The sequence below is a fragment of the Ruditapes philippinarum genome, unplaced genomic scaffold, assembly GCF_026571515.1.
Source record: "Ruditapes philippinarum isolate M1 unplaced genomic scaffold, ASM2657151v2 ctg10092_1_1_1_1, whole genome shotgun sequence".
In the NCBI taxonomy this organism is placed as follows: domain Eukaryota; kingdom Metazoa; phylum Mollusca; class Bivalvia; order Venerida; family Veneridae; genus Ruditapes; species Ruditapes philippinarum.
In genome coordinates, this window is record NW_026851521.1 from 69661 (window position 1) to 134014 (window position 64354).

The 64354-nt window shown below is 32.2% G+C and overlaps 1 protein-coding gene across 1 annotated transcript; it reads left to right on the forward strand.

Moving 5' to 3' along the window:
• The first annotated feature begins 42091 nt into the window (after positions 1 to 42091).
• Positions 42092 to 59254, forward strand: LOC132736084 (uncharacterized). Its single transcript, XM_060723197.1, has 6 exons — positions 42092 to 42215; positions 47828 to 48004; positions 50223 to 50306; positions 52130 to 52213; positions 57540 to 57623; positions 58014 to 59254. The coding sequence occupies exons 1-6, from the start codon at positions 42118 to 42120 to the stop codon at positions 58039 to 58041; spliced, it is 555 nt and encodes a 184-aa protein (XP_060579180.1). The 5' UTR covers positions 42092 to 42117; the 3' UTR covers positions 58042 to 59254.
• The last annotated feature ends 5100 nt before the right edge of the window (positions 59255 to 64354 follow it).

The following is a 64354-nucleotide window of genomic DNA, read 5'->3' on the forward strand; positions in this document are numbered from 1 at the left end:
TCTTTAAAGAAAAATATATACAAAGATAGTTAATAAATATACTTTGAAATAAATTGAAAATCGTATTTTTATGCTTTCCTTAGTCCGATGATGGTGGAAAGGGTTTAAACGCTTTTCATTTTGGGTCATTTTTTACAATTTGAATAATTATTCTGGAAAACACGAAGTGCCGGAATTATCTGAAATTTTGCACAAAGATTAGTGGTCTAAACCTACATCAAATGGTACATTTATCTGGAAAAAAATATTTTCAATCCCATCATGTAAAAAAAAACCTCAGTGGAGTCCCTTTAAGTAGCACATAAAACACAAAAAGAAAAGAAAACAACGTTCATTAAATCTGAATTTTTTTAATTAAAATAGATATTACAATTATTGAATAATAAACAATTATGCTCAACATTATCAACATGGTAATATAACCAGTGTCATATTTTTACTTAGTGTTAAACAGATACCTTAAGAGGGGATCTTCGCTAATAGCGATAACATAATTAGGGACAATTACACAAGTGTTGTGTTGATCATGCGCAACACATATGGATTATAAATGATTGTATACATGTATGTCCGTTACTATTAATAATCACGATCATATAGAAATAACAAGTAATATTCTAATCTCTAGCATGCCAATCAAAGTTCATAATTAACAATGTCTTTCGTCCGTTCATTCATAAGTGATATACAATTCTGGTAAAAACCAATTAACCATTAAAAAGATTATAAGAATATATTTTATATTTCACTGGTGGCTATTGCCACTCAAGAAAAAATTATTTACATACCACTCGATGAAAATATGTCCTGTTTTTAAAGAAAACGCTTGAATATCCCCTATTTAATAAATAGAGAATACCATGCTAGTGTTTGATATCACAAAATTTATCAGGCAATGTTATGAAAAAAGCCCCTCTTTTTTTAGTGTCGAACCTGATAACTTTTGTAATATTAGACACTTGTTTGGTATTCTATTTATCATGTTTACAATTTTAATATGATTTCCTTTCTATAAATTTCAAGTGAAACAAAACCTGTCAAGAACCTCTCTAGTTCCAGGCGCACGCAGAAAGCGCAGAAATATGCCAAGAAATAGTCTCGATCGTCTTTAGTCAAATGTAAGAAAAACATCAGTATTCAAAAATATGTATGCGATTCAAAGCTTTAATATTTTCAAACCAGTAAGAGGTGAAAATTATTAATTATCATAAGTTTGTTTCAATATGTTTTGCTGAGGTGTCTGATAAAGCTGAGGGTGATCACACCGTACAATCAAATGGGCAGACAACCGTTCAGCCATCAACAACCGTAATAGTATATACATTCCGGTGTAAAAAAACACAATTGACGGACGGTAAATATTCATCTTTTTTAATATATCCCAAGTGTGTTCGAGTAAATCAATGTTATGGATTCACATTTAACATCCACAGGAGCATGCTAACAAATTCCGGACCCTGTATAAGCTTTACTTTACGTAAATTTTGACTAAAAATAACCACACTTTTCGATTAGAAGCGGTATTGTTTTTAAATAGTCACAAAAACTTACATTTTCTCATGCTAATTAATTATTTGAAGATACGATTCGTGATCGTCAACATTTAGTCATTAAATATTGCAAACCATACCTTCAAAATTGTTTTTTTAAAGATATAGGATATATAAGTTTGAATGTCTTCAAAATTTGAGTGACATCATCAGCCGTTCGCCTCCTTTTATTGATAACATCGACATCCACTCATCAACAAGAATGAACAAGCGAATTCGTTGAATTTAAATCCCCCGCCGAGTATTGGTTATTACTAACACAACAACAAAAGACATAAGACATATATTCATCATGGCATAAACAGTAATATTCTTTGTACATGATCAATATTCAGGGCAATAACAGAGCCATAACTCCGTGTTAAATAGTAATATCTGGCCATGCCAATGATATGTAAATTGCCTTTTTGTATCAATGGTTGCCATAAAGCTTTATTGAAATCAGTACAGCAGTTGCAAAGAAATAGCAATATTGCTCTATATGTAAACTACATAACTAATCAAGGGCCATAACTCTGTAATGAGGGGTCTGAATTGAACAAAGCAACAATATGCACTCTTGGTATTAATGGTTCTCATAAAGTAGAGAAGTAGTGCAGAAACAATTATTGCTCTATATGCATACTGCATAACTAATAAAGGGCAATAACTCTGAGTTTAAGTGTCTGAGCGTATCAATGTTATGATCTGTGCATCTCCTTTTAATATTGAATGTTCCCATAAAGTTTCGTTGAATTCCAGCGAGTAAGTGCTGAGAAGAAGCGCGGAAGCGATTATTGCTCTATATACTATACATACTGCATAACTAATCAAGGGCCATAACTCCGAGTTACCGGGTGTGACCGGAACATGCCAGCGATATGGGCATCTCCTCTTGCTATTGATGATTCCTATACACTTTCATTGAATTCCAGCTACAAGTTGCAGAGAAGTGGCGCGGAAACGATTATTGCTTTACATCAAACTGCATTACTAGTAAAGGACCATAACTCTGAGTTGAAGTGTCCAACCGAAACAAGTCGACGATATGCGCATCTCCTCTTGGTATTGACGGTTCCCATAGAGTTGCGTTGAATTCGAGTCAGTATTTGCTGAGAAGTAGCTCGGAAACGAATATTGTTCTATTTACATACTGCATAACTTATCAAGGGCCATAACGCTGAGTAAAAGGGTTTGACCCGAACAAACTGACAATATGCGCATCTCCCCTTTATATTGATGATTCTCATACAGTTTCGTTGAATTGCAGCCAGTAGTTGCAGAGAAGTAGAGTGGAAACGATTATTGCTCTAAATGCATACTGCATAACAAATCAAGGGCCATAACTGGGATTTAAAGTGTCTGACCAAAACAAGGCGACGATATGCGCATCTCTTCTTGGTGTTGAAGGTTTCCATAAAGTGTCATTGAATTCCAGCCACCAGTTGCAAAGAAGTTGCGCGTACACGAATATGTTCCATATGCATATTGCATAACTAATCAAGGACCATAACTCTGAGTTAAAGTGTCTTACCTGAACAAGGCAATAATATGCGCATATTCTCTTAGTATTGGAGGTTCCCATAAAGTTTCGTTGAATTCCAGCAAGTAGTTGCAGAGAAGTTGCTCGAAACGATTATTGCTCTATATGCATACTGCATAAATAATCAAGGGCCATAACTCTAAGTTATAGGGTCTGACTGGAACAAGCCGACGATATGCGCATCTCCTCTTGATATTGATAATTCCCATAAAGTTTCGTTGAATTCCAGCCAGTAGTTGCAGAGAACTAGTGCGGAAACGAAATTCGAACTGACGGACGGACAACGCCAAAACAGTATTCCCCTCCCAATTCCATAGACGGGGGTAGTAACGCTGATACCCGTTTTTTTGTTATAGTAACTAAGAAAGAATAACAAGTTTTAGTGTGTTATATTTGATAATACAGTATATTAGACTAGAGTATAGAAAAATAATTAGGTTCATAAACTTTTCAAGGTTGTAGCACTGAATGATAAGTTAAAGCAATCAGGAAGAAAACCCTTGCGTTTGATGAGAAGGAGGAAAATTACGATATAAATTTTAAAAAAATCGAGCAAATATGGAACAATGAATACGGTCAGAGTAATTCAAGTGGAATCAATACTAAAATACTGGTAACATTAATTACCATTGGTACCACTTGTTGGCAATTTACTCTGTAATTTATCTTAATTATTTTCGTGTTATTGGCAAAATAACATTTGGTTCCTAAGATGAACCCCAGCCGACAGATCTTGATTAATATTTGATTCTCAGTTTGGTCCAGTTTTTATTTTTCATTTGTATTGTTATTAATAAATTATATCAAAAATAAATTTATTTCTTTGCAATTATGTATTTTACGTTTGGTAAATGTACACTATCATTTACAATAAAGTTTCATGCAACAATGGCTATCAGGTAAGGATCGCCATTTTAAATGACTTCCTAGCATTACCATAGTACTAGTCTACCTGCAAATAATTTACCAATAGCAAATTTTCTCCGCAAAAAATGATACTATTGGTATATCTTTGGTAAGTCAAGCTACCATGGTAAAATCTAAACGCAACCACTATATAACGCTATCAAAGCGCAGAATACTCTTTACAATTGATACGACGTACAAGCGCTTCTAATAATTACACACCTCCTCTATTGTTTGTGACAGGTCTATATTTTTCGGACGGACCTCTTCAAACAAAAGAAAGTCCGTTATGAGGTGTATCCTTTGCACATGCACTGGTCTGTTCTAGTTAGACAGACCCGTTCATGAAAAACACCTGCAAAATAGACCTGCCTATGCGCAGACAAAACAAACATGCAATTAAATATTACAAAATCTGGATACATTTTTTTAACAAGATAATGTTTGTTTAATGCAGAGGAAATAATATCTGTTTGAGCGGTGTTTATCGGCTATTTAACACCGGTGATGTGTAGGAATTGACCAAGTAAGCCGTAGACCCGAGGGGTTAATTTATTCGCATTAAAATGGCAACACCGGTGTAAGATAGCCGATAAACACCGCTCAGACCGAATTTATTTCGATTCTAACAAGATAAGATAAGGAAGGTCACTAATGTTTTTTTGGGTTTTTTTTTCAAGCAGAAAAAACTTCCGATGCCGATTGTCGTGTAACGCTGTTCGATTTTGCACCCTACTGTTGCTAATAGATATAAATTATTAAACAAAATAAATAATAAGAAAAAAGTTATTTTATCCAGTTTTCAACAATAAAATCATATTTTTTTAATTAATGTTTTATTTTATTGTTCCTTTAAAAGGCTTTGTAAGCAACATTTTTTTGTATATAATAGAGGGAGAAAACATAACAGCCACATATACAAGTAGTCCCTAACCAGTGTTTATTGGCAGTTAAACACCGTTTGTTTCTTCTTTTTCAAAATCAGAAGAGGAGTGTAGAATAACATACATAAAATGTATACAGATGACATCTGACAAGTCACAAATCGCTATAGCAAAATAGGGGCTTAATGTCCGATGGGGCCACTGGCCGAGTATTGGGGGGAGAATGCCCTAGAATCTGCAATGTATAATACGAAATACTATCAACATAATTATCTATTCTTTACATACCTTCCATTACAGACCTATTCACTTTATTGTTATTTAAAGCTTTTTTTAACTCGATGAATAGACAAAAGTATATTAGAATGGATTTGTCTCTTAGATTATACTTTTTATCATAAGTCAGTAATAGTTAAAATTATAACCACAGAACTATTTATAAAATGAGTGGAAATGAATTAAGTTTAAGTTTAGATTGATAACAATTTCTTTAACCTTTAAACGTGATTTAAATGTGAATAAAACCTGTAGTTATAATAAGGTTCACTTCACCTGTCTAGTGAATGGTTTTTCATATTGTTATTGATTGTAATTGTATATTTATGGTGTATTCAAAACTTATTCAATTACATGTTCATGTTATACCTTACGCTGGTATATATGATTCTAATCTTTTTTTATTCAAACATGTTTATTTTTTATTTGCTTATGTGTGTATACTTTCAATGTGAATTATCAAATGTTTGAATATTTTACGGAGGCGTAGGCTAGGGGCAAATATAAACATGTAGTAGAAAAGAAACTACATATCAGAATTTATCTAAACTTTACATTAGAAAACAGAAAAAATTAAAATGAATTTGACCATATATCTTACACTTTTTATAACGAGTGCTTATTAAAATATGATTGTTGCTTTTTGTTCTTTATGGTACATTTTTCGATTAAAATATCATTACTTTACAATAACAGTTCATAGTTAAACTGTAATGAGGAGTATAAACTTGAATTACTATTGTATGTGCAGCGTTCGCGTAGTTGTTGTACGCCTTTCACGTGCGTCTTTTTTCGCGCTTCAACGAATCAGGCAAAAATTGTACATGTATAAAGTAGTACTGTCTGTGATTTATTTTTGAATTCTTAAGCCTATTCATATACTAAAACAATTATTGACTAGTGTGCCATTGAATATGATGGTGATATTCACTGGCAAAAAGTCATATTGACCTCGGCTATCGCCTCGGTCAATATGTCAGATGCCGGTGAATATCACATCATATTCAATTGCACACTAGTCAATAATTGTACAATATTGATTTACGGAATTTATCGACTATATGGTCAAATGCAAGAGTGCCAGATCAATATTGTTGGACAATAGCTCAGTAAGTTCTTGTGTAAAATAACCAAACTTGAGATAGCTCATATTTGAATTAAACTGTTCACTAGAAAATATAATAAGATCTAAAAGCAGTGAAGAAGTACGGTTAAACAAAATTTGAATATCTCAGAGTTTCAACTAGCAATTTAAATTTACTATCCTTACATTTTATTTTAGAGCAACCCTTTATATTTTTTTTCTTAATATTGACAAGAACTATACATTACATTTTATTTAAGTAATATCATTTAAATATTATTTTAGAATGGCAAGAACACTTTACATTTTATTCTAGAATCACCAATGAAATAACCAGATATCGTTTTGTAATTTTAAAATCACTAATGAAAAGTCTTGTTATATTCGGTTAATCCCTGTACATTTTACAGTAAGTCAACGTGATTTTGAATGGCCTTCGGCCAAAGAAACTGTGATTGATTCCAAAAGGACCTATAAACAGCTCGCAGCTCTGGTTATAAAAATGATGACGTCACAATTGTAAGAATGATCTTGATACCATTGGAATGTAAAAGGGTAGGAACTGTCACATGAATGATTGATTTCTTCTTGTTACTTGTCCTGTTTTTATTGTTATAATAAATTCTTTAACAAATGATTGCCACATTTAACTTCAATCAATATTTGTACGTTGCTATTGTTTATATATGTATAGGATATATTTCACAAGCACTATATTATATATGTTTTTAACCGCATGCTTATTTGCGAGGTGTTTTAACTTCTTAAAAGTTTGGAATTTATAAGGAATAATAAATAATTACAGTGAGTATTAAGTATTTAAGTTCAGTTCTAAAATCGAAAAACAAAACATTCGAAATTAACTTTGTTAGCTCTTTGTAAAAAGTTTTACTCAATCCTTAAAAACTGCATGTCTAACAAAGAAGGGTTTAAACATCTGTTAGACTCGATACTGGCGTTGTTCAAAATTTATGAGATGTTAATTCGATAATTCAAAAGTATATTTAAAGCAATTTATTTATTTTTCCGTAAGGCAATAAACCCTTGATGGCAAAATGGCAAACAATAACGCATATACTTAATATTTCAACATTTAGAAAAAGAAAAGAAAAGAAAACATACACACATATTGTATCTACGCAATACCACGATTTCCAACCATATATGAATCTTAAAACTGAGCATCGTTAAAAAAGCAAAATTTCCGTTGATTCAGAGTTGCGCTATAACACCATTTGTGAAAAAAAGGTCAGTATCAATTTTCAACCTTTAAAACATTTAATTTAAACATTTATAGCTTTATTTAAAGAAAATCGAATGTATTTCTACCCTTCTGACTTATCTCTCAAAAGTTGTTTAATGTTAATGAAATAAAAATATTTTTATCATAATCTTTATGCATGATAAATTTGAAACAACCAGATATCTAATTATTGAATGTACGAATTCGCTTATAACGAACTCAATGGGACATTTAGATATCGTTCGTTATATCCGAAGTTCGCTAAAAGCGAAGTAGCAAAAACTTGCTGACTTGTTAGGGTGGGTAAATCTGCCGTGAAAAAGGCATACCTGTCGCTGGTTACCGGTATAATCAGTATTTTACAGCAGCGGAAATTTAATGCAGGTCATTTTATTGAACAATTAAATATGAACATGGTACAAGTATTTAGACATGTCTTATTTGTCTATAAAGTACTTACCATTGGTATTGTTTTAGTGATAATAACAAAAATAAGAAATGGTTTGATAATTTATGTTCTCAAAAATTGGCTGCATATAAGGATGCTGTATCCAGATATAATTTATCTTACTCTTCAGAAGATAGAACTATACTTTTTAATAAAAGAAAAAACTATAAATATCAATTTAGAAAATCAAAGAATGCTTTTAATAATACACGTTGTCAAAAAATGAACGATTTAAGGAGGAAATCACCAAGGGAATTTTGGAAAATATTCAAAAGTACAAATTCTACTGTTTGTGGGGAAGATATTTCAGTTAGTGCTTTTAAAGATTATTTTTGCAATTTAATGTCAGGGGAGAGCGAAGAAGTAGAAAATAATGACAATGACGATTTTATCAATAATTTAGGTGAGGGGATATATGACAGTAGCACATTTGAGACGCTAGATGAACGTATCACAAATGAGGAAATCTTGAAAGCTATCAAGAAGCTAGGAGTAAACAAAACGTCCTCGTTAGATAATATCCTATATGAATATTTTAAAGTATCTGTCCCTCAGATAATTCACCCTTTAAACTTGTTCTTTAACGATATACTAGATAAGAAGAAATTTCCCAAGTCATGGGCGACAGGTATTAGTATTCCCTTGCATAAGAAGGGCAATATTTCAGATCCCAACAATTATAGAGGAATCACACTTACTAGCTGTTTTTCTAAGCTGTTTTTAATTTTATTAAACGAAAGACTTAAATCATGGGCTGAAGACAACTGTGTATTGTCGGATGCCCAGTTTGTTTCAAAAATGGGTATAACACAGTTGATCCTGTTTTATCTTACATTCACTCATACAAAGGCAAATTGAAAACAAAAAGAAACTGTACTGTTTTTCGTTGATTATAGAAAAGCATATGACTGTATTGATAAGTCAAGGTTATGGTATAAACTTATAAAATTAGGTAGATTGACGGCAAATTCTTGTCAATTATAAGATCAATGTATAATGAGGTGAAATTGTGTGTGTTAAACATCTAGGAACGTTATCTGATGTCTTCAATAGTAACATTGGTCTATTCCAGGAGGAGATAACTTCTCCAATATTTTTCTCCCTGTTCTTGCATGATATCGAATTACACCCTGCAAGAAAATATTGACGATGGTCTTAATATCGACCAAAATATCAATTTATTTATTGTTGTTTGCTGACGATGCCGCCATCATTTCAGAATCTAGGTCTGGTTTGCAGAAGTCACTTGATAGTTTATTGTCCTATTGTAATCGTTGGAATTTGACGGTAAATGTTGAAAAGACAAAAATAATTGTATTCAGAAAAGGTGGTAGACTTGGTTATATGGATAAGTGGTTTTATAATAATCAAGAAGTCGAGGTAGTAGATTCATTTAACTTCTTAGGTGTGGTATTCACGAGTGGTGGGTCATTCATGCAAGCTACAAAAACGTTAGCTGGGAAAGGGCTCAGATCATTATATTCATTGTTACAATTGTTACGTGACTACAAAGTACCAGTTAACATTATGTTTAATCTCTTTGACGCCTATATTTTATCAATTTTAAATTATGGCTGTGAAGTATGGGGGTTTATGAATGCAGAAGTTTTGGAACGAGTACATAAAAATATTTGTAGGTTTATTTTAAATGTTAAACAGTCGACAAATACTTTGGCATTATTTGCAGAATTGGGGAGATTTCCTCTTTACATTGAAAGGCATATTCGTATGATTGAATATTTTCTTAAGTTAAATACAAGTAAAAAAGATAATTGTATATTGAGAACAATATTGTGTAGACAGATATATGATGTTGATGTGGTAAATTGTTCAACAAACTGGGCTTCAAAAGTTAAAAACATTCTTCAGTCAGCAGGATTTAATGAAGTCTGGTTATATCCCGATACTGTTAATATAAAACTATTTGTACCTATTTTTAGGAATAGATTACGGGATATTTATATAAGTTCTTGGAATGATGGTATTCAATCTTCATCATTGTTAGATGTATATAGGGAATATAAGATCACATTTGAACAATCGTTATATATAAACTATATTTAAAATGTAAAATATAGAAATGTTTAGCAAAAATAAGACTCTCCTCACACAAACTTAATATCGAGTTAGGAAGACATAATAATGTACCAAGGATTGAACGAAAGTGCACTTTATGTTATATGAATGATATAGAAGATGAATTTCACTTTATCCTTAAATGTCCGATATATTCTGAGTTAAGAAAGCAATACATTCCAAGATACTACTTTTGCAACACAAGTATGTTTAAATTCATTTCATTAATGCAAGAAAGAATTGAAAAATTTAGCTATATTCTGTGATAAAGCTTTTAAATTGAGGGATAGTTTGTTATAATATACTGATATGTAAGCTTTACTGTCTTTCTCGGTTTTTCCTGTTGTTTAAAAAAATGAAAAAAGTATCATTGTAACTGTTAAATGTGCATTGTATATCCATCATGTAGATTTGTAAAGTTATATGTGAATATGAAATTGTACATATATACATATATTTTTTTATTTTTTATTTGTTCATATTTGTAACTTCTCAAATTAACTATATTTGTTATTCAACACATAACCAAATATAAATACCATGATAAAATGTTTTGACAAAACTAATCCTTATAATTAAGTCAAGTGTTAGTTGTTTTAGGTATTGGTCTGTTTTGTGTGGGTTTTTCTTTTCTTTTCTTTATATATATAAAAAAACGTACAAAATCAGTAAATGTATTCATTTTTCATATAGAAATGAATTCTATTAATATTGATCATGAATTATTAAGGGGAAGTAAATGTTAAAATACTGGTTATGTAAAGTTACCTAAGTTATCCCCCTTCATTGGTCACAGTTTGCTTTTTTGTATTCACATAAAAGAAAATGTATTGTAGCTTAAATTGATAATGTTTGGTAAAGATAGGCCAATTCTTGTGTATTATATATATATGTATTCATATTCTTTTTAAGTAATTTCGTATCTCAAATTAAACATTCTCACATCTCATAAACCATTATTTTGTAATTATATATATTCATGTCATGTGTCATTTATCATGTTTATGTATAATATGTTGTATTTGTATATTTAATATGGTGATGAGCTTTTTATGCTTAAACCAAGTAATAAAGTTTCTGTTCTGTTCTGTTCTGTTCTGGTATTCTTTTACTATTTGTTTGCTATTGTTTTGTTAATATTGCAAACAAATAATCGGTTAGTTGGTAATTGTCGTGTATTTACAACCATTTGTCAATTGAAGGTGCGAAATACACTTTTTTATGTAACAAGTAGGAAATTATGTTGTGAGAACATTTCATCGGATAGTAGTATTTATGTACTGATCTTAATCGAGAGCATCCCGATATTTCAATTATAACAGTTTGTTTTAACCGAGAAAATTTACATGTTTTTTGCCGTTTGGCACTTGAAAAAAAAGTTCGCTATAGCCGAAAATTCGTTTGCGAGTACGTATTAAGCGATGTGATTTAATATAAAATAAAGAAGGAATCGGCCGAGGATGTCAGAATTAGTTCACTATTAACTATAATAATTTTATAATTTTATTCGGTAAAGGTGTACATGACATGGCAATGACATAATGATGCATAATGATACAATACATATAACAATAATCAAAATATTAAAGAGACTAGAAATATCATATGACATAAGTATACGACAAAATATAAATATATGAGCCATGTAGTGCCCACCAATACCAGGGATAACACAAAAAAGAGGAAAGGATTCCTCTTATTTCCATTGTGGTCCCTGATATTGGAGGCATGACACAGAAAGTCATGTTAATTTGTATGAAATTGAAATGAATTCTTTTACTAATAAGACATAAATTGCAATAATTTAGTTGAGATCACAATATATCACAGTCCAAGTTTGTATCACATTAAAATCACCGTTCAAGTTTGTATCACATCAATAAATCATGAAATAGTGCATCACAGAAATTGTCAGTCAAACTGTAAAAAATTAATAAAAATATTATAAAACGTTAAATGTGCAAGCTAAAAATGGGTAAATTACTAAAGGACACAACATATGTGTGTTGTGCTTAAACTTAAGAATAAGTAAAATCTGGGACTCTATTAAGACTATTAAAAGATTCAAATACTATTGAAAAATAAACTAAAATTAACTGGCCATTAAATGGGCTTTGATGGCATGCTTGAAGGTGTGGGAAGATTGAATATCTCTAAGATTTTGAGGAAGGCCGTTCCATAGTGAAATATCATTAAAAGCAAAAGGTTTTCTACCAAAGCTTCCAACCTTTGGTAAAGAAAATCGTCCTGTGTCACTAAAAGAATAGCTTACACAGGAATATGATGTTGAAAGTGCAGACACTCTGGACCTGGTACAGCGGTCATGGACCTGAGTAAGGGGTACAAAATGCTCCTTAAGGTATTTTAGGGCCGTGTTAGACTTTATTTTATGGACATGGCAAAGAGTTATCTGATCAACTCTTTTGGAGACCGGTAACCAGTTAAGAACCTTTAATTGCTCTGGCCCAACATGTGACCTGCTGTTCTTATTCAAAACGAAAGGAAAAGTCAATTCTTGGATCTCCACACTAGGAAACTCTTGGTCATGTCCTTAATTCAATGCCATTTTGATTATGTTTGTTCTTTTTGGTACCCAAGTTTGACTCAGTATTGGAAGAAAAGGCTCCAAACAACCCAGAATAAATTGGTTCGTTTTGTTTTGAATAAGGACAGAATTGACTTTTCCTATACAAGTATTTCAGCCGGGCATTTGCTTTCGTAACCACTGGCCGTGCAATTTCTTCACAGGAAAGGTTCTGGTCCAAAGTTGCACCGAGATATTTAACTGAGCTGGTAGCCTGGATATTTATACCATTACATGAAATATTTAAATTGCCTTTTGACCTTAACCTTGGTTTTGAACCAAACAGAATAGATTCTGTTTTGCCAAGATGAAGTGAAAGCTTGTTATCGACAAGCCATTCACTAACATACTCCATCTCAAGTGATAAAAGAGATTCAATGTCGGAAGTACTTTTACCACACACAAGAATCCCAGAGTCGTCGGCATACAATAAAAGTTTGTTTCTGACAACAGCCGACATATCATTAACATAAATTAAAAATAGAAGGGGGCCCAATATTGATCCTTGGGGTACCCCACAAGTGACGGGAGCCTGGCTGGAATAAACACTAGATACCTGAACTAACTGTTGCCTATCTGAAAGATAAGATTGAAACAATCGGACAGCATCAGAACTGAGGCCAATTGCATTCAGTTTCATTAATAAAATACTATGATTGACCGTGTCGAACGCTTTCTGCAAATCAAGGAGAACCATTCCTACCATGTTACCTTTATCCATTTGAAATTTTACAAAATCAGATAAATGGATAAGACACGTGTCTGTAGAAAAACCGCGTCTAAAACCGGCCTGAAAACTGTATAAAATCTTGTTCTTACTCAAATACCCTTCCATTTGATCATATATGGCCCTTTCAAAATGTTTCGAAAAAACACACAAAATAGACACTGGCCGATAATTACCGACTTCAGTTTTATCACTTTTCTTATAAAGAGGGATAACCCGTGCATTCTTAAGATCATCGGGAACATAACCCTGAATAATGGAGAGATTGACTATATGAGTCAAAGGACATGCTATAACTGTTGCACTGTCCCTTAAGAACCTACTGGGGATACCATCTAACCCAATGGCCTTATTAGCACTGAGCCTATTAAGGTAATTTAGAATTTTGTTCTCTGAAACAATTAAAAAATGAAAAGCTATCTGGAAAAATACCTTTAGACACATAAAATTTTCTTACAAAAGATTTATCATATTTAAAACAACTTCTTGGTAATTTTTCAACTAATTTTTCAGCAACAGTAGTATAAAAACTGTTAATTTTTCAGCAACATTTAAAAAATCAAAGCAGATTTCTCCATTTATAATTCGTTATAGGCGAATTTGTTACAAGTGGAGTCGGCTATATTTAAAACCTTAATTTTAAGGGTTCAACGTTGTATCAGATGTGTACATTTAATGTCTCAGTTATTTTTTTACTATGTCCTGCACTGAGTCATTATATTAACACTTATGCAAATACGAAAAAACTGGCTATTTTTTTGATGAAAATTGGATTTAAAAATATCCAATATGTAAATATTGGATACTTTTTAGCAAATATTGGATGGTATCTTCATCTGTCATTTATTAACAAATACAACAAAAGATGACGTCACAAATATGTTTCAAATGTATAATAACAGAAAAAGACTCAAACCTTTTTAACTCTAAATGCTGTCATATTAGTAAATGTGAATATACAGCATGTACAGAAGAGAATTTCATTAGCAAACCTCTGGTACAATAATTTTCATGTTACAGGAAATTCTGGGAAAGAGTAAATTTTTCATGTAATTTAAATTTCCAATTAACAAACAAAATTCCAGGTGTCTTTCATAATCTTCGGGCTTATGACAGTCAATTCATCATGCAACAAATAGGAATGTTCAAATAGAATAAAAAGAATTTCCCAAATAATATGAGATTTATGAGTCAAAGCCAACAAAAAAAATTCATTAATGACTGTGATCTTCAATATCCAGAACTATGTGCTAGCCAAAATTAGCCCATGAGAACATATGTATAGATGACGCTCTGATTATTCTAAGGAGATCAAGCAAAAATAAGGAAAAGGTTATGTTAAGAAGCTGGTTAAAACCTTTCGTTCTAAAAAGAATTATGTTGTAATTCACAGAAATGCTAATCTCTATGTTCAATTGGGAATGAATGTAACTAAAAACATCGAGTAATTACTTTTAGCTCACCTGTCACAAAGTGACATGGTGAGCTTTTGTGATCGCTTTTCGTCCGGCGTCCGTCGTCCGTCCGTAGACTTTAACTTTAAACGACATCTCCTCATAAACCGCTAAGCCAATTTCATCCAAAGTTCACAGGAATGTTCCTTTGGTAGTCAACTTTAAAAATTGTTCAAAGAATTTAATTCCAAGCAGAACTCTGGTTTCCACGGCAACCGAAAAAAAAAAAACTTAAAATATCATCTTTTAGAAAACCGTAAGAGCTAGAGCTTAAATATTTGGCATGTGACATCATCTAGTCAGTGTCTACAAAGTTTGTTCAAATAAATACCCTGGAGTCAAAATTGGTCCCGCCCCAGTGGGTTATTGATTTTCCTTATTTGTATAAAGTATTACCTGAAAAATCTTCTTTTAAAAAACCCAAATAGCTAGAGCTTAGCTATTAAGCATGAATCATCTTCTAGTGGGTGTCTACGAAGTTTGTGCAAATCAAAGCCCTTTGGCCAAATTGACCCCGCCCCAGGGGTTATTGTTTTTCCCGTTATGTATATAGTAGAAACTTAAAAATCTTTTTTAAAAAAAAAACCCAAATAGCTAGAGCTTAGCTATTTAGCATGAAACATCTTCTAGTGGATGCGTAATAAGTTTGTGCAAATAAAAGCCCTGGGGTCAAACTTGGCTCCGCCCCAGGGTGTCATTGTTTTTCTCTTAATATATATAGTAAAAACTTTAAAAAAATCTTCTTTTAAAAAACCTTTACAGCTAGAGCTAAGATATATAGCATGAAACATCTTCAAATGGGTGTTTACCATTTTTGTTCATATAAGGGCCCTGGGGTTAAAATTGGCCCCGCCCCGTGGATCATTGATTTTCCTTTCATGTATATAGTAAAAACTTTAAAATCTTCTTTTTAAAAAGCTCAAAGAGCTAGAGTTTAGATATTATGCATGAATTATCTTCTTGTAAGTGTCTACTAAGTTTGTTCAAATAAAAGCCCTTGGGACAAAATTGGCTTGCCCAGAGGGGTGGTGTCATTGTTTTTCCCTATATGTGTATAGTAAAAACTTAAAAGTTCTGCTTAGAGCTAGAGCTTAGATATTAATCATGAAACATCTTCAAATGGGTGTCAACCAAATTAGTTCAAATAAAAGCCCATAGGTTAAAATTGGTCCCGCCCCGGGGGCCTATATAGAGCCCCTTCGATTAAACAAATGTATTTATTTACGGTACATACACCGTGTCTTTCCATATATGGTAATTCCTCGTGTTTTTAATGGTTATTGTTTTGGCGGTACTTATGCACGATTTTACGTGTAAGTTGATAAAATATAGGCATTCAAAGCAGTACGTTTACGACGTCCATTATTGAAATTTGGATTTTTGCGCTCGAAATCATGTCCAGGGATTTTGACGAACTAAAGGTGCTTCGATGAGAAATTTTTTGAAATAAAGTGAGATTTTGTCAATGCTCCTATTCCGCCAGTCGTGAAATCTACGATTCTCAAATCAACAGTTCTACAAGATCAACTTGACTATAACTCTAAGTTGCTTTCTTTTGTTCAGAACTTGGAATGCCTTACACACCATTTAGATAACTGTGAAATATGTGACATTTGTGCGAACATTTAGAAGAAAATTAATTGCTGTGTCAAACTGATTACCTTAGCGGACAAATCGCCGACAGGCTGGCTCGTTGTCAAAGAATACGAACAAAACGATTTGGCAAGTGACGACGAAGATAGCAGGAAAATAAAAAAAACTCAGAGAAGTCGGCTTTGGCGATTTCAAAGGAACGGAATGAGAGAAGAAAGTCATTTAACAAGTTCAACATTGCTCGACGTTATTCTTCTTATACCGTTAACAATATCGTCGGCGACAGATTTGGTATGGCATCTTATAATCCAGGAATTAGCAATTTTCGCCCCTTCACATACAACAACCAGTGGCGCCAGCAACCTTTCTACGGTCAAGACCAACAGACAAATGCGTTACCTGTGGCAAGTTCGAGAACTACCGTTCTACCTGTCTTCACAACATCTTTAAGCGGAAGCCCAACGGAGACCCAGTCTACTCAGATTCAGAACCTAAGAAACAGTGAAGTCGACGTTTCCAAGGATCAAATGATAGACTCTAAAGTCGAGTATAATTTATTTTTTCATTCTTATAGCAAACAAAAGGTATTGTTTGAGTTAAAGAAAGACAGTTGTCTCCAAACATTTCAGTAAAGGGCAGATTAAAGCAAAACATAATTTTTTGGGATAAGGTAGGTGCAAGCACTTGTATAAAAAGCGTTTTCAGAGATGGTTATTTTATTCCTTTTATCCACACCCCAGTTTCAGTATGCTTGAAAAATAATGAGTCAGCCTTAGAAAACATGCCATTTGTTTTAGACGCAGTTTCGGAACTATTGATATCTGGGAGACTTTTAGAGGTGCCTTTTAAGCCCTTAGTAGTAAATCCTCTCACAGTTTATGTGAATCGTTCTGGCAAGAAAAGATTCATTTTAGATTTAAGCCATATTCATCAGTACATTTGGAAAGAAAAAATGCGCTTTGAGGATGTAAAATTAGCTTTAGAATACGTCAAAAAGGGTACTCACTTGTTTAAATTTGGCTTCACAACGGGAAACCATCACATAGATATCGCTCAAGAACATCAAACATTCTTGGGGTTTTCGCTTAAACAAGACAATAATATAAAATAATATGTGTTAAACGTTCTTCCGTTTGGGTTGAATTCCTCGGGTTTTATTTTTACTAAAGTGTTGAAAGAGCTTGTAAAATACTGGCGTATTCAAGGCATAAAAATAATTATATATTTAGACGACGATTGGTCGGTTAATTCATCTTTTCATCAGACTTATGCCTATTCTGATTTGGTAAGGACTTCTCTTGACGCATCCGTTTTTTTAACAAATCATGAAAAGTCGGTTTTAGTCCCGTCTCAGACGATGACATGGTTAGGTCAATATTTTGACCTTAAAACAGGTGTTTTGAAAATAACACAAGAAAGAGTTGATAAGTTGAAGAGGGCGATTTCTGAGGCTAAGTCTAAAAAGAGGGTCACTGCAGGCCACTAGCAAAAATAACGGGTATGATAGCTTCTATGCATTTTGTCATTGGACAGCTTGGTCGCTAAATGACTAGGTCTCTATATGCAAAGGTAGGTAAGGAGCAGCAGCTACTAGATTCTTTCCGAAATATTGAACCAGAAAGTCCAGAATGGGCACAGTTATGTCTTTGGTCTGAAAATATTGATAATATTAACATAAAGCAGCTGTTTCCTGCTCCGACAATACAAGGGTCTATTTCTGTGTTTTCGGATGCCAGTGACGTTGCATGTGCGGCTTTTTCACCGCATATTGCTGAAAGTATTGCACATAAGACATGGTCAGATTCCGAAAAACACAAAAGTTCTACTTGGAGAGAATTAAAATGTATAGAATGGGGTATAAGGGCTTTGTCAAATTTCCTGAGTGATAAGCGCGTACAGTGGTTCACAGATAACAAAAATTGTGAAGTTATCGTCAACGCCGGAAGTTCAAAACCCGACTTGCATTCCTTAGCTTTATCAATTTTTTCATTTTGCAAAGAGAAAAGTATAGATTTGTCCATACTTTGGGTACCTCGCTCAAAAAATGAAATTGCCGATTTCTTTTCTCGTCTAATTGATGAAGACGATTGGTGCGTGTCCGATGATTTCTTTCATTTTATAAATTCATTATGGGGGCCATTTACTATTGACCGTTTTGCTAATGTCGATAACAGAAAAATAATTCGTTTCAATTCTAAGTTTTGGAATCCAGAAAGCGAGGCTATTGACGCGTTGTCTCAAAATTGGCTAGGAGAAAATAATTGGTTAGTTCCACCCGTGTGTTTAGCAAGCAAATGTATTTTGCATTTAATTGACTGTCAGGCTTCAGGTACTTTGATTGTGCCGAAATGGCCTTCGGCTGCTTTCTGGCTTCTTGTTTTTGCAGACAAAATTTGCACTTGGAGAGATTATGTTTCAGACGCTTTAGAGTTTAACAATTACCCGGCAATAATAAAAAATCTTTGTTTGGATCTTGCCGTTTCAACAGGTCTGTTTTAGCTCGATCAAAATAATAATTAAATTTGTTTTTATGAATAGTTTGCTCCGCCTGTCTCGAGTTTTCCTTTTCCCGTACTATACGATACGGTTGTTTTGACGCCTAAGACCAGCGATGTTGAAGCGACGATTTTGGACCGCAATATCTAATGATTCATTTCTCTCCTCCATCGCTTCCCATATTTTTTCAACTCCTGTCCGAACCTATCAACTTTCTTCTACAATCTGTCTACTTTCTTTTAAAGTATAGTTAGAGACTCCAGACGCTTTTCAACATTGCCAATTCTTTCATTGATTTTTTCTTAATAAGACAATATGTCGGCATTAGTTGGGTTACTCTTTTCTCTGCCCTCAGACATATCGTTATTATCTTTGTTACCAGATTCATAAAAAAACAATATCTATGTCAGATTGACACATTTTCCATATAATATATTGTTGGTTTCGTTTAAAATGTCACTTACTACTAATGATTCTTCTGACGGGCTCTTGGCTTAAATATTTTATTCCTTATATCTTGATAACCACTTTTATCACTACTTTGCCTATTTTTCCGTTTATTTTCTATGAGTTACATGTAAAAAACACTATATTCCACAATTTCATTTCAAATACTTATTTTACAATCACAAATAAATGTGTAATCCTGGTAATTCTAAGATTTTTAAAGACCGCTCAAAAACACAACTGCTAGTATACAACATGACTTCTTTAATAGCAAAAATAGATTTTTTGGTTTGTGCAACAAGTTTCGTTTTCGCTTTATACCAAGAAAGTTTCGGTGTAAATAATAATCCCATACATTTGTTACAATATAATATTAACAGGTACACCATAATATGACCAATGTTTGCATGACTTTAATGGACCGCCATTTCTTAATACGATTATTTCGGTTTTCGGCTGATTTATAGTAATTGCTGTATTATTACAAAATTCTGCATTTATTTTTGTAACTGCATTTAAAGTGTTGTGTCGTCGCATTTCTCAACGTCACCTGCACAAAGAATACATATAATATCATAAATTTGATTCGTAGCGAAAATGGCTCGGTAGGAATCGAGATAACTCATAAATATAAAGATAGAAAATTATTGTACTATGCCGACCAGTGCCTTGTACAAACGGCTTAGTTACTTTGTAAGCGTGTACTCTGGCAAAAACGCGTAGATTTAAATACACATATATAAGTACGCGCAAGATATTTCCTCTTACCCCGCCTTATGTCAACAATTAAACAATTTGTGATACAAAGTACAATCAAAGGCCTTTTGAAAATCAACTTAAAGAACATATCATGAAAGTCTACCATTCGGTTGCTAAGATATTTTTGTACTAAAATTTGAAAAGTAAATATATTATCTATGGTAGAATATTCTGCCCTAAACCCTGCTTGAGCCTCAAAATTTTGTTACATTCTTCGGCCCATGTACATAACCTATCGTAATTTTATACATTACATTTATCAACGATATACCCCTATAATTTGATGGTTCTTATTTATCATCAGACTTATAAACAAGTGCAGTAATTCTGTCTCGTCAAATATTTGGAAAATCGCCAGTCCCAACAATTCTATTAAATAATCTATAAAAGATAAGCGTAATGATGTTGGATGAAGATTTATAAAATTCTGCCACAAAGCCGTCTTTTCCTGGCGACATGTCAATTTTCAAATTATGTATACTTTTTAAAATTTCATATGTAATTATCTCCGAATTCAAAATAGCATTTTGTTTGTTGGTTAATTCAGTCTTAATCAACTAATATTATTTGATCTGGGAAGATTATCCTTCCATAGTAAACCTTTCAAATAATACCTCCCTGTATCAAGTTCTATATTTTTAGATTTATTCTCATCTTTAATTTGACTAGATTTCAACATTTGCCCAAATGTTTTAGGATTTGTACTATACTTTAGTACCTCTTTTTTTTAGTATAATGGTAAAGGCGCTTTTTAATATAAGTCTGAAAATCTTGTAAATCATTCGTCCATCGAAATCTTCGTATCGTAGCGTACTTTATTTGATTCAGTTCGCTACCATTTTCGTCCCATCATGAATTATTACCTTATTCATTATGCGATGCTTTTCTTGATTGTACACGCATATTCTCTGCAGAAGATTCATATACATGTATATTTGAAATTTCAATAACCGCAGAATTAATCAATGCTAATTATGATATTATTTACGTTTAATTTAAATGTACATTGTATTGGTCATTTTTTTCAAAAGATGTACCGTATAAGTGGTTATTTCTGCAGGTGCAAATTTTTGCATTTTGGGACTGAAAAAGGGTATTTTAATTTTTACGAATTTAATTTCTGCGTTTTTATCAAAAACGTTTATAAAATTTAATTTCAACGTTTTCCTATTAAATTTTTGGGAGCGGGTTCTTTAATGAGAAAGTTTAAGTGTAAAGTTTAAAAGATATGTATTGATATATATATATATGTATATGTATATATATATATGATAAAATATATCCATATAGCACATTTAAAAATACATCTTCGAGGAAGTGACAGTGTGTCTTTATCTGGATATATCTGGTTCGGACATACTCGTCAAGAGTTACATCGCAATGCACCGAAAGGCTCGGGTGGAGTCGGAATATTTGTAAAATATTGCTTACTTGAATTATATGACATCAAAGTGATTGATCGCATTATTGATGGAATAATAGGTATAAAACCTATAAACAAAGAAAATTATCACGAATATATTGTGTATAGTTGTTATATGCCGCCAGAAAACTCTAGAAGGGGTCGCGATAGCCAGACCTTTTTTGCACATATCCTCCCACAAATGTATGCTAACAATGAGTGTGAAAACTTTATCCTTGCTGGAGATTTTAATTCTAGAATAGGTAGTTTGTCGGATATAGTGAATGATATTGATAATATTCCGGAAAGGAAAGTGATTGACAAGTATATTAATCAACATGGGCGCGCATTTGTTGAATTTTTATGTGACAGTAAGTTTTCAGTTTTGAACGGTCGAATTACTCCAGAAAAAGACAATATTACATCAGTTTCGAAAAAGGGCAAGGCTGTGGTAGACTATCTATGCGTTCCTCACGACACATTTTCACTGTTTCATTCGTTTGAAGTACATACAATTCAATCATTAGTTGACAAATATAAACTGCACGGTTTTCTCTAGGAAAGGTCTCGTTTACCTAATCACTCGGTACTTCTGACCGAGTTTGATAATACACAGACGGATTATACGGTACTTAGATCAGGGGATCAAGTCATTAAACAAGAACCGTTTTAAATTGAGCAAAAATCCCACGGACTTTATGAATAGCAGTACTAGTAGACTCGCAATTAATGAAGTCATTCAACAGATTGAAAGAAGTCGCGAAACACAAGAGTGTATTAACTCGATTTATACCAATTTATGTAACTGTTTGATAGAAGGAATGAACCAGAAAATACCAAAATATAATGCGTCATCCCGAACAACAAAGAGGCATAAATTCCAAAAGCCATATTGGACGGACGAATTGTCAAAACTATGGGACTCAATGAGAATTAAAGAAAATGCGTTCCTTGAATGCACGAACGGCAGGGGAGAAAAAACGTTTACTTCATAATGACTATATAAATGCACGTAATTTGTTTGATAAAATACTTAGTCAATGTGACCGAGCTTACAAAAGATCGTTTGCAGACGATATTGAAGAAATGTCTACAAAAGACCCAAATGAATTCTGGGACAAGATAAAAACAATTAAGTTCAAGAAAGAATACAAATATTTCAATGGAAGTAATCGCAAATGACGGAAATATTTCGAACGATGAAAACATTGTATACGAACAATGGAGAAAGGACTTCGAAAATTTATATAATGGCACTGATGATAACTCATTTGATAATGAACATTTCTACCAGACTAAAATACACAAAACAATCATTGAAAATTCTATCAGTGGCTACCTTTTTATGAACCAAACGATCTTCTTAACAGAGATATAAGTACAGAAGATCTTTTTACGATCGTCATGCAGGCTAAATCACGATCTGCGAGTGGGTACGATGAAACACCTTACTGTGTACTGAAATTTCCGCTTATTATTGAAACGCTTAAACACTTATTTCAACTAATTTTCGATACCGGAATTATTCCAAGTATTTAGAGGAAGGCAATTATCTGCCCTATACTAAAAGATCCAACAACAGACACAAGGGTCCCTATGAACTATAGGGGTATAAGTCTGCTTTCATGTATTAGCAATTATACAGTTCACTTCCTAACAAAAGACTATCTAACTATCGAACAAAACAATATCTTAGCAGACGAACAGAATGGGTTCCGCAGTAACCGATCTTGTGAAGATCATATATTTGTATTAAATAGCATAATTCGTAATAACGACAATGTTTCTACTGCTTTTATAGATTTACGCAAATGCTTCGAATTTATAAATCGTGATATAATGTTATATAAGTTACTTCTGAACGGAGTTGACGGAAAAGTGTATACCTCTATCAAAAGCATATACAGTTATTCACTCTCTTGTGTTCGTATAAATGGAAAATACACAGACTGGCTTAACTGTCTCACGGGCGTGAAACAGGGAGATAACTTGTCCCCGACAATCTTCTCAATTTTTATCAATGCAATGATCTGGTGACACAGATAAACGACCTTGAAATTGGCTTTGATGTCGGTGATAAAACGTTGTCAGCTTTATTATATGCGGACGATATCGCCCTTTTTGCAAGATCTGAAAATGACTTACAACTCCTATTAAACGTGGTAACTCAGTGGTGCAGAAAATGGAGAGTCTTAATCAATACTGATAAATCAAAGTGTGTTCACTTCCGAAAATCAAGAACCTTTGAAACAAACTATGATTTTACTATCGGAAAAAGTGTTTTAGAAAAAGTTAAAACTTACAAATACTTCGGCGTAACATTTCATTGTTATAAGGATTTTTCCGTTGGCTAAAAGTGGTGGCCGTGCACTGGGAAAAAATAATATCAAAAATACACGGAATTAAAGACTTTGGATTTAAAACGTTTGAAAAAATGTATAATGCATGCGTTGTGCCCATACTAGATTATTCGGTTGCAGTCTGGGGATTTAAACACAGTCATGTGATCGAAAGTGTTCAGAATAGAACAATACGTTACTTTCTCGGAGTACATAGATTCGCCCCAATACATGCAATAACTGGAGACACCGCTTGGTTAACTTGTGAAAACAGGCGTTGGATCTGTATAATCCGTTACTGGAATAGACTTTTATCAATGAATGATAGTAGATTAACTAAACAAGCTTTTTACATGGATTATGAAAACTGTACAAATAATTGGTGTAGTGATTTTAAAGAACTGTTAAACAAACTAGAATTGAGTGAACACTTTGACGAAAAAACGCCTATTAACCTGGACATATGTAAATCAAAAATAGAAGAATACTATTCTAATCTATGGGTACAACAAATTTTACTGTTAGAAAATTACGAACAAATGTTACATTTAAAACAACCTTTACACAAGAAAAATATGTGCAATTAAATCTTAATAAAAATGAACGTTCACTGCTCGCGCAATTCCGCATAGGTATACTTCCATTTAGGATTGAGACAGGACGATATATTGGCGAGGAACCAGAGCGTAGAATATGTACATTGTGCGATATGAACACTGTTGAGGATGAAAGACATTTCCTACTTGAATGTAAATTATATGATGAAATTAGACTTTCTATATTTTGCAACCAATGGTTAGATAGTCAGTTTACCGCGTTAAATACCACTGATGAATTAAGGACATTGCTTAACTTATATCCTCGCAAAGTTGCTAAATATCTAGTGCAAGCTCATCATAAAAGAAGGACTTATATTTATAATAAGTAGTTTACACAACCCTTAAAATGCATGCATGAATTAGAATGTCTTGATTCAGAGATTGTGTTTCATCATTACTTACTAAAGCTCTCTTTAATATCAACCTGTAAAAAATATTATATATTTCTCACTTCAAGACGTGTATACTTATAAATGTATAAATGTGATAGGTGACATATAGGCCCATTGGACCGGGTGTTCTGGTAATTGTTTTCATAATTGTATATTGTATTGTTTATAACACATGTCACTTTAATAAAAAATTTACTTACTTACTTACTTACTAGCTTACTTACTTACTTACTCTTACTTACTTACTTACTTACTTACTCTGACTTATTTTACTTACTTACTTAATAACTTACTTACTCTTACCTACCTACCTACCTACCTACCTACTTTACTTACTTTACTTTACTTACTTACTTACTTACTTAAACTTACTTAGTTACTTAATAAATTACTTACTTACTCTTATTTACTTACTTACTTACTTACTTACTTACTTACTTACTTACTCTTAGTTACTTACTTACTTACTTACTCTGACTTATTTTACTTACTTACTTAATAACTTACTTACTCTTACCTACCTACCTACCTACCTACCTACTTTACTTACTTTACTTTACTTACTTACTTACTTACTTATACTTACTTACTTACTTACTTACTTATACTTACTTACTTACTTACTTACTTACTTACTTACTTACTTAAATTAAATGCAAGTAAAAATCCGAATGTTAAAAAAGTATAGTAAAACATAAAACTGCTGCTAAAAACTTAGCATGTATACAGCCTACAAACACATATCTGCTAAACTTATTACACGATAAAATCTTTGTGTTAAATTGACTACACCGAGAACGTGTTATAAACATCGCATTTTCACTACCAGAGGGGTGTGTCTATCGATTAATTTAACAGGTAAATTGCGATGACAAACGGGGTAATTAACATTAAAAAACTACAAAATATTTGCGAATTTAATTTTTGCGGTCGGAAGGGACCCGTAAAATATCGTAGAAATTAGCTATCCGCAGAAATAACCAGTTGTACGGTATCTCTGTGTGAATTACACCATTTGTATTTTGGAAACTCTCTCAAAATCATTTGAAAAACCTTCTTGTCTGACTTTAATTTTCATCGATATGCTAAATAAAGCTTGACATAGATCTTAAAGAAAGGTGGTCTGGGTCATCTTTAACATCAATATTGAAGTAGTTATAAATGAATACAATGCAGAAGCAACAATGTGGTAGTCAACTACACTGGAACCATTATAAGTAAGACATGTAAAATTACCATTAATATCAATATAAATAACTATAATACAGAAATAAACAAAGTTTGTGTTTCTGAAGGCTCCCGGGCTTTTTCCAGTACCGGAACGCTAGCCAATAATTTGCAGATTCTGACTGGTCGTCACATTAAAACAAAGTTTGTTAGCAACGCGTCATACATAAATATACAATTTTACAATACATACTAACATAAATCACAAGATTGGATCTTAACATGTCTCTTTCATATCAATATAGAGGATGAATTATTAATATATTAAGTTGTATCTACTATATCTAAATTATTTCTATGAGACATAGCATCTCGTACATACAAGGATAAATTTAAAAGTATACTTCTATTGTTTGAGTTTAACATATCAGTGAATTTAAGCATACTAGGTCTTATATAATAGTATCTTTTCATATATTGTTTTCTTATATAAATATAAAAAGGACAAATTAAAATGAAATGGTATTCATCTTCGACGTCATATAGATTACAATATAAACAATATATTTTATTTCTAACAATTCTATTTCTATGAAACCTACCAGTTTGCACATGTAATGAATGCGAAGACATTCTAATTATTGTAAGATACTTCCTTAAAGTACTTGGTATTATATCAAGATAATTTCATATACAAAAGAATCTTTAACATGATTATACAGATACAAAACGGTATTGCTCTCTTTACCAGAAAGCCAACTTTGTAAAACACAATTAATTAACCTTTGTTTAAATATTGGTAAAAATAGTTTACTATTTACGGAATCTGGAAAATCCAACAAAAGATTCAAAAAGCTGGCATAACACTTTAGGTTTTAACTGATATCTATTACAATTAATCAATAGTACATTTAGGGCTTTATGAGCTTTACCAATCAAATGTTCTTGATTTAAAGTAAAACTACCAGTATAAGTAAATATTGTTCCTAAGTAATGGAAGCTATCGACAATATCTAAATGTTTCCCTTCGTAATAAAATAATTCATTGTTTTTTAAACCTCCACGTCTTCTGAAAACAACAACTTTGATTTTATGAATATTTGTTTCTAAGCTCCATTTTTTACAATAATCATTCAATAACGTCAAACTTCTTTTTATATCATCTGGTGTATTTCCTTAAATGACCATATCATCAGCGAACAGTAACAAAATCAAAACAATATCGTTTATAGTCTGACCACTATTTATATCCCTTTATAAAAATAGTTCAAAGTCATGTAAAAAGACGGAAAATAAAATCGGTGAAATTACCTCCCCTTGACGTAACCATACAGCATAATTAAAGAATTCTGAATAACTATTACATAACCTTACACACGATTTTACTTTACTTAACATGTCTTTTACTAGGCGTAACAATTTACCTCTAATCCCACAATTACTTAATTTTAACCAAAGCGCGTTTATATATATACAATCGAAAGCCTTCTAAAGTCTTCAAAAACACAAAACAAACGTTATTTATCATAATATCTGAAATAATTTTTTATATTTTCCTGTATGTTCAATATTATCCCTAATTTTTTCGCAAAAAAAAATGTAGAAATCTATTAACTTGAATTCATTTAGGCTTGCTATGCTCTAAGTTAACTGTGGTTCTGCATGTTCTGGGTAATGACTGCTTTTTTGTGGTTTGTTTTCAAACTTTCACTCTACACATTAGCTTTACTAGGGGCGAGGATCTCAGGTGCGCCTTTGTGCATTATTGCAGGCAAAATGTTGCACCTGCAGAGAACCATCTAGCTTGATAGGTTTTCCACACGAAAGAATAAAAAGTCCCTGGTGGTTTTCGAATTCATAGCATTTCAGTTCAAGTGATTTGAATTCAGTAAACATAAACAGCTCGGCCTCGGTCGGACACATCTGTCTGATTTGTTTTTTTTTTTCAACAAAATTTGTTAACGTCAGCTGTACAAATAAGCAGTTTTTTATTAACTTCTGGCGTGAAGTTTTAAAATTATAAATGTTTAAATTAAATATAAAGAGAATAACATTTAAATTACTTATTTCGGTATGACTAGCAGAGAAATGTTCAATGTAAACAGGGGGTAATCCTTTGTGAAGTCATTTTCTGAAAACATTTGTTTAATTTTTCAAGGCAATTCATTTTAAAATAAAAATCACACTATCACACTTTAGTATGAAGGTATGTTAAGATGACATGTGTCTAGTCTGTTGAAAATTTGATGCGATAATCTGACCTAAATTCTCTGTTCAATATTGTGAAAACTTCTTCAATACTGTTGAAAGATCATGTCTGCCTATATCTGTATCAAATTTATCTGTGCACAGCGTAAAATGCCTTTACAAAACGGACAATATTGTGAAAACTTCTTCAATACTGTTGAAAGATCATGTCTGCCTATATCTGTATCAAATTTATCTGTGCACAGCGTAAAATGCCTTTACAAAACGGACACTTCCTTTACAAAATAATTTGTAGTTGTATCATATGTAACGCGATTTTGAAAATTTAAAGTTTTTTAATGGAGGAGAATGATACCTTAGTGCAAGTATAGAAAATTCATTCCATAGACCTTTCCTCATCGGCGATAAAGAAATGAAATACGACAAATCAGCGGTAAAGTTCCGCGGCGCTGAACATAAAATGACTAAACGGAACGCATAACCTACTTGCAAAAATATATTGTAGCTTAACCATTTATAATATAATTTTTAAAATTCAGTTTCAAATAAAAAAGCTCATCTGTTCTCACCGATTATTAAGAAAATGAATACAATAAAATCGGCACGTAAAAGACATAAGTAATAAACGGAATTGACGGAAATTATTGCTAATTACAAGTAACAAAGGTAGGCATGCAATTTGAGCATAGCTCTCTTCCGATAGCAAGAGACCTTTTCAAAATTTATAATTCTTTCTCTTTTTTAAAAAAAGGTCATTCCTGATTAATACAGGATCCAGGAGAGGTTACACTGGAATATTGAATTTTTGTATCAAAAATAGTAATCACTCCCATTTCGAACTCAATGGAACAATTTTAGAAGCATTCTAAGGCAACACTGGAACACGTTGTCATATGGGTGTGCGATCACGTGTTTCAATGTATATTGCATTTGATACAGGTTTTCGGAATTTGAAGATGCTTATGATAGGTACTAAAATTCGACCGAACAATGCAGCCTTAATAGAATTGTATTACATTTCAATTTTTATGGAACCAATGAGTGACCTCTGCTTTTGACTAAAGTTGTAAACAAGAAATGTTGTTGGACGTTATTAGCGTAAACCTAGCACATAGTTTTAATAGTTTAACAAAAATGCAGCCTGCAATGAAAATACAACTGCGTCGTATCATATTTTATTTTCTGCTTCGTATCATTTCATAAAAGTTATTTTTTTCTTGGAAAATAAACATCTCTTTTTAATGAAAGTTTAGTAAATGATGAAGTTTATGGTGAACTCTGAAAACGAGTACATAATTGATTTAAAGAAATAAACGATAGATAAAGCACTATGAACTGCGTCGTATCCACACAATTTCATAAAAATTCTGCTCCGCTTCGAGCTGCAAGTTCGCTTTAACTTTTGTTTTACAAAAAAGTTGTGCAAGCAACATATACCGAACGAAGCGGAAAATAGTGTAGCGTGTTAATACATATATCAGGTTTTCAGTCATTTCCAACAAAAAGAGCTATAAACAAAAACATACATTTTTCGTTCCAAGATGGCGGCGTTTGTTTACATTTTGTAAGATACGACGCAGTTTCGATTCCCAGCCCTGTTTTCTAAATCCAAATTGTGCATCTGACAAAACATGGTTTTTCTTCACAATATTGTATTAATCTTTTATTTAAAATAGATATGAATAATTTCGATAGACAAATAACTAACGTAATTCCTCTATAATTATAAACATCATTTTTGCCACCTTTTTATACAACGGAATTATCACACCTTTGACCATGTATCTGGGAAATACCCGCTATCAAGTACATAATTAAAAATATCACAGATATGCGAGGATAAAATATCACTACATTCATTAAAATATTCATTTAACAGGCAATCAATACCAGGTGATTTATTTGTTTTTTTAAGTTTTGATTGCTTCCAAAATTTCATTTACAGAAAAACGTTTATCTAAAATATCATCCGATCTATTTAAATTTTCAAAATCATTGTTGCGTGAAAAATCTTCGGACTCCGTGTTTCTTGATTGGAATATATCATTACCTAATTCTGAAAAATACTTCAAAAAATCATCTAATGAAATGTCATGATTTTCCTTATTATTACATTTAAATAATTTCCAAAAGTCTTTCGGCTTAGAAAATCGTAAGCTCTCAATTTTGTCAACTTTTTTCAATTTAAAGAAACGTCTCTTTTTCTTAACCAAATTCTTATATTTAGCTTTATAAAGACAAAACTGCTCTCTATTTACAACACTATTATCTACTTTAAAGTTATTTAATGCCTTTATATACAACTTTTTAGCTTGTAAACAATCATTATCAAACCACTCATTATCCTTAACAATACATTTATCAATAAATGTAGGCTGATTATGTATACAAAATAACGGATTCGCAATTTCTTGTATAACATTGTTAAAGCCTAATAAAAGAGAGTCTATCGCAGAACGATCAGAAAAACCTACATTATGACATAATTCGTTTAATACTGTTACGAGCCAGGCGTAACGAGAAAGAAAAGCCAGCAACAAACTTGTTACAATAACAAATTTATTACAGAAAAACTATTAAAGAAAAATTAAATAACAAATTAAGTTCACAAATACCTGAAGTCCAAATAAAAATGTAAATTTCAAATGTCTAGTCTAATCCTGGAATGATCCTTTTTGAATAGCACAGTTAAATCCAAGTTAAATCCAAGAACACTATAGAATAAATTCCCACAATAAAATCCACAAGAATAATTTAACTATTTTAAAATAATCCAAGGTCCAATAAATCACTTGATATCCAAGTTGAATAATACTCCATATATATTGATGACTTAAAAGGTAACTGATGACTTAAAAGAAAAGAAATGAAAAATATCCCGTAATATATATATAAACTAGGAACATTCCAGAAAAGTCTATTATGTTCTAGAGTAATCATAATCTAGCAATTTCAACAATAAAGATCATTCCGGAAATTTCTATCTAAATATAATGCATGAATCATAATCTAGCATTTTCTACAATAGTTAAGAAAGTTCTAGTACATACATGTAGTTTATGTTCTAAAAATAGAACAGTGATAATACTTTATACATTTAATATGTTGTACACATAAACTTTAACACTTCCCCTATTCAAGAAAAAGAAATATGAATGAAATGAATATTTCCTATACATAAATCTGACAATGTAACTTATGAAAAACTTAGGAGAAATGTTAAACAATTTTATATAAAATCATATATATATTTTTAATATAACAATAGCAAACAACAAGGTAAAATTAAATATCAACAATAGCAAACAACAAAGTAAAATTAAACAATCAGATTTTACAGATGCTAAAAGTAAAATACTGAAAATATCAGTTTTAGACACGAGAAAGTGCATCAGGGATCAAATTATCTTTCCTTTTAATGTGTCTAATGTCAAGATTATATTCTTGCAAAAACAGACTCCACCTCAACAACCTTAGATTTTTGTTTTTAAGTTTATGCAAGAAAGTCAGGGGATGGTGATCACTAAAGACATCAACAGGCAACTTTGAAGAAGTAAGATAAACTTCAAACTGCTGAATAGCAAGAATAAGAGCAAGGCACTCTTTCTCTATAGTAGAGTAATTTTTGTGATGTTCAATAAACTTTTTAGAAAAGTAACAAACAGGATGGTCAACACCATTGTTGTCTTCTTGGATCAATACACTTCCAGCACCTATGTCACTAGCAACTACAGCTAACTTAAAGTTTTTATTAAAATCTGGTGCCAAGAGAACTGGTGCACTCTTAAGTATGGCTTTGAGACTGTCAAATGCAATTTGACACTTGTCATTCCAAATGAATTTGTTTCTTTTCTTCAGCAAATTTGTCAATGGTTCTGCGGTAACCGAAAAATTATTACAAAATTTACGATAATACCCTGCAATACCAAGAAATCGCATCAGTTGTCTTTTATAAGTAGGCACAGGAAATTCAGAAATAGCTTTGACCTTAGCTTCTAATGGTTTACTTTACCCTGTCCCACTATATTTCCTAAAAATGTTAAAATTGCATGACAAAATTTACTTTTTGCAAGATTAACTGTCAATTAAGCATCACTAAGTCGGTCGAAGAATGCTCTTATAGTTTTGAGATGTTCCTCCCATTCATCAGAGTAGATGATTTCGTAATCAATGTATGCGTCACATCCGTGTAGACCAGATATTGCCATGTTTATAAGTCTCTGAAAAGTTGCTGGTGAGTTTTTCATACCAAAGGGCATGACTTTATATTGATATAAGACGTCTGGTGTTACAAAGGCTGATATTTCTTTAGCTCTATCAGTAAGTGGAACTTGCCAGAATCCTTTTAGAAGATCAAACTTTGTTACATACTTTGCTTTTCTAATTTTGTCAATACAGTCATCAATTCTTGGTACATGTATAGGAAATGAATCAGTTTTTGTTACAGAGTTCACTTTACGATAATCTGTACACATTCTATATGTTCCATTTGATTTTGGTACAAGATTACATGGAGAGCTGTAACTGCTTTGACTTGGTTCAATAAAGTCATTATCCAATAAATACTGAACTTCTTGTCTTAGGTACTTTTGTTTTACAGGATTCGTTCTATATGGATGTTGTTTTATTGGTTCAGAGTTTTCAAGAATGACGTCATGATGTATTTTGTCAGTCCGTGTGGGAATATCAGGAAATAAATGTTCATATTCATAAATAAACTGTTTCAGTTCATCTCGTTTCGACGGTTCTAAGTGAGCAAGTTTTTCATCCAGATTTTTCAGAATATCAGAGTTTTCAAGCTCCGCTGAACCAGGATCAGATTTTTCAAAATTTTCATAACTATTTGATTCAACTGAACATTGATTTTGTGGAACAGAGATTACAACAGATATAGGTTTACTGATTGTGCTATCTCTGTCAAAATATTCTTTTAACATATTTATGTGACACATTTGTTTTTGCTTTCGCCTCCCAGGAGTATTAATAATATAATTATGGTCACTGACTTTCTTTTCAATAGTATATGGACCAAAGCATCTTGCCTGTAATGGTTTTCCAGGTATAGGTAAAAGAGCAAGTACTCTATCACCAGGGTTAAAACTTCTTTCCTGAGCATTCTCATCATACCTTGATTTCATTTTACTTTGTGTTGATTTTAAATTAAGCCTAGCTAACTCACATGCATTAGTCAACCTATTTCGAAAAGCTGATACATACTGAAGCAAATTTAAAGATATGTCATCTTCAGACAGGAATTTCTCTTTTAGAAGTTTTAAGGGTCCACGGACAGTGTGACCAAATACTAATTCAAAACGGCTGAAGACAAGAGATTCCTGAACAGATTCTCTTACAGCAAATAACAATAAAAGGATGCCTTCATCCCAGCCTTATCATATTTTTCAGAGTCTGGTGAAATCTTTCTAATGCACCTTGACTTTCAGGGTGATAGGCTGAAGACCTATATCGAGTAATTCCTAACTCGTGCATGACCTGCTGGAAAATACCAGACATAAAGTTTGACCCTTGATCAGACTGTACTGATTTAGGTAAACCAACAAATGTGAAAAACTTCACAAGAGCCTTGACAATAGTTTTGGCTTTAATATTTCTTAAAGGAATAGCTTCAGGGAAGCGCGTAGAAGCACACATAATAGTTAATAAGTACTGAGAACCTGATTTAGTTTTTGGTAATGGACCTACACAGTCAATAATAACTCTACTAAAAGGTTCATCAAATGCAGGAATAGGCTGTAAATGAGCTTTAGGTATTGTCTGGTTAGGTTTTCTAACCATCTGACAAGTATGACAAGATTTACAGTACCTAGAAACATCTGCTTTAAGGCCAGGCCAATAAAAATGACTGTGAATTTTATGGTAGGTTTTATAAACACCTAAATGACCTGCCATGGGTGTTTCATGAGCCAAGCTTAATATTTCCTGGCGATATGATTTAGGGGCCACAATTCGGTGATTAACAGTCCACTTCTCTTCAGCAGGGACATCGGGCGGTCGCCATTTTCTCATTAAAATCCCATTCTTTTCATAATAACAAACAGGGACTTGTAAAGCTTCATCTTCACTAAAAGCCTTTTGAAAAAGGACTGAAATCTCAGGATCATTTTGTTGTTCCTGGATAAGCTGTGACCTTGACAGCGTATCATGACCTTGATCTTTAGATCTTGGTGTAGAAAAATCAGATATTGAAAAATCTGTCTGAGTTTCAGGCAGAGTAGGAGTGAGAGAAAAATTTATTTCATTATCAAAAGACTGACCTATAAAAGTATCAGCTAAGTCAATATCTGAACAAAAATTGTCTTCTTGAATGGCCTTCTTAGCCATAGCTCGAGTAACTGCACACGAAGGATAAAGGTCAGGAATTTCCTGCTCAATGGGGTCAGGTATCTGATCCACACAAGGAGTGTCAGTTACAAGTGGATTAACCACTACCTTATCTCCAGCTAAGTCATTACCTAGCAATAAATGAACACCTTTAAAGGGTAAAAAAGATTTTATACCTACAGCAACCGGCCCAGTTACCAAATCTGAGGACAAATAAATATTATGGAGAGGGACATTAGAAAAACCACACTCTACACCCTGAATAAGGACACTAGATCCAGAAGAAGTCTTCTCAGAAAAAGGCAGTGTATCTGCTAAAATAAGAGATTGAGAAGCTCCTGTGTCTCTTAAAATTTTATAAGGAGTAGGTGGGCAAGTATCACCGATAAGTGACACAGAACCTTCCGAAAGGAATGGTTCATAAATCTCCATTATAGAATCAGACTTGGGTTCTTTGACCTTCAAAATTGCATTGTTATCAATACAAGACTGAGGTTCAGACCTTGAAGTGGTAAGACCTGTGGGTTTGGCCTCATCACGTTGCTGTTGCCTCCTTTTTAAGGTAAAGCAATCAGAAATAAGATGTCCAGTTTTCTTGCAATAATTGCATGTAGGACGAGATAAGGGATTATGACCTTTATGTTCATCAGATGACTTTGGTTTGGGAGTATTTGACTGACTAGATGAGCCAGATAAATTACCAGAACTGAACTTGGAATTAAAATGTGAGGGTGTGGACTTCCCTTTATTTATAAATGAGACTTTGTGGGTTAAAGAATAATCATCAGCTAGACGGGCAGCTTCTTCTAAAGTTTCTACCTGTTTTTCATCTAAGAAAGATTTAACATCAGAGTGAATACAACGTTTAAACTCTTCAACTAACATGAGCTGTCTGAGCTTTTCATGATTTTTATTAATTTTCTTAGATAGACACCACCGATCAAAAAGTTGTTCTTTTTCTCTTGCAAATTCGACATGGGTTTGACCAATTTCTTTCTTAGAATTTCTGAATTTTTGCCTGTAGGCCTCTGGTACTAACTCATAACCTTTCAGAATTAATTCTTTTACATTATCATAATTAGAGCTTTGTTCGACAGTAAGTTGTGTATAGATTTCACGAGCTTTGCCAATTAAGACGCTCTGTAAAATAATGTCTAGTGCTCTCTTGGCCATTTTAAATTTTCAGCAAACCTTTTCACAATGAAGAAAATACTTATCAGCTTCTTTTTCTTGGAAAGGTGGAACAAGCCTAATATTTTTAGTGACATCAAATTTTGAATTTATTCTATGTTTAAACTGATTTGCTCTCTCTTTGATTTCTAATTCTCTCATTCTTAACTAAAATTCCCTTTCCCTTTCTTTTTCCAACTGCCTTTCTTCCCTTTCTTTTTCTTCCCTTTCTTTTTCTAACAGTAACTGCCTTTCTTCCCTTTCTTTTTCTAACTGCATTTTCTCTAGTTCAAATTTAAATTGAAGTTCAAGCTCTTTTATCTTTATTTCAGGGTGTGTTTCAACAATCTGAGAAAGTGCATCTTCTCCAAAAATATCTTCATCCACAAAATAACGAATCAGAAGATTTTTAATTTCTTGTTTACGCATGACAGATTTAATTTCTGATAAATTATACTTTTTTGCTAGATCGAGCAAATCAGTTTTCTTAGCCAAATCTAATACCTCCTGGGAAGGTTCAGCTACAAACTTTTCTAAATCAAAAGACATGACTGCTTGCTGCTGGTTTTAAACACAAAAAGTGATGTTTTTCAAAAAATTCAAAATGAAAGGTACACTTAATCGAACAACTATGATATCTACTCAGATGAGTAAATACGGTAATAATAAAATGTAAAATAAACTGTAATAATTTCCAATAATGTAGCTAAAAAGAAATATTCAATCCCGGACGAGCCCCCAATTTCTGTAACGAGAAAGAAAAGCCAGCAACAAACTTGTAACAATAACAACTTTATTACAGAAAAGTTATTAAAGAAAAATTAAATAACAAATTATGTTCACAAATACCTGAAGTCTAAATAAAAATGTAAATTTCAAATGTCTAGTCTGATCTTTTCTATTTCAATGTAATGCATGAATCATAATCTAGCATTTTCTACAACAGTTAAGAAAGTTCTAGTACATACATGTAGTTTATGTTCTAAAAATAGAACAGTGATAATACTATATACATTTAATATGTTGTATACATAACAATACTGGTAATTTTCCAATAAGTTTCGATTTGAAACTATCTCTAACTTCGGGGGACCATACATATTTAACAAAATTGTCATTTTGTTCCCCATGTTTACACTTATACGTTTCACTACAATTAATATTGAAAGAAATAGGGCAGTGATCACTCCATGCATTCAAATCGTGCACATCAGCGAAAAATTACATTCAAGCTTTTGTTAATAAATAGTCTATGGTTGATGACCCCTGGCTAGAAATAAACGTGCATTTACCGTAAAGATCACCTATTCTACAATTTACTACACGAAAATCCGTGGATTTACATAACAGTCTATAACCGAGCGTATTACAATGTTTATCTGATGAGGCTCTACCAAGGGGTTCGTCGGGAACTGTGCTTGAATGTTCTGTGATAGTTATGCGAAATAAAGCCTGATATATCGATGTTGCTGTTTTTATTGCACCAAGTTTCACATAAAAATATAATGTTATGTTCAATAATCGAATCAATAAAATCCTGGTTACTCCTTTTTATTTCCGTTAAACCGTTTACATTCCATGCACAAATACTCAATTCATCCTCTCCGCGTTCCTATTTCTGAGCCTTTCCATCAATGTACAAAGTATCATATGACAACCATGCTTTATTACCTTTCTGCCTAGCTTCTTTCAATTTTGGCAGTAGTTCTCTCCTAAGTTGTCTCTTTAAGTTGTCTGTATTTTGTTTAATTTATTATACAGTTGACTGCCTTATCTGATATTGAGTTACAATAATTAATACTAATTCTTGATTATTATAAAAAAGTTATAAACAATATAGGTTCAACGCATCAGTGTTTATATTGGACACTTATTGAATAGAGGAAGGATACCTGATTAGTTAGGATTTTGCGATAATTTTGTCGATATTGTCTTGTTATTTTGTACAAAATTGTTTATATCTCAATAAGTTCTTGTGTAAAATAAACTCAGTGTATTCTTCTTTAAAATTTATTGTTCAGTAGAAAATGTAATAAAATCTTAACACACAAATTACTCATTTTCAATAACATGATCAATTTAAAATAATATAGTACTTTTTTTAGGAAACCAATAGTGTTACTATTAGACGTATTTAACTCTCATCAGAAGAAAACCAACTGTTCGTTACCGACGCTAATTATAACTCTTTAATTGCTCTCTGTTACTGAACTTTTTAGAAAGAGTTTAGGGGATTTCGATGGAAAGATGTTTATTTATACCGTCTACAGTCAATTCGTAACTTTTAATATTATATTGAATATACATAAAAGATAATATATAGTTTTAGATGATCATGTCGCCAGAAATTAAACTATTTTAAAGCTGCACTCGTCAAGATGTGCCACAACATTTAAAGAAAATCAATATTGCAAAAAATGTACTAAAATTTAAAGAAGGGTAATATATATAACCGAAATGTGTTATAAAGAATATCAATAAAAATAGTTGTTCAATGCGCAGTGGTAAAAATATAAAATAGAAAAATTCAGTTGATTTTATTGTCAAACTATTTCCTTCTTGTCGTTTTAACAGATTTGCTCATTTATGGACTTTTTAAATCCGAATGAAAACAAGGCTAAGTGAAATACAATGGTAATTAGATAGAGAACAAAAGTGATATGTCATGACTTTTGTGGACTCGTACAATAACAATGAGTTAAGTTTAGTATTCATAAGCAGGAAAATTTAAAACAGCAAAAAGAATTTTCAAATTAGCATATTGTATGAGAATCATGAATATTGACGGAAACAGTTAAAGGTCACCATCCTACTATTTGAGTTACATATTCCTCAAATTTGTTTCTTTGTGAACTAAAGAGAAGAAAAAACTCCATTTCGCGGACAGAAAGCCACAACAATAAGATGCCACCCCTTATAATTTCATCAATTTGTTTCAATCACGATTCTCTTTTGTCATTTTTATTTCGCTGCGCAAGCTTGAACAATTGTAGAAAATTACTTAGATTTCTTGATAGTAGCCTTCTCAAATAACATAATAAGCCGGTTTCGTCCATATTCAAATCATGTGAAATTCATATGGTCAAACACATTTTTTATCATTTTTAATACTTCCATTAATTAATATTTAACTCGGGAAATATAACATCGGTGCACAAAGGCGCAGATTAAAGATCAAAACAAATTGATTTATCATTGATTTCAATGCATTTAGTCATGCATGGGATCGCACAAACGTTATCTTATATCAAATGTTATTATATATCGTCTTAAATTGAGCCTTTGTCGAGCTTTGTGCCACTTTCTTCAACTTCTTCGAAAAGATTTTCAAATCTAATGCAACAAATGTGAAATATTGTTTACATTACTATTTGTAACCAAATGAAAATGCTAAGATGCATTTGTGAAATAAAGCTTTTTTCAAACAAAGCCCCTTTACTTTAGAAGTATCTTCTTTTGTCGCGGAATTAGAACTAAGTAGAAATCCTTTCATTATAGCGCAAAGATACAGGTATTTTAATATGCTAGATTTCACATTTGAGTAAAATTCCCTGATTTTGGAACCAATATCCCAAAAGTCTTAGCATATAATAATAGCAAATACGATTTTTCTACAATGTATCCAACACTACCGCACAGACTAATTAATACGAAAGACCGGTAGGGCCATTTCAACTTCATGAATTCTCGATTTCTTCTTCATGAATTCACAATTTTAACTTCGTGAATTCCCGTTTTCAAATCGTGAATTCGTTAAGTTGAGATCGCGAATTCATGGAGTTGAAATCGTGAATTTATGAAGTTGAAATCGTGAAGTTGAAATGTCCCAACCGGTCTATCGTAAATTAAACATAAACTTATTTTCCATTTCCCTTAGTCAACAGAGTTTTTTGCTCCTTTTAGATAACATTCATGTTCCGGTTTATAAATGCCCTATTCAAACAGATTATAGGAACTCCTGTGGTTATTAATTGTGCCATCCTTGTCGCCGATTTTTTTTGTATTTCTATTCCAGAGACCTCATGCTGAGCCTTCAGATACAAGATTTAACTTTTTGTAGTATTAAAACATTTCCCGATACCCCGATACTATTATCTTTTATCAAATGGTATCTAATATCTTTCCTTAAGAACTTCATCAGAATAAAACAAATAATTAAAAATTTAAGTACATAATTTTTTTATCTTAAATAAATTACAGTCAATAACAATACTATTCATACCAAAATCTATGATAACTTATTTAAGAAAGAGATGACTTTGATTTTGGTATGGTAAATTAACCTTATTTAGATTGATACATGGCCCATGCAATATCTAACGGTGTATATATTAGATTCGGTACGGTTTTATAAAACGATTACAAGAACAATTATATGCATTGTTATCAAGCTTTTCAAATAGGGCTGTCATACATTACGGACATATTTTATAAAGTTTTATAAACATTATTCCGAGAAACAAAAAAGCAATATCAAAATTCAATGGCTTTAGAAACTCTACTGCCACTTAGCATTAGCAAGCCTGATTTTAATGGGAATTTGAATAGAACAAAAGTGTCACATGGAAGGTACAATAAAAGCCGCCGTATGAGCACATCCGCAGATGTTTCTATTGTCACAATATTCGTGTTTTTATGTTGAATTCTGCTTGTGGCGGAGCCAGCGGCCATAAACGATTTCTTGCATTTTCAATGTAAGTCAATGAAAAGACTCAATCAAACCAATCAATTTTGTCTGCTGTCTATGCAGGCTTCATAACCTTTGATCCTCTTTCAAAAATTCATTTAATTTAGTTTCGCCAATTGTTTTCTTGTTTAGAGCACACATATTTGTTTAATTAGGGACAAACGCCACTTTATATGGAATGGCACATAAAAGGTTCTATTATAAACCCCATATGAATACAAATGAGGATGTTTTAAAATTAAAAATTTTGCGCTTTTCACTGTTTCAATTCGTTTGAAAAAAGAGCACTAGAAAATATGATTTGTGTCAGTTTATGTGCATTCCACAATTCTGATGTCACAAGTCACGTTTGATAGCCTCTGACTATATATGTAAGTATTAGCTCTATGGTTGGTTTAGATGATCGAGTTTTAATCGGATGCAATTGTTTAATATTGACTAATTAAAGCATATTTCTGTCTTGTTCCCTTGTAGAAGATTGTCTTATTTCTCCGCTTTCTTCCATACTTGTTATATGTTACCGTCATAAGGCTACTTTTACATGACCATTTATGTGTTTTATTTGTTTCGTTTCATGTAACCATGTCAATTGTTTGAATTTTACTTGGCAGCGATTAATTTTATTTTCAGTGTCTCGTCATATAGGAACTAACTAGGGCTAAGAATGGATGTTTGCGCGCCTAAAACAGGTTTAAACTCTCTCCGTTGTGTTAATTCTCTTGACTGTTCCAAGACGAGACCATGTGTTCCTTTATATTTTTCTCATGTATGTCTTGTGTATTGTTACTCGTACATGTTTTGATTATCCTATCTTGTTAAATTGTCATTATTAGTAGGGGAGACCTGGGATATTTTAGCCGCAAGGTAAATTGATACAGTTAAAATATCCAACCAAAGACGTAATATATGACATATCGCTAATCAGCGTATTTTCCCTCTGTACCCACGCCATTTCAACTTGTTAATTCTCGTTTTTTCGCTTGGCGGTTCGCGGGGCAAAAACACGCATATTAGAGCGAAGCGCCCCCACTTATAAGCGTGTTTGGCTCCGCACCTAGCCGTTCTGTTGGGGGGATTTTATTTGCGTTAACTTGTCCCGCGCCCCCGCTGATTAGCATGTTTTTGCTCCGCATCCCCACTATTTTAACTTGTTAATCCTCGACTTTTTGAAAACACGAAATGCACAAATCAGCCACCATAAGTCCATTATGAGATAACTGCATAAGCACAGAAAAGAGAAAGAATTATATAGTTTTGTGTATTTTATGTCTAATAAGTATTTGATACTACATGTTAACCTCTTCATCGGATTCACAATAACGGCCTGGCTGCGTCGCACTTGAGTATTGTATCTTGCGTGTTAGAGTCTACCAAATGCATTAAACTAAAAAAAACTTGCGACTTTAATTACAGCAGATAGTGATCTTAACATACATACAAGACATACCTAAAATGCCAGTACGTATTTAATGCCCTGCTCCAACTCTCTCCCTATTTACCTTACAACCTCTGTTCCTATAATTCCATATCGGCCCCTTTAATTTCTTATAATTTTACTTAATACATGTCCCTAGGCCCTTGTGTGCTCTCTCCATTTAAGTTCGCTGCCTTCTGGGTGCCCTGCTGGTGTGTCTGCATGTTGTTGGATACTGCCTTCGGTGAACTATGCCTTGCCTTTTGATCAAATATAAAGATAACCCATCAGAATCTAATTACAATATTTTTATCCGCCAGGTACATCTACTTCTTTTCGCCGACAGACAAAATGTTCGATTGGCTAACAGGCTACCATTACTGTAACAAACAACACAAACATAAGACAGAGGCAGAGGTGGAACAATGCAATGAAATTGAATTGCAAAAGTAAGCTTAAGTTTAGTATTTCTCTTAAATATTATGTGCAACATATCTTACATATCTATATTTAATAGCGTTACCACCACAGCGGTACACCGTACCCCAGATATTGCTCTACATTATGAGAACTTTTGTCCCATTTCGCGACTTTGAACGGGGAAAAGGTAAGTACAGGGTTAGTCAATTTAAATTTGTTTGATATAAATTTTATTGAAGATCATTTCTCTAGTCGTTGAAAACCCACAAATGTTAAGAAAAAGATTTGAAATGTAATTAGGAGGTAGAATTCGTTACTTTGCTCACTCTTTTTTTTTACTTTGCTCACGTAATAAACGAAAAACTTGAATCGAATCTATTGAAATGTGACACAGTCGTTACGATGATAAATATTATGTTGTAAATGTTGTATTAACAAAAGAATTTCAAATGACAATACAATGTCAGTTTACTGAGTGTTGCTTTGGAGTTGCTGGCCAATGTCACAAGTATTGGTTTTTAGTGTAACGAGAGTATTGGTTATAAATTTCGAGTAAATGTGCAAAGAGTAATCAGAAAGAATTTACAACATTCAATCTTAAATATGTCTAATTATATAGATATTGACATTATATATGCAAAATATGCAAAATTCGGAGGTACTTTACAGGAATCATCTACGAATAATCCATAAAGAGTGAGATTTCATTCCTGCTCATGAAAAGACAATGGTATCGAACAAAGTCAGCAATTTTCTGTGTTTTACATAAAAGAATGGAAGTCAATTTTGGTCATTACTTTGACAATATTATGTACCTTCATTTATCACAATCAGTAAATAAGCAAAGACATTATTGAAGAAGAACAGTACCCTCGACTATTCGATGTGTTATAAATAATGCAATAATCATTTATGAATTCTAAAAACGTTGATCCTTGTATAGCAACGAGAACTTTGTAAACAGAAAGAACAGTACATGGCAATCTTAAATTAAAGTAGAAAACATGTGCAAATCATTTTTTCTTATTATCGAATGTTCTATGTTTTTTATAACACATCGAATAGTCGAGGGTACTGTTCTTTGTGCTTACAAAGTTCTCGTTGCTATAGAAGGATCAACTTTTTCAGAATTAATAAATGATGATTGCATATCTTACTTTAACACAAAAATGCATTGAAAGAGCCCGGGACATAAAGGGTAAGTGATCACATGCGACGAATGTTTTAAAGAATTTGCAAGGAAAGACAGACTTAAAAGTCACCAAAAGGGAATGCATAGTCCAGAAAGATACTCTAGCGTACGTTGAAATATAGATGGAGGTCATGTTTGAAGAAATACTAACAACTATGTAAACAAGCAATTATCATAGAATTGCAAGCAATTCATAAGTCCCCTACCGGTTAGAACCCAAGCAACATTCTGAAGGGCCATTTGCCATTCAATTATGCCATTGAATGAATGAATGACATGATTGAACTTAAATCTTTTGAGTTCTTAGTTTGTCTGTATCATAGATATGTGTTAAGTTTCCCTGCCTTAAACAACAGATAATCAAAGGTCCAGTATTTTCAGGATGAATAATTATAACTAATGTTTCAGCTTTTCTCTATTCTAAGAAAACTTGTTAGAAAAGTTCTTTAAAACTGATCTCAAAAAGCAGTTTTTATGAATAGAGAGACAGACGCACTGAAGGACACTCTGAAGTGTTTTTTAAACATCCCTGTTACCAAACAAAATATAATATTTTTAAAAGCAAAATTCTTAATGACGAGATAACTTTTGGAATAAAGATGCTAGACTTATGAAAATTGTCATACATGATATGAGGGTAACAAAGAACAATTATTTTAAGTTTAAAGATACCATTTATAGTCACAAAGAAGAAAAGATGAAAAATTAAAAATATATATATAAGAAATAAGACAATTAAAGAATGAAAGAAAATTTCAAAGTTTATGGAGGAGATAATTCTGGAAATATGGATTCTTGATTTATAAAACTTGTCATATTATTATGATGTTGAAGTAAATCCTGAGAGGAATAAAGAAGTTGGAGTAAAACATAAACAATTTAAAGTTCAAGGGGGACATAATTCTGGAAATAGTCTTGCTAGAGTGTTGAACCTTCTCACACATGATTTGAGTGATAAAAAGAAATATATATGTAAAATTTAAAATAGATACATTAAGAAATAAATAAGTTATTGAAAAACAGACATTTTTTCATGAAAATTCTAGGTTCAATGTTTTCGTATTTTGTCCTTGCCCGCGATGCACGATAGTACGATGGTGAAAACGCGATGATATGATGACACGATGATGAAAACACGATGGTACGATGGTGAAATCGCGATGTCGCGATTGTGAATACGATGGTGTTATATCGCATTTTCACCATCGTACCATCGAGTTTTCACCATCGTACCATCGCACTTTCACCATCGTGCTATCGCATTTTCACCATCGTACCATCGCGTTTTCACCATCGTGTCATCGCGCTTTCACCATCGTATCATCGCGTTTTCACCATCGTGCTATCGCAATTTTACCATCGTACCATCCCGTTTTCATCATCACACTATCGTGTTTTTACCATCGTGCCATCGCGTTTTCACCATCGTACCATCTTGCATCGCGGGTACACACTAAATATAAAGTTACGATTGTCCAAACGAAAAACCGTAAAAGTCGATCGTTCTAAAACTTAACCGTTTAGAGAGGTAACGACTGAGGCAATGTCACTTACTTCATTTGCTCCGCCTTTGTTGAAGTTCGGCTCCGCCTTAAATTGTCGCCAAATTTAATATTATGCATCGTATGCTAGCATTTGGTCTTCGTTGACGGGGCGGAAGGGAACCAGAACAACTTTGATTACAAAGCCTAAACCACGCCACTATAAGAGAGGCGGTTCTCCCTCAACAGTTAAGGAAGTTCGCCTAACTCTGCGCACCGGTTATGTGACGACCAGTAAGGGGATATCACTGCAGAACAGTTCGTTCTCAAAATCCTTCGAACATTATGCAATTCGAACCAATATTCAAATGGATATATTCTTGGCACATATTGTCTTGGATTTATTTTAAGTATACCAAACATTTCAATTTTACTTGTTATCCAATTTATTTTGCTTCGTCCAGACGTTTCAATCTTTGTCGCAACAGACAAACACAACAGAATTTCAGACATGGCATTTCTTTGTGAATTTTTGCATTAGGTTCTACTTTTTCACAAAAATATGCTACTTAATTATTAAACAACGAGCACATACCAAGAACATGAAAAAAAATGATTTGTGTTATGCATATTCAACTGTAGTAGAGAACGATTTTCAATGCTGATTGACTGTTCACATCATTTGGCGACGTCTTTGATGTGCAGCATCAAAATTTAACTTGTGTTTGTATGATTTAAAGGACAGGATGCGAGAAACAAGCATAATTAAATGAAAACTTTGACAAAATAGGACAGGCAATGCAATCGTTCGACCATTGTACTCATTAAATTTGGTTCGACAATTGTACTTGTTTTTTTTAAAGATGCACAACTTCGTTATGTTATGCAACTTTACAAAAGATGGAAAAATGTGCACAAAATGTCATAGCCTATTCTGCCCAAAATGCTTTTCTTTTACTGAAAACAAAGTATTTCTAGTACCTGCTCTCCCATTGCACTCATCACACAATACAACGTTTTCGACTTTCAGGCCTTAACAGAGAGAGCTACAAAATAACCAATAACAGAACAGTACGTGGTTTTATAGAAGGGGTCCGTGCGCCCTAGTTTAACATATACATTTAACGTTAACTGTATGCTTACTTTAATTTTACTGTTTTTACCGAGCGTTTAGGCCGTCATATCATGAGCTCATTTTACGATTTTGCTCACGTGATCATCCGCAGTTGGTTCTACTATTCTTCTAAAACACATATTAATATCTCGTTAAAGATCTACATGTATATGATTGCATCAGTGATGTTCTAACCTTACCTTTAAGCGCTTGTAAACATATGATTATATTAAGTGAAGTGACACCTCAATTATTCCGCCGCCTTATAATCACAAGCGTGGTAATTTTACCACGCGTGTGATAATTACACGACACCGGAACTCCTTTTGGGCATGGGACATATTCGAATAATGGTCCCGTTAAATTTATTTCTAACACAGAAATGGTGTTCTGTAGGTAGTGAGAACTTATTATATTTTTCTGTCATTGTAAGTCCTTCTTGTTTGTGTGTAGAAAATGAACATTATTTTGGAGTTTGTACCTGAAACTAAACATTTTGGTAGCTTTGTATGTACTTCCGACTCTCTAAATGCAGGTAAAAAGTTCAAAATCAAGCTTTGACAGTTGGTGCCAAACAAGTTAATAACTTTGGATAAATTTTGGGAAAAATCTCAAAGTATGACAGACAGTTCATTGGTCATTTTTGAAATTGCCATTGATTGCACTGTGTGTTAGTGATATTTTGAAACGAATCGGGCGAATTCTGAAGTATCCTGCACGTTCATTTATTTTTGGAGCAGTGCATGCAAACACTTACTTTGTTCAATACTTGGATAATGCTATGCAAATGGTTATCTGCCTGTGTAACAGAATTTGAAATATTTGGAATTGTGTTTTTATGGCCACACTGAACTACAAAATTGCTCATTTTAGGGCCCCTGACATTAAAAATAAGATGCATTTACCACTTTAGAAAGATTCATTAAACAAATCTGAGCAATATGATTGGAAAGGTCGTTATCGGAACTACACACCATTTCCGAAAGATTCATTTAATTGTTTTACTTATCTTACAATAGCCACATGAGATTCCCATATTTTAGTTTTAAATTTACAATGAAATTTCCAACAATCAAGTCATTGTCCGAATAATAATTGTTTATAGTCAAAATTATTCAGTTCTTCGATTTGTTTATATAGCGCAAATTACATTAGTCGAATTTAATGCATGGGCGTGCAGTACTGTTTTCGCGGATTTGCAGCAGCCAAACTTGTAAATGTTATAATAATATTTAGTTCCAAATTGCAAGAAAAAAAGACATTTTTTCATTCGAATTTCAAGGCTCTTTAACGATTCAATGTTAACATAAACCATTTTATACAAACTTCAAGGCCCTGAAACTATTCAGTGTTAACTTTACCATTTTGAAATTGCATATTGCATATTCGTAGCCGAAATAATAAGGGGTATAACTGTCAACAACATCTGTCCATGACCAAATTAGAAATTGACTTGTATTTTCTTGTAAAATACCAGCACATGCAATAGCAACCTCGGACATACATTTCAAATGAAACTGAAATTTTCTTTTTTTTCTAAGTTCAAGAAGGATAATTCTGTCAAATATCAATGGACCAACACCAGATTCAAATTTGATTTGTATTTTCTTGTTAAAACCGAAACATGCGATTTCAACCATATACATACATTTCCACAAAAATAAGAGTTCTGAAACTAAAAATTGTAAAAAGAAATCCAAGTTCGAGTGGGATGACTTTGTCCAAAATCAAATTCAAACGTGACCTGTTTATTTCTATGATGTATCTTACATCAAAGTTTAAATCTATTAGCATAGATGACAAATTTTCGGGCCGATATTCAAATACTAGTGTTCTGTTTATATTTACTTTAAGAATACAAAATCAACAGAGAATAGATGAGGCGTACTTGGAGATAAAGACACAAGATGACCAAAATGAAGCAAAGATAAAAGACTTGGAGAAAGAGATGAAACAGAAAGACATGCAATTGGAAAGGATTAGACTTGAGCTGAAGCAAACTGAGGAAAATCGAAGACGTGAAAAGGACGAGTAAGTATTGAAAATGAAGGTGGCTGCTGACAGGTATTATACTGTTTAATTAGAACATTGCTAGGTTAGAAATTTAAAATAAAAAATCTCCAATTGACGAAAAATACGTTTCTGTTAACGATATATGTAAACAGCATATGCATTTGTATTCGTTATACTAAAACTTGTAAGTTCTGATATATATATATATATAGTTAAACTTAAAAAATATTTTCTTCTGCAATAACAAATGTTTGAGTTTAGATATTAAGATATTTGGCTTAAAACGTTATGTTGAGGACCTGTATCAAGTTTGTTCAAATTATTGTTTTGGGATTAAAAAAATGGCCATGCCGGGTGTCATTGATTTTCATTATCTACCTTCTCTAAAATGTCATGACTAAAACTAAGATATTTGGCTTGAAGCTTTATCATATTATTTAATAAAAAAACATATAATTAAATGAATAACTCAAACTATCAAAATAGCAATAGGCGAAATTTCCTGCATTTTCCCGTCGCTGCGTTTGACTTACGTGAAAAATAACAATTTTCTGTACGTACAACACATCATGACATAGACTGCCACAACATTAACTTTACGAGTATTAGATATTTATTTTGACCAATTATGAAGAAGGGAAACAAACAAAGGATTTTATTTTTCTTGATTGACTCATATATTCCTAGAAAGTAATTTTTGAACACATGTGTAAAGGTGAAAACATAATATAACAGTTGATTTTTATCATACAACTGTCCGATGTTTAGTCTGTATTTTATTTAACAAAGGTAGATGCATGTATATGTTTACAAAATGCCTATGTATGGATATATTTTCATAATTTATATTTTCGTTCATATTAATTTATATTAGTTTTCATATGTGACAAATTTCAAATGTTAATCAAAATATCCTTTCTTAACATTTGCCAAGCCACAAAAATGTATTTGTCATTTCCCATAGTTAAATGTACAATGTATTATTAATGTTATTTTCATCGATGTTTCAGTATAAAATGTTTCCGCTATTTATTGAATTGATAGTTTTAGTGAATGTATAATATAATACGTTTTATCTCGTGTATAATAAATTTAAGAAATTTAACCATTTCAAAAGCATACCAGCAAAATGGATCCACATTAAGAATTTTCGAAACGTTGATAATCTATCGGACAAGTTTAATAATTCATAATGTTAAACTATTAAATTTGTTTTATACTGCAAAAATAAACGTTGGAATTTTTACATAAATATTTATATGGTGAAGACTTTTAAATGGTAGTTTTGTCCAATAAGTCGGCCATGATTCAACCACACGAACTGAAATACCACGTTATTGTAGAAAATTCCGAATAAATTGCATACAATGTAGATAACGGAACTTGGGCTCTCTATAGTGATTCTGTTTTTCTCTATTTCATGGTCACATCCATGTAATTTGTGCCGTGTGGCGGCTTTAAAAGTCTCCCCGTACATTTAATCAATGATGTTATATTTTCGATCTTTGAAGATCGTTCAACACGACATTATTGTTGTGTATACATTTTAGATGGTATTTTAGTTTCTTATATTTGGCCTTTTTCAATTTGGGTTGTTCCAGTATTCCTACTTCAGTATTGTATAATCACCCTTAGGATATGCTGCCTGCCTTTTACCTGGGTTGAAGTATGCGATCTTATTGGACGAGCCAAAATGGACGTCCAATCAGATCGCGTATAACACACAGGTATCAGAATCCAAAATGGCAGCGACAAGTCAAAAAATACTGTGAAACAGAAAAAAAATCGGAATGATATTGGACATGAAATAGGTAAGATGCGGAATTCTAGTTCTTTTCATTGATGTTAATGAATGATGCAGCGAAATCTCGCCGGAATGCGCCTCAGTCGCCGAAACGACGATTTCCCGTGTTCCACATTGTTTGGCAAATGAACATATGGTAGGCTTTTCACATTGCTTTAACTATAATTTTGAAATTAGTGGAATTTTTTTTATACAATTTCATCGGTAGTTTTGTAATTTGTACATTATGGTAAGCCTTAGAGTGTTGAATTATTTTTTCAGGATTGTAGTAGGGGTCCAGGGGCAGATAGGGGTGGGGTGTCCAAACACTGATATTGCATTTATGCTCAATTGTGTTTGATGATTTGTTTATTTTACATAATTATATATATACTTTAGATAAGCCACCAGGGACTTTTGAAATTATATGATGAATTAATTTTCCAATTTTAGAGCGAAGACTAAACTTGAAACATTGCAAGTGACATTGAAGCATGAAGAAAAAATGCGGAAATTGGAATTAGAAGAGAAAAGAAAGTAAGAAAAACCGTACAGTATTTCGAAACGAAACTTCATTTTATTATATATAATTTCATTTATATCAATAATAATTCAGAACAGAAATTCAAAAAAAAAATATTACAAAAATATTCTATCTAGAAATACTTTTTTCTTGGGAGATTAAAAGATTATGAAAGTTCTTTTATAAATCTAAAGACAGTAAAACTATTTTATTTCCGACATAATCTTATGATCGATGCAAGATAGAGTTGGAACATAGAATGCATATGTTGTATGGAAACAGAATGATATGAATCGGAATAAAATATTATGCATCTATATTAAGTAGGATTTTGACCGTTTAGCAATGTTTCGCAATAGTCGCTTTTTCAATTCAGACAACAATATTTGCAACAGATATATATCTTTTTACGCTTTATTTGCAATAGAATTTTACTAAACAATAACATATATTTAATATTTAATGACTTTAATGATTTAAAGGACAAAAGTTTCATAATATCTGTACCATTAACAATTTGTTTCGAAATATGAGGAGGAACGTTTAATCAGGCGACATTAATGCTGTTTCAGAGTTAGACAATAAGACAGAATGAAAAAACAATGAATCAAGAGTTTCATTTACAAATTAATTGAGAATGCGTGAATAGAAATAAATCACAAATAAAATTATGTTCACTTGGCATTCATTCAAATGACAATAATAAGTCAATTAGATTAAAAAGATCAATGCTCCGTTTGATGAAAGTTGAGACCAATATCATGTGTGAAAAAATTCAGCTTATTTAGTTCCGCCCATTGTTTTCTCGTTTAGGGCACACGCTTTTTATTACTTGGGGACCATACGCCGCTTTTCATGGAATGGCACGGAAGTGCCACATTGAAGGTTCCATGATAACCGCCGTATGAACACATCTGCGGATGTTTCTAAATTCAAAATTTTATTATTTCATGTTTAAATGTTGAATTCTGCTTAAGCCGGTGCTAGGGGGCGTGGACGGTAACTTGCACTTTCCAGTACCGTCCATGAACAGGCTCAATCAAACCGAGCCTGCAACATTTTCAATTTGGCCGTGTTGGGCTTTCTTTAGGGATTCTGTATTTATCTATTGTTTGGGCGCTCCGTTTTTCCACAATGATTTTGCTAATATATTTTAATTTTATTTCGGAGTAAATTTTTTAATAACATTTAAAAGTATTTCTGTTTTTAAATGTCGCAGCTGAGTTATGTAAGAAATTCAAATTTGATGTTTTGTGGAGTTTCCTTCACAGTTTCTTACCATTTGTCTTGTCTAAATGATTGTTTTACATTCCAATATATATAACGATCATTGATGCTTAGTTGGCTAAGTTGGTGGGTTTATATCTGTTTGATGATTAATTTATTTTATATATAATTATGTATGCTATCCCTCATGTACAGACTCAATCAAACCGAGTCTGCAGTTCTCTTGTAATTTTGTTAAGATTAATGCTTCCGAGGGATCACTTTGTTGCCAGATTTTTATACTTTACAACAGCAGGTGTCAAGTGCTGTGTGGCAGCTGTAAAAGGTTGCCCCGTACTTCACTTCAATGCTGTTATATTTTTCTGGTTCATCGAGATCATTGATGCCAGCACTATTAAGTGTTGAGAATTTAGAACCGCTTAAGCCGGTGCTAGGGGCGTGAGGGATGTTGCACTTTACATTATCCATCATGTACAGACTCAATCAAACCGCGTCTGCAGTTCTCTTGTAATTTTGTTGTGATTAATGCTTCCGAGGGATCACTTTGTTTCCAGATTTAATTAATGTACTTTTAAAACTGTATAATGAATAAAACAAATTTCAAATTTAGGGCGATGTCTGAACTAAAAACATTGGAAGAGAAATTGAAGCATGAAGAAAAAATGCGGAAATTGGAATTAGAAGAGAAAAGAAAGTAAGGAAAACCGTACGGTATTTAAAACGAAACTTCATTTTATTATCCCCCCTTTCAAAGAAATGGGGGTATATTGCTTTGCATCTGTTTGTCGGTCGGTCCGTCCGTCCGTCTGTAGACCATATGGTTTTCAATCAATAACTAAAGAACGCTTAATTCTAGGAACTTCAAACATAGTATGATGATTGTTCATGAACAGTAGATAGCCCCTGTTCATTTCAGGGTCAAGGGTCAAAGGTCAATGTCACATTGACCTTGTAGGTAAAAACGGTTTCCGATCAATAACTAAAGAATGCTTATGCCTAGGAACTTGAAATAATGATTGTTCATGACCAGTAGATGATTCCTATTGATTTTGGGGTCAAGGGATCAAAGGTCAAGGTCACATGAGCCTTGTTGGTAAAAACGATTTCCGATTAATGGCTAAAAAATGCTTAGGCCTATGAACTTAAAACTTAGTATGGTGATTAGATATGACCAGTAAGTTACCCCTATAAATGTTGGGGTTAATGGATCGAAGGTCAAGGTCACATTGACTTTGCAGATAACAACGGTTTTCGATCAATAACTTGACAACCCATTGGCCTTTGTCCCTCAAACTTCGTAGGTGCATTGGTCCTGGCAAATAGATGACTCCTTTTGATTTTGGAGACAAAAAGGTTAAAACTCAAGGTTACATTGACCTTGTATGTCAAAACAGTTTCCGATCAATAATTGGGAAAAACAAGGACCCTTGATCTTCAAACTTCACAGATGCATTGCTTTTGGCTGTAGATGAGCCCTTTGATTTTGAGGTCATATTGACTTTGTAGGTAAAATCTGTTTCCGATCAATAACTTGACAAGCCATCGACAGTCGGTCCTCAAACTTTGTAGATACATTAGTCTTGGCAAGTAAATGCCCCTATTGATTTTGGGGTCAAGGGGTCAAAGGTCAAGCTCATACTGACATTGTAGGTAAAATAGTTTTTTGATCAATAACTTGACAAGCCATTGGCCTTTGGGCCTCAAACTTCGTAGGTGCATTGGTCTTGTATGTCACAATAGTTTCCTATCAATAATTGGACAACCCATGGACCTTTGACCTTCAAACTTCACATATGCATTTCTTTTGGTCAGAAGATGACCTCAATAGATTTTTGGGGTGAATGGGTCAGAGATCGAGATCACATTGACCTTATAGGTTATAGGTTACTCTTTCTGATTAATATCTCAACAACTCATCGGCCCTTTACCTTTAAATTCCATATTTAATGATTTAAAGGACAAACATTTCATAATATCTGTATCATTGAACGGTTTAACAATTTGTTTCGGAAAATGAGAAAAAACGTTTAACGAGGCGACATTAATGCTGTTTCAGATTTAGACTATAGGAGAGAACGAAAAGAACAGTTTCATTTACAAATTATTTGATAATGCGTATTTGGAAAATAGAAATAAATCACAAATGAAATTATGTTCACTTGGCATTCGAATGACAAAACCAGTTATATTTTATGCAAGACTTTTTTCCCAAATTTATATTTGAATTTCTTATAAATAATTTGTGTATTGTTCGTAATGGTTATCAGATTGCAAATGAAACCATACATGATGTAAACAAAATAAAATGTAAGATCTTTACGAATGATGCTGATAACAAAAGGTCGGAAATGAAAGAGAAAAAGGCCTATCCAAACAAAATATATGGTACAAAGACAAATATATTAAAGCCAAAAGCAAAAATATCTTGAATACAATGAGAAAGATGGTGACTTATTTACAGTTTCATAAAGATACTCAAAATGAGTGCTTCAAATAGATGTGAGTAAAAGAAGTATTATCTTAAAACAATGAAAAATAGTAAAACAAAGAAACTCACAAATCATTCGTATAAAAATATAATATAAAGGTTTGTATCTGTTAAGATTATGGATAATAATGGATATGGAGTTTAAACATTGTGAAACTATTGGATTTTATCATATCGTTTGAGATGCCATAACACATAGCTACATTTACACTATTAAAAAATCATACTGATAGCTTGAATGAACTATCTTTGATGTATTAAAAAAAAAGAAAAAAAATGGAACAAGATGCAATTAATTGAAAATACCTTTGCCAGAGTATTGAACACAATTGTTTTTATTCGGGTTGTAGAATTAATATTTCGTATTTAATCACAGTAGACAAAGCATTATTTGCAAATATATGTAAATCTGTCTTTTTACACGAACACAATTCACATATGTATAAAAAGAAACTAAAAATAGGTGTAAGCCAAGGGCTAGGGACAACCACATTTTATCTAAATTGATATTTAAAAGATTTGTTTAAGAAATCCACACGCACGCACGCACGCAAGCATATTCATAAGCACGCACACGCGCGCACACCAACACACACACATATGCACGCACACACACACGCGCGCGCGCACACACACGCGCACACACACACACAAACACTGTACCACGGACATTGTACATATGACAGAAAATTATTTCATTTTGGATTTGAACATATTAAACTATAAAGATGTTACGTTTATATTCATCAAATAATTTAGATTTTGATATATAGCGTTGAGTTTCATTTAGAAATGATGTGTGAACAACAATGGAATAAGAAAAAATACCGTCTCCTATAAGACAGTTTGGTACATTATAAACATATTTGATATAAGAAATCATTTGAATGTAGCTAGATTTATAAGTATAATTTTGTTGTTAGAAGAAATGGTCTAGTTTAACATATTTCCTTATGTTAAAGTAGCATGGCAATCAAAGCAAAATTGTATTCGTCTTCTATATATTCATAGTATTACAACTTAAACCATATGTTTAACTTCCTAGAATTATATTTTGCCAAAATTCTCGTGATGTAAAATCTAAGATCCGTAGGTAATATAAAAGCTTAGAACAGAAATATTTTCTACAGATGAATGCCATATTTGAATATTCAATGTAATTATCAATAAAAATTCGTTTAATTATTTTTGGAAATAATTTACTAGATTTATGGCGAAGTTTACGTTAGCCTACAACATACTGGGAATAAAACTGAATAGGAGTTACAACATCTTTCACATGATTTTTTTTTTGCCATACAAATGATTAATGATTCGTAATAGTTTCCCTTATTCATTTTCATACATTCTGAATTTCTACAAATCAATAAACCTTCCATACGAGTAAATAATGTTGTATAACAGATTGAAGAATAAACATTGCATCTCCCCATAAAACCAAATATTGGCAATCAGAAATAAATGAATATTTATCAAAAAAATATTATCGACTCAATTACAAAATATGACAATACGTAAAAAGCTTTGACACAAACAGCCAACGATAATTATTTACTAATTTCGGGTCGCCTTTTTATATACGGGACAATCATACCCTCCTCCGTCCATTTACCTGGAAAAACCCAGAATCTAAAATGACAATAAAAATCTTACTTAACTTTTTGTAGAACTAACCTAAATAGTTTTATTTACTTTTCCACAAACCCATAACTCATTTATTGACACCAAACTTTAATTCTAGACTCCAATAAATTCTTATCAAAACCATCTGATTTTGTACCACTTGATACACGGCAAATCTGTAATGGTTGCTAATACTATCACAGCCAAATATTTTATATATACCACATTTATTTGGAAATCATACTCGACTTATCGATTTATTGATATATTCTTAAAATTAAAGTAGAAGTTTTATCAAGTAAAAGAAAGGGAACCGAAGGCGTATTAAGCAGTTAAAATGTTTTGTTTCTCTTTTAATTTTTGTACACATGTTCAGTAAAATGAAACAAAAACAAAATAAAAAGCTTGAAATCATTGTTAACTTTTACGTTAATGCATTGAAGACTATTACATATGTAATACTAGTATATTATGTTTTAGTACATTAACAAGTATTTGTCCTCGATAGTGTTAGATTTCAATTTACATTGTACAACTTGAAAAAGATTCACTCTAAATATTAAAGCAAAACTAACGGTTTGTAATTTAGATTTCAGCTAATTAATATAAGATACAACTATAGCATAGACATGTATACGAGTATATAACATATCAGTACAAATGAACTTCAGTGAATACTTTTAAAAAAATTGAAGTAAATACCATTTGATAGTCGTATTGATGCTGTTGAAGAAATTATTTGAGATTTTAGCTTTAAAATTTAGTAGATATGTATATCATACAGATTTTTAAATACACAGAAATTTTCATCTTTATGCAGTTTATCATTAAAAGGTTGTGCAGTTCAAAATTTCAAATGCGATTTTCTAAAAATTTCAAAACAATAGCATAAGGGTTTGTAGAATTAAGCCAATGATTTGTTCTTAATGAATACATTTAAAATAAACTTAGATTATTTTCTTGTTACATTTTCGTTTTTTGATGTCAACAATTAAAATTAGTGCAGGAAAATTTGGTCTTTTTAAAAATATTTCTTTGTTAGTTATTTTCTCAAAACATCTTTCATGGGATATTCTAATAAAACATGAAATTTACCTTCTTATTTAGAGCAAATATTACATTCTCATTAGAAGGAATTGCTTCCATATTTTACCATCTACAAGTTTCTACTATTGATCTATGTATTAAGCCATTCACCAGTTTTGTTTTTATCTCTTAGTCTAATTCATGGTCATACAAAGTTTAAAATTCATAAGCATACATATTAATACAACAAATAGACTACCAATAAAAGGTTATTTTAACACACAATATTAGTCTTATTAAAAAATACATCAAGTTATAAATAAAAGCTACCTGCATAGTAAGGACAGAATAAAATCTAAATAAATGAAAAAAAATATAGCTTTTTACATAGTAAAAATCAAGTTTTAGTAGCATTTTTTATTTTCAACTGACTTAAAAATAAAAAGTCGGTAAAAAACGTAGAGCTATCAAACATAAAAACATTACAATATAAATAAAAATAATTTACATCAGAAACTTTAAATGAGTAAAAAATGTTATAGGTAGGGAGTAAATTATATACAATACATTATTTACATAAGTAAGATTGGCAACGTTGAAGAATATTAAAACTGGTTTTGGCACATTTAGAACTAGTTGATTATCTATACTAAATTTTATTTTCTTGTTGCAATAAAGTTTGACTTATTTGCGTTCGTTTATCAACCAAAATAGTAAATTTTGCCATTTTACCTGCTTCACAATACTTATTGGCAAGTTAATGTATTCACACAACTAAGGTTCATCCCTTCACTTTTTATGTTATTTTAATGTCACCAACTTTATATGAATCAGCACTAAATTTTGACATAAGATTTGATTTTTAAAATATTTTTCATTACAGTGCAGAGTTCGCACTCGAAAAACTACGAGGGAAAATGGAACACGAAGAGAATATGCGGAGGATGGATTTAGAGGAGAAGAAAATGTAAGAAATTCTGTTTATTTTTATATTTGAAGATGAATAGACTTTGTCCTAAAACCATGTTAAATTCAGAGCACGTATTTATTCAAGCACTTTTTAATATTTAATGGTTAATTTAAGAAATGTTGCACATATTAATAATCCCTATGTACATACTCAAACCGAGTTTGCAATTTTCGTGTTATTTTGTTGTGATGAATGCATCCGAGGATCACCCTTTCTCCAGATATGTTTACTCTTATATTAATATTTTACTTTTAATTTGACAGCACGCCAAAACTGAGTTTCGTCAAAAGAGCAATTATCAATTAATTAGCATTTATGCTGAAAGATAGTTTCCGAAAGCGAGTAAGCGTGTTCATAAATAATTTGAAAATATAATGTTTATTTCAGACACTCAAAAGTTTGCACTGTGCTTTAGCAACGACAGGGATCACGACATTTGTATGCTACTGAAAAAAAGTGTTGAACAATATATTCTTTTTCTGAATGACAGAATATTGCGTGAAATTATAGACATGTACATGTTAGTTTTGTCCGACAATTTTACATTCTATATTAAGCATCTTCGTATATTTTTATTTTTTTGTTGGAAAAACAATTTTGTGTTGTTTCAAACAAAGTATTTCAAACATTTTATCTTGCTTAGTGCATAGTTTCACTGTTAAGCCTTCTTCGGTATAGCGTCCGTCAGTGATGTTCGTTTCTAAAAAAAAATCGTGCCCTTTACTTAATTACATGTAGAGAGCAGGCCGATAGATAAGAGGTTTACTAATTGTTTATAATATTATATTTTATGGAAAACGAATTTTATTTTCCACCTGAAATCTTCTGATTTGACAATTGTATGAACGAGTTTTCTAAAAATAACATATTCAACCTTTAGAAAAGTTGAAAGCCTCTTTACATATTTAGTGTTAACTAACGCATATAAAATTGTATATGCCTACTTGAAATTTATTACAGTTACAAAGAACAATAATAATAATAATGATGCTTATGATTAGAGGTACAATTATAATATTTCTATCAGGTATAACGTGCATTTCGTATTTGGCTCGACTTCCGTCCTATATTTAGATCAAGTTGATCATTTGAAATATTATTTGTCCGCGAGAAACAAAATATAATATTCTTCTTCATCAACACATAAATTCTCATTTTTTTTATTTTAAAGGTCCATTGTGCAAAGAAATTTTATTATATTTATTTCAATTTTTTTTTCTATTTTTGGTATTTTGTTACAGATTCCAAAACATGCTCATTTGCCGTATAGATAAACTATCTTCCCTCCTTTTGCTTTGTTTCCAATTTATATAATTTAAGTGAATTAGTATTTTGTATGGAAGTCAAACTACTTCTTAGTTTACATTTTGTTACCTTTACCTCATGCACATTCAGCGCTACTTTCTATAGCTGTTTAACATCTGACATACTCTAAATCTGTTATTGAAACATTATTCAACACATATTTGACATATTTAAAGAATTTGATAAATAGGAATTTCTGAGGCATAATGTGTCTTTAAGACACTTTTTCTGCTAAATCCACAACAAGTTGTACGCTTCTGACTAATAACTACTCAAATGAAATACATGCAATTTACGGAGCGCACAAAAAATGAACAATTCAAATTTAATGACTTTGTTGTAAACTGCAGAATATAATCAGGACAATAAAAAGGGTTCATTTCAATGGACCATTCTTCAGACAAAACAATTACAGTCAGCAAGTTGATAAAGCAGACTACTGAAATATTTTAACTTGCTAATTTCTTCACTTTTCAAACATCACTTGGAGAGTTAACTTGTTAGCCGCATGTTTTTTGTTTGGTTGTTTTTCTATAAGATGTAGACTGAGCGAATGGAAAGATACAGATTGCAGGAGTCAAATATGATCCGGGACATACCCAATGATTATGCATATGTTTTGAAAACTACATTGTTCGTATGTCCCATCAGCAACTTATGCCATGGATATATGATACACAAACGTTAGATTTTGTTATCGCGTGACCAAAAACAAAGAACTAAATAAAACAAAACAAACTTGTTTTGACATTAACGTATGCTTTTGAACGCCATTGCACAAATATGGACATTAAGCTCGTGAAAATGTTGTGACATGGACCGAACAATAAATCTTATACTCTGTCGTTTCTCAATAAACATGAAAGCACAAAGGAAAATACACAATGTTTCTACTTTGACTTTGGTTCACGAAATTTGTATAATTTGTTGTGTATGTGTAAATCACCTGTTTAACTTGATAACGCTTACATTAAAATACATTATAATCATTTGATAACGAAGATATTAGTGTTTGCTTTCTCTTCTTAACTATATATTTTACATCTTCCATTAGAAACATTCAAGTCATTAACTCATATCGCTGTGTGGAAGTACATCCTTGTAGTTACTCCGAGTAATATATCCAGTTTTTGAGTCCATTAATGCATTCTTGCACATTTAATATACTGATGTAGAATTATATTTCAAACTGAACATAACGGTTAATCAATGCAATTTATAACCCTTTACCTCATATATACGCGAAACAACGCACTTTCGACCCCCCCCCCTTTTTTTAGGCCTCAAATAGTGAAAAAATGTCCTATTTGGGCCCCAAACACATGTTTTCGTTTGAGAAATGTTGATTTTTGGCAATTTTGAGATGTCCCCTCGTTGCCATGGTAACAGGAAATTTAAGACTGAGCATGTCGTTGCAAAGGAAATGGTCCAGTCAACATTTATGCCAAGTTTGATTAGTATTGAAGCATTTTTCATAGTTTTATAGCAGTTTGAACTTGTAACAGGAGACTTTTCAGTGAAAACGGTCATTTTTCACAATATGCTCATGGGGGAAATGCCATGCCATTCTAAGTTAATTAGTGTTCATTCCTGCTGTTCTACAGAAAATAGAAACTTCGACGGGAGCGATAGCAACAGAATAATGTTTCTAAATTCTGTAGAATAGCACGGATGAATACTAATGTATTTAGTGTCAAACTTTATTTGGCCTCATAATCACTCACGTTATAACGTCACTGTGTCGTTCTATGAAGTACTATGAAAAATAGAAGTCGAGTATAAACGGAATTCGATATAGTATCGACTTTTGTTCTTCTATGAAAATTAACGAACAGAAATACAGCGTTGTCATTGAATAACAGATCAAGTTGGTCACTAAGGTCATTTGGCTTTCAACATTAAAATATTTAAAACCATTGATTTAAAACAGTCACTTAATATACGTCAATGATAACGCACCAACAAGAAAAGTCTACTAATCTGAGAGTATATATAACTGTGTAAAGTTCTGAGAAGAACTGGAGTTCAAGCTATAAACAGCATCTGTTTTTTTTTTCTTCGAGAAACACAACCGCGAGAGTGATGCACGAACAAGGTCCAAAGGCGATGAAAGTAAAGGAACGTCCTAATATAAGACCGTTTGTTAGTTACCTAAGTTTGCAATCATCAATATTGAGTTATTCTTAAACATTATACATGTATACAGTATATATTGCTGAAAAAGAAGTATTCGAAAGATCCTTTTTCAAAATATCAGTCGTCATTGGCTAATGCGTAAACGGCGGTTTTTGAACTATGTGGGAACGGCGATCATCCCGCCGGCAGCGTGCCTTTCACAACGTACTGAAATCTCCCTGGCATATTATTCATGGATCCATACTCATTATTTGATCAATGATATTCACATATGATATATGTTCGGTTACTATTAAAGAGTTGGATTATACACTAGAACATATAATTAATTTATTTTAAAACTAAAGCTGTATGAATATGATGATTAGACAAAAAAAATTTGCTGTGTTTGCTTCTTTCATTATCGGCAAAAGTTAAGGTAGCCCCTTGTAATTTTGTTTATCGGTCGTGAAAAGTGTTTTGTAAAGCATACTATAACCATTTAACAACAGAAATATATGCTGATGTTCGTTTCGGGTAATTACAGAACCACTCACAGTAATGTTTATTAATCTGGAACGTGCACTGTATTTAAGTTATTCAACTGTGTTAGTAAAAAGCTTGTTAAAAGATAAAAAATGATGTTATTGTTTAGTAATGTTATGAATCCGGAACAGAACAGAAAGTTATTTGTCTGTCTCGAACATTTATAGTTCATAGTTACATACAAAAACATTTCCTTATACATGGGGCTAATGGGACACTCATACGTTAAACCAGGGTCTTTCTATTTGAAAGACTTGGCAAAATATAAGATTCAAATATTATTACATTGGACTCGAATCAAATTTCAACTTTCTTTCCTTTAAATTAAAAAAAATATCCGTTTAATAAACATTTACTATTGTATGAATTTAAGTGCATTTTAAATGGTTTAGTGCGTTCTTTCGACAATTGCATGCGCTTTTATAATAATTTGTAACGGTTTTCGAATGTAAGACTTTTTTGTATATTCAAGCAGTTGAGTAAATTTGTTTTTTGCGTGTCTGTGTATAAGTAATAGAAAGAGCATATCTGATTTTGTATGAGGGGCGTGGTTTGGTGTTTTTTTCTCCTTTGTATCATAGGCAAAAATGAAAACATTTTTCCTTGTAGTCACAATATGAAACTCAAGAAAAAAAAGTAATCAGTCTACGAACATCTGTATTTGACTTTCTATCGTTATCTCTTTCCCTTTCGTCACAATAAGTAAACCGCAGAAAAAATGTTGCCAATCAACGAGCGTGCTTTATTTGTATCATAGTTTGGGGACCTTTCCCTTGTTAGTTACCCGCACTCCAGTTTTCCACACGGTCTGTCGGGATATTCAATAGAAAAAGGCTATCTGATTTGTACATTGAAATTTCAGACCTTGATGCTGTTAATTGCAAATGCCGAAAGTAGTCCGCTTTTTTGAAGCGGTTACTTCCCTTTATATGCAAACAACACGCCGAAAAAATTCAGGGGAGATCACTGCGTAAAGATTGTCAAATGACAGGCGCATTTATTTTCAAGCAACATAGTTCCCGATTGGTCGAAGATTTCTAATATTGTTTTATTCTTTATAGATATACATGCTTAGCTCCATGAGTATTTACATCTGTGTTAAACAACATGTTTAGCGTCGAAAATAATAAGAATTACTAACAGTAATTTAGAATAATATGGTTTTCTTCAGGCCGTTTACATATAACTACACCGTGGTCGAGGGGTTTGCACGCTCGCATAGTAGTCGAGAGGTCTGGAGTTCAAATCTCAGTTAAGGTCAACTCATTCTTTTTTTAAATTGTTTAAGTCAAATAAACATTGAATTGAATATCAGTGTTGCAATTAGTCTTTTAGCCAATTTACTACAGTTAAAACACTGGAAAGCAATGGTGGCACTATACAAAAACAAATTGGTTTATAATCACACAACCTTCACCTTTGTGACATTCTGAAACCAAAAACAAATTCAGCGCCTTCTGTGCTTTGATTTTTTTTATCTTGTCGTCTGTTATCGTGTTACATTGTATTGTACATGTATTGTAACGTACGCTTTTTAGCGGCAATTCAATCATAAGTCTGTGAACTGTTTATTGTGTGTCTAGTGGTATTGTATTGACTTTTGATATCTCCTTCCTTCCCTTTTCCGACTACTTAAATTAGTCTTTATTCTCCTTCCCACACGAGTGTAGCTTGATATATTTTGTAGTTAAATGGAACTCGTTATGTTTTATGGACAAAATCTTAATTAAGAAATATAACTTATCATTAAGTTATTTTCATAATGAATTGAGACGCTGTGGTAAGATTTCTTTTTCATTTTTATTCATTTACTCGAAATAATACTATATTTGCATCGTTTAATTTCTGTACTGTTGTATTATGCATTTGTATCAGTTTCTATTATAATTGTGTTTAATTTTATTCTTTATGTTTTATTCCCTTTCATTAACTTTGACGAACGCTATTCCTAGTATATATGTTATGTTATCAGAACTTATGTATCGCCTTAATTTTCGCTGTATTGCATTCAAACAATACTTTAAAAATGCGTAAAAACGAACCATTAATTTACTATATATTTTGTTATTTTATTATAATAGCTCTCAATTAAGAAACAGTGCTTGTTTTGTCTTTTATGTTTTCTTGATAGCAATGGCGTTTTCCGTGTGTTTTACCCAGCCGGCATGGGGGGTGCAGATGAGTCGCGTGCTGTAAATGGACGCTTTGGATGAGTCCTTTTTAAAATTTAATGAAGTTTGAATTTCATGCTGTGGTAAGAAAATTTACCGTAAAGATATAAAAATTTTCCCTTGAAATAAAGATAAAGAAAAATTAAAAATTTTAAAGGGGTTTGTAGAAATTTCAAGAAAAAAAAACTACATATGTTTTCGGTTTTGGGTCGGAATATCCCTCCCTCGGAACCCGCCCATGGGAGGATTTCCGGTCCGAACCCAACATATAAGAATTAAATCTTATTTTAGAGGATGAGTACAATTCACCCGAAGTACTTTTTAAAGTCCGTGAAGGTATGCGGGTCACCTTGGGGCGATATTCCGGTCCGAACTGTAAAATTACAGATATTATTAATCTTTATTCTAGACGGATGAGTACAATTCACCTTGAATATATCTTTACATTTAACCTTCAGTGAAGGCATGAAACTTGGACTTACTTCGTAGCTTAAAGCATATCTTTGTATCATACATGATCATTTAACAGACACTTTCCTTTTTTTTTGTCCTATGAAACCTGAATAGTAAATAAGCCTTCATCAAGTATCT

Excerpts from the sequence above, each read along its gene's own strand:
- LOC132736084 (XM_060723197.1), top strand. The coding sequence starts at position 42,118 with ATGTTCGATTGGCTAACAGGCTACCATTACTGTAACAAACAACACAAA. Across the intron at positions 42,216-47,827 it reads AATGAAATTGAATTGCAAAA|AATACAAAATCAACAGAGAA; the intron begins GTAAGCTTAAGT and ends ATTTACTTTAAG. Across the intron at positions 48,005-50,222 it reads CGAAGACGTGAAAAGGACGA|AGCGAAGACTAAACTTGAAA; the intron begins GTAAGTATTGAA and ends TTCCAATTTTAG.